Genomic DNA, 72089 nt, shown 5'->3' with positions numbered 1-72089 from the left:
GATTTTTGCAAGATCCAAACCCGATCCACTAACTTAGTGGATCACCGATCCATATCCAAAATTTCAAAATACATACCCAATCCATTATACTTTTTCCGAGAGCATACCCACTCCAAATCCATACCCGATCCAAAACTTGATTTGACTTTATAAAAAATTCATTTTATATGACAAAATTGAAATATCAAGTACAATAAAGCCTAAATTCTCAAAAATATTTGATTGGATCGGATTTGGGTACGAATGGATCGGGTTTTGATTTAGTTCTGGTTTTCCAATAGTGGATTTGGATATATGTTTTTAAATAGTGGATCGGGTATGGGTTATTAAGAATTGAGTTTGGATCGGATTTTTTCCTTCGGATCGGTTCGGTTTCGGTTCGATTTGACTCATAATTGTCATCCCTACTTGTATTTGCATAGTTTCTTTACGTCTCATATATCATGCATAATCAAATCTTTTTGGATCAAACATACAATTAATTACTACACAAAATCTCTTACATACTTTATACTCATCCTACAAATTGCATACAGTATAATACATTACACCTAATTTTTGCTTTGTCACAAAGATGAGTGATTAATAATAAAACCTTAAGCACATGTTACTTAGCTGAAAAAATGGACTGTTCACGATTCACGATATTGTAATTACAGCATGCTCATATATTAACCTTTGCCCTCAAAGCAAGACACGACTATCTAATAAAATAAAATAGTTAGTCTTCTCCGTCTTAATATCATAATATTAAAACGGGTCAAGAATCATCTCACTTGTACATATAAGACAAATCTTTCGCTTTTTCCAATGCTTTTTGTTTTTGTCTTATCCATACTACTTGATCGTACCCGTCTTAAATTTTAAGACGGATAATCTGTCTTAAATTTTAAGACGGAAGATAAATTGTGTTAAATTAAAACTGATATAACATATACTGTATTTATAGGGCCAAAACATAACGTTTTTCATAAACATCTACTCATAAAACTTAAATTAATTTCCAAATCAAAATTAATTCGAAATATTTTCCGTAATTATACATGAATTTCATCCGAAAAATTCTTATTTTGTTATTTGTTGCATTAAAATGTTGTCATACTCAAACTTTCCAACATCCTTTAGACCCTTTAAGCCCTAATGAAGTTAACGAAATTAGGGCTATAATTAAAAAATCAAACATCAAATTTCTAAAAAATGTGACATATCACTTTGTTGATCTCGACGAGCCAGATAAAGACGATGTTTTAGAGTTTTTATCGTCTAGGGGGAAACCAAAATCGGTTTTTCCCCGTCTAGCTAAGGTGGTGGTCCGAGGTGGTGGTGAGACGTATGAAGTCGTGGTCGATTTGATAAAAAAATTAATTGTATCGGACCGTGTTTATAACGGTCACGGTTACCCACCTCTAACATTTGAAGAATTACTCCAAGCAAGCCTTCTTACACAAAAATATCCGAAATTTTTGGAGTCGATTTCAAGACGAGGCCTTAACGCATCAGAAATTTCATGCATGCCCTTAACGATAGGTTGGTTCGGAGAAATCGTCACTAAAAGAGCTGTTAAAATTACGTGTTTTTATCGAAATGGTACGACTAATATTTACGCTAGGCCAATTAACGGCTTATCGATTTTATTTGATCTCGAGTCGCAAAAGGTTGCGAGGTTTATGGACCGGTACCAAACCCCGTTGCCTAAGGCTCAAGGTACGGAATTTCAACCGTCACGTCTAAAACCCGGTCCAATTTTCCCTAACGTGACAAATTCGAAATTAACCATACGTAATAATATGGTAACATGGGGTAATTGGAAATTCCACGTTGGATTTAATTCAAGAGCAGGGGTAATTATTTCGACAGCTTCGATTTATGATGTGAAGGAGAAAATTGATAGACGGGTTTTGTACCGGGGTCATGTGTCCGAGACGTTTGTGCCATATATGGATCCTACAGAGGATTGGTATTATAGGACGTTTATGGATTTGGGTGAATTCGGGTTTGGTAAATCAGCGGATACGCTTGCGCCTCTCGTCGATTGTCCGGGAAATGCCGAGTTTATGGATGGGTATTTGGTTGATGCTCTTGGACAACCTCAATTGCTTCCTAGAGCTATTTGTATTTTTGAAAGGTATTCTGGTGATGTTGCTTGGAAACACACTGAAATTGGTGTTCCTGGAAGAGTGGTATGTATTTCGATTTTCGTAGCGCCTTAAAATATACTGTTTTCGTTTCAGTCATTTGTTTACGTTTTTACATTTATTGTGAGGGGGTATTTTAATCAAAGGTAAACAAATCGTTGGGACTTGGGACAGAGGGAGTACATTAAAGTGGAGCGTTGCTGTTTCATATATGGATTTTACTAAATCATATACGACATTTCCAGTTTATCCCTTTCTGTATAGGGTATAGTAAAACGTGTATATAAACAGTGGTGGAGCTGGGAGGCGAGCTGAGGGGACCCCCCCCCCCCCCCTCCCCCCTCTTGAGATTTTCGAAGTTTTGGGTTAAATTTAACGATTTTTTTTCGAATGTACCTTATATTATTATTCATCTATCCCCTTAAGCTCAAATCCTGGCTCTACAACGGTATATAAAAGAGCAATTGTGTCGAATGATTGTAAATTTAATTCACTAAGGTCTTACCAATGTAGATACGAAGAGGGGAGCCAGAAGTCACATTGGTAGTCCGGTTGGTCGCTACCGTTGGAAACTATGATTACATTCTCGATTGGGAGTTCCGACAATCCGGTTCAATTACAGTCGGGGTAAGCGATTTTATGTCAATTTTTCCATAAAAATAATACTTCGTGTTCGACATGACATTGTACTCTCCTTATGCTGCAAGTGAATTCTTCTTCTGTTTTATTCATTTGTTTACTTTTTTATATTTTTGTAAAGTTTATTTTAATTAAACGTAAACAAATGATTGAAACGGTTCCGACAATCCGGTTCAATTACAGTCGGGGTAAGCCATTTTATGTCAATTTTTCCATAAAATTAATACTTCGTGTTCGACATGACATTGTACTCTCCTTATACTGCAAGTGAATTCTCCTGTTTTATTCATTTGTTTACTTTTTTATATTTTTTGTAAGGGGTATTTTAATTAAACGTAAATAAATGATTGAGACATAAAGAGTACATAAGCCCTGACCTTAAATTATGTGCATAGGTTGGTCTAACAGGAGTATTAGAAATGAAGGCAACATCATACACATCAGTTAACCAAGTCGACGAAGAAATTTACGGTACCATGGTGGCTAAAAACACGATCGCAATTAACCACGACCATTTCGTGACATACTACCTAGACTTGGACGTCGACGGTGGCACCAATTCCTTTATGCAAGCCAAGCTCGAGTCGACTCGAGTCAAGGGACTACATACCCCTAGGAAAAGTTACTGGAGGGTAAAACAGGAAATTGCAAAAAGGGAGGCCGAAGCCAGAATACGCCTCGGATTGGAACCATCCGAGTTGATGGTAGTAAATCCTAATAAAAAGACTAATGTAGGTAATTATGTGGGGTACCGGTTGGTGACCGGACAATCGGGTTATTCGTTGTTGGCCGATAATGATTACCCCGAGAAACGGGCTGCTTATACAAAGTATCAGGTTTGGGTGACGCCGTATAGGAAGTCCGAGAGATGGGCCGGTGGGTTTTATGCTGATCAGAGTCATGGTGATGATGGGCTTGCGGTTTGGGCTCGAAGGTAATGTGAAATCTCTTGTTTACGTTCTAATTGTCGTCTTATACGAAAAATTAGCCCAATAACAAGAAGCGCAACGAAATAACTCTTCTATAGAACCGTCTTAGTATATGACTGATCGAAAAAAATTAAACTCAATGTTAACATTTAATTATATTTTTATTTTAGTTTTAATTTGATAGTTTAATATTTTACGATGAATAATGATATATTTAATTATATTAAGTTATCAAAATAAAATTTCGTTTCTATAAGTTTATTAATTAATTTAGTTGGGTTTCTTGTTATTGGGCTAGTTCTAGACTCCTAGGTATGAAATGGCCATATGTAACAATTTGTGGCAACTCTTCTATAGGACCGTCCTATAGCATAGGACTTACCCAAAAAGACAGAAGCCCAATTATAAAATTTAATTTAATTTAATTTATATTTCAATTTTATTTTAACAACTCGACATTTTATGATAAAAATTAACACATTTAAATATACAAGTTATCAATCTAAAAGTTTAGGTTATCAAAATAAAATACTCCCTCTGTCCCGGTCATTTGTTGTCCTTTTCCATTTTTGGGTGTCTCAGTCATTTGTTGTCCTTTCTATTTTAAGAATGAACTTGATGAGTAATTTGATCATTCTCATTTAATTTGTTCCACTTGTCATTTTGTTATTGGCTTTTACCTCATTCCTTGGTCTTTGTGCCAAAATGAAAGGACAACAATTGACCGGGACGGAGGGAGTATATTTTTACAAATTTATTGAGTAATCTATTTGAGCTTTTGATAAATGGACTAGTCTTATGAGTAAAATGGTCTCACACAACAATTTATGTTAAATTATTTAATAAACATATAAAATGGTGTTTTATTTTGATAATCAAATATTTATATTTATAATTTGCATATTTAAATAACTTATTATTATTCATAAGTGTAAGATATCAAGTTATCAAAATAAAATTAATAGTTAAATATATTTAGGTGATAAGTTTGAGTTTTTTTTTTTTTTTTTTTTTTTTTTTTTTTTTTTGGTTCATCTTAAAAGGCGGCCATATAAAAGAATTGTTGAATTATTAGTCTCATGGAATATTTTTTTTAGAGTAGTTATAACTTATACCTAGTACGTTCAAGTCAATTATTTATCTTTTTACGCGTTTTATATATCTTAGCTTTGTTTTTTCCATTTAATAAATATTTTCACTTTTATGTTATTAATAAAATGTTTTTTTTTTCCTGTAAATTGCAGGAATAGGAAGATTGAAAATGAAGACATAGTGGTGTGGTATACAATGGGATTTCATCATGTTCCATGCCAAGAAGATTTTCCAATAATGTCTACCCTACATAATTCTTTTGAACTCCGACCAACTAACTTTTTCGATAAAAATCAGATTGCTTACAAATCTTAATAATGAAACTTCTAATACATTTTATTTACAACACAAAAAATATCAATTTATGTAATTGTACCATTTGAACAACAATAATACCTCTAGTTGTAATTAGTTGTACATGATGATGTCAAATTTCTCTAATTTTGTTACCCCAAGATTGGGCTTAGATGTGTTGGGTTCGGTTTGGTCCAGATTTAACGACTTACGCCCTATTCTTTTGGACTTAATTTCAGTTCTTATATGTCCAGTTCAGTTCAGTTCAGCTCTATTAAATTTAGTTCAGTCCAGCTCCATTAATTTTAGTTCAGATCAGATCAGTTCAGTTCAGATTAGTTATTTCAACATTAATATTATTATTGTTATCATTATTATTATATTAATTTATTTACTATTACTATTATTATATTATTATTATTATATTTATTATATTACTATTATATTACTATTATATTTATTATTATTGTTTATATTATTATATTTATATTTAATATATTATTATTATTATTATTATTTTATTAATATATTCATTATTATTAATATTATTAATAACATATTTATTATATTTAATATTATTATATTAATAAGTTATTATATTAGACCTATTACTATTATTTATTGTTATTATTATTTATTGTTCCGGGTGTAATTCCAGAGCAAGTATCGTTACCACCCGTGGCTCGTAGAATAATGTCTTGAGTTGGATTCCTCGCGTCTCTATCGTTCCTCTCGGCCTCTCTCGCAACAATGAACGGCGAGGGCTTGGCTTTGTGCCAAGCGTACTCACTCCGACGCTCAAGTCAATAAACTTAAAGGATTGCCGTGTTACTTGGCTAGATATGTTGTAGAGAGATAAGGAGATATTACAGGATGAATAGTGTATTTTGGTTTAATTGTTCGATCCTTTCCTCAATGAAGGTTGAGGAGTATTTATAGGCTTTCACCTTTTGTCACGTAGTGGCCAAGTGGCCAAGTGGCTAGTAGGTGGAAAGACTGATCTACCCCTCGGCCGAGGGACCTATGGCAGGCCGGCGGGCCATGTTGACTCACCGCCGAGGGGTCTTGGATATGAGTACGCGGGTATGTGTCCCATTTGGCGGGTTGTCACGCCGAGACCAGCTAGCGAGCCGATGGGCCGCATCGGCTAGGGTCATTTGTATAAGTCGTTGACTTGTTGTGGACATCTTCGACCTTGCTCAGTATGTTGACTTGGTCAGCGGTGCAGAATATGCCCCATCAATTTGCCCCCAGCGTAGTCTATGCCGTGGTATGGGCTCCGATGTACTTTTGGGCGTATATTCTGCGCAATTTTCACAAATTTTCTGTATCGGCTTCTTCTTGTGTGCCGGCGTGGCTCTTGTTAGGCCGTATCATACACCATAATCCCCCCTCCACATGGATGCATAAAGGGTATCCGATGTGGAAAAGAACATGACGTTGGCCGAGACCAGGGCTGAGAGTGCCGGTTGATTTTGATTGCCCCCGGCCGGTGCTCCCTAGCTTGGTTGATCGGGTGGCCGGCGGAGACTGGATACCTAGGAATTTGTTGAGGAAGATGATCAGTCGAAGAGATGTGAATAGGCGTGTTGAAGACGCTTGGTCACTGTTGCATTGATTGACTTTTGACTGTTGCAACGATTGACATCCCGCGGTTGCATGTTTGACACGTGTATGTTCGCTGATTGGTTGACGCTTCATGGGCTGTGCCCTGATTGGTCCTTCTTCATGGGCTTTTCTCTATAAATAGGGCAGTTATTCCGTGATTTTGGCCTCCATTTTATTTTCGAAAATTTTCTCCAAAATCTTCATCTTTCTAAACTTTCAAGGGCTTCCTTTTTCTTCCAACCTTCGAAGTCTTTGATCCGGCGAGCACTTTTTCCTTTTAAGGTAAACAAACGAATTTTTCTTTTATCTTGCTAGTAATTTGTTGTGAATCATGTCTTCTGCTGATGCCGGGATTGGTACTTCAACGGGGTTCCCCGTCGCGTCTTGATGAGGAGGAGGGACTGGAGGCCATCCCGCTAAGGTTTGGGGGCCCTAGGTCTCCTTCTCCCGTAGCTGATCTGCCCCTCCTGGAGGAGTTGGGGGGTGAGGATGATGCTGATGATGATGAGGGGGCTCCCGGTGATGGTGGGAGGATTACTATTCCGGATCGTGGTGAGGGGGCTCCCGTTGATGGCGGGAGGACGACTGTTCCGGATCATGGTGAGGCCTGCACGACTGGCCTCGACCGTGTCTGGACAAATAAATTCGCAAGCAGCTCCGGAGAAACTCTTTTCGGAGATCATTTTTTTCTTGGTGAGGGGTATAAAATTGTTTTCCCTGGGGAGGGTCAGGCGGTCTGCTGTCCTCCCCCGGGTCATATCGGCGTGTACATCCGGCATTTGGAGTACGGGCTCCGGTTTCCTTTGAACGAACATGTCATGGCCATCATCAAAGCTATGAACCTTGCCGTGGCCCAACTGCATCCGTTGGCCATGAGGACGATAATCGGCTTTGTGTGGCTCTGTCTCTTCAAAGGGGAGGTCCTTACGGTCAACTTATTCCGCCGACTTCATAGTTTTCGGCCGTCATTCGCCCGAAAGGTGGGGTGGTACAGCGTGCAGACGGAGCCGGGATATGTCTCCGTAAACAAGCTTACTTCCTGCAAAGACTGGCAAGAGCGATGGGTGTACGTCCAAGTGCCGGAGGACTACCCGTTGCCTCGGTCTTTTCAGAGCCCCGTTCACTTACGGTGTGAGACCCGGGAAGAGTATGAGAAATACGTCTCCCGGGGTAACAAGGTTAAGATGGATGCTTCCTTTGTCCCCCTTACTGCGGATGAGAAGCGGGCAATGCAGCTATTTGATGCTGAGGAGGGATGGCTGCCCCCGACTCAGATTATTCTTCAAGACGAGCTGCTATGCCGCGTCGGCCTCATACCGGCCCTCAACTGGGGTGAGTGGGGTCGGTGTGAGGCCCACCTTTGCTTGTTATGTTCCTTTTCGGAGCCTTGTTTTACTTCCTTTATGTAACTCTTGTTTGATTTCTTGCAGATCGGTTTGGGCGGTGTCTGTCTGAGAAGGACTTGAAGAGGCTAGGGCTTGACAAGGACGGGAAGGTTGTCCAGCGGCGTCCTGCGGTTGAGTTGAAAGATCGCCGACTGTCCCCTAACGAACTCATGGACAAACAGACGAGGGCGTTGGATCCGGAGACGGCTCAAGCACGGGTCCTTGGTGGCGTGCCGAAGAGAACAAGGAAGGCGACGTCCAAATCGGCGGCTGTATCGATGACAACTCCCTCTTCGACCCCAGTGGTCGAAAAGGGTCATGTGGAGGTGATCAACATTACTGAGGGGGAGGTGACCGTTGCTAAGGTCCCTTCTCCGAAGAAGAGGAAAGACCCACCGTCTGCTTCCACCGTTGCCGCGGAGAAGCCTGTTTCTACCAGCCCTCCAACTAAGAGGATTCGAACTGGTACGGATTTAACCTGTGGTTCGGATTTAGCCGGGTCGTTGGACATTCCTGACGACAGGCTTTCTGACGTGTCAATGCATGGTGACATGGATGCTCTGTGTAAATTTCTTGTAGATCCACCGCCGGCAGCTGCCGTTCTCACTGATCGGCAAGTAGGGAAGCAGCCTAAGAAGGCGATTGAGAAGGCGGGTGGCCAAAACGTCGTCGTGGACTCTTCACCCCAGAAGGTTACTCCCGCCGAGCTCGTGGCGGAGGGCGAGAGAATATATAAGAGGCTGGGGAGATGGAGTCGTCTAGCCGCCTCCCTCATCATGGAGCAGGAAAAGGCCACGGCCCAATCTGGGCCGCTGATTGCAAGGCTCAAGCTTGATCTCTCTGCCGCGAGGGGGGAAGCCGGGAAGGCTAAGCTGGATCTTCTTCTGCGCAAGGGGCGTGCGGAGGAAGCGAGAAGCGCCGAGGGCCGAGAGGGCCAAAGTTGAGGATGCTGATGGCGCCACGGCCAAGATGATGGAGGAGCGGGACAGGTATAAAGGTGCCTATGACGCTGTGGTTGCCAAGAGGGACGAGTGGGAGGATCGGTTCCAGAAGCAGGCGGAGGTTCTCAGGGACACGCAGGCTATCCTTGCTCAGAAAGAGAAGGATATTGAAATGCTTCAAGATGATCTCCTCCCCAAAATGTGCGTCCAGTTCCGGGACCAGGCCGAGAAGGCGGCCAGGGAGGCAATCAGAAGGGCTGTCCCCGACGATTCCTTCCCGTGGGATAAATTCGACCAGCTCCTGGATGAGATAGCCGATGCTGCAGAAGCAGCGGCTACAACGAAGGCGGAGACAGCGAAGGCGGCTCAGGTAGATGAGGCCAAGGAGTTGCTGGGAGATGGTCAGCCTTCCTCAAAGCCGGCTACCGAAGATGCTGTTGCTACCGATGGAGGGCAACAACAAGCATAGGGAGACGGGCGGTCGTCACCAGATTCACCGGCGTCTCGGATAGCTTCGGTGTTCGGGGCCAATTATTGAGCCTTCTCTCCCTGCCATCCTTTTGGCGCTTCAAATCCCAAGTCTGTAATCTTTTGCTTTTTTGCTTCTTCGCTTTTTGTAAAGCTTTGGTAGGTAGAGTTTAGGCTACCCTCACGGGGACGGCCGTCGTTTGTACTCTCCTCGCAGTCAATTTTAATGAAGTTTTATCTATTTGGTCCTCGGCTTGGCCGGGACTCTGATCACGATCCTTTACTCTTCTTGTGTTATCAACTGTCTTCGTCTTTACACTCGTCATGACCGAGGCGGTTTGAATGCATGTCTCAACTGTGTCTAACGTCTTTAGCATTCGTAACTGTGTGGGCGTATTGACCGCTAGATTGGCGTCTCAATTGCACTGAGTATACGTTTCTTTTTAGCGTATCGGCCGACGTGTTCCCCGTCGCTCTCGGTTTTGGCCGAGGTAATCGGGGTTGCGGCTTCGATAGCGTTCGTAACTGTGTGGGCATATTGACCGCTAGATTGGCGTCTCAATTGCACTGAGTATACGTTTCTTTTTAGCGTATCGGCCGACGTGTTCCCCGTCGCTCTCGGTTTTGGCCGAGGTAATCGGGGTTGCGGCTTCGATAGCGTTCGTAACTGTGTAGGCATATTGACCGCTAGATTGGCGTCTCAATTGCACTAAGTATACGTTTCTTTTTAGCGTATCGGCCGACGTGTTCCTCGTCGCTCTCGGTTTTGGCCGAGGTAATCGGGGTTGCGGCTTCGATAGCGTTCGTAACTGTGTAGGCATATTGACCGCTAGATTGGCGTCTCAATTGCACTGAGTATACGTTTCTTTTTAGCGTATCGGCCGACGTGTTCCCCGTCGCTCTCGGTTTTGGCCGAGGTAATCGGGGTTGCGGCTTCGATAGCGATTCTTCCCTTCGAGTTTCCGTCGGTGGCGAACTGTGTAGGGGACAGACACTTGGATGGAAAACTTGGACGATTCATTTGTTTGTCATGATCGTGCGTTGGGGTGTCCACAATGAGTTTGGACACCTCCGTCGCTATACAAAGTATTTTCTCAGGTTATCGGTGTTCCAATGGCTCATCAAGGGCACACCTCCCATGTCTGTCAGCCGGTATGTACCCGGCCTCATCTCTTCGACCACTTTGTAAGGACCCTCCCAGTTAGCCGTCAGTTTGCCGTGAATATTTCCTTTGTTGGTGGCAGCCGACTTCCTTAGGACTAGGTCTCCTATTGTTAAGTCCCTTTTGTGGACTCTTCGGTTGTAGGCTCTCTTCATCCGATTCTGATATACGGCCAAGTTGAGGCGTGCCGCGTCTCGGCTTTCTTCGACCAGGTCTAGGGAAGCTTTTAGGCCCTCCTCGTTTTCAACTGGGTCAAAAGTGGCTGTTCTGAATGTCGGCACCGTCGCTTCGATCGGCAGGACCGCTTCGGAGCCGTAGACTAGGTGGAAGGGGGTGTATCCCGTTGCTTCTTTCTCCGTGGTTCGAAGAGACCACAGGACGCCGGGTAGTTCATCGGCCCACCTTCCCTTAAGATCTTCAACCGTCTTCTTCAAACCGTTGAGGATGGTTTTGTTGGCTGCTTCCGCCTGCCCGTTACTCTGCGGGTGGCAGACGGAGGAATACACAAACTTGATGCCAAGCTCCTCTAACCAGTTCATTATCAGGTCGCTCCAAAACTCTCGGCCGTGGTCAAATACCATAACTTGGGGCAATCCGAAACGGGTTATAACATTTTCCCAGATTACCTTTCTGACGGCAGCTGTGGTCTTTGCTGGTACTGCTACAGCTTCGACCCATTTGGTGAAGTAGTCAACGGCGACGATTAAGAACTTCCTTCCTCCGGAGGCCGTTGGGAATGGCCCTAGCATGTCCATCCCCCATTGTGCGAAGGGAAGGGGACTAAGCACCGGTTGTAGGTCTCTGGAGGGAGCGTGTATCACCGGGGCATGCATCTGACAGTTCGTGCACTTCTTGGTCTTTGTTCTGGAATCTTGAAGCATGGTGGGCCAGAAGTAGCCAGCTCGGAGAGCTTTGTGGGCTAGTGTTCTTGCCCCCATGTGATGTCCACAGATGCCTTCGTGGATTTCTGTCAGTATTAGTTCTGCGTCGGCCGGACCGACACACTTCAAGAGCGGTCTTATTACGGATCTTCCGTACGTTCCCCTTCGAATACCGGTGCACTGGCGGCGATCCTTTTTATTTTGGCCGAGGGATTGCGGCCCTCCGGCAATTCACCTGTAAGCTTGTATCTCATTATCGGAGTCATCCACGTTGTCTCGGTCTCTATGTTACCCACTATGCCGACGGTCTCAGTGATGCTTTTCGCGTTCCTGATGTCTACCAGTACGGTTCGGCTAACATTCTTGATGGTTGAGCTGGCCAGTTTGGAGAGAGCGTCGGCCCGGTTGTTCTCGGATGCGGGAACGCACTTTGGATTTGGAAGGATTTCAATTTTGCTACGTCGGCTTTTACCCTCTCTAGGTACCTTACCATTCCGTCGTCTCGAGCCTCATACTCCCCCTCGATTTGGTTGGTAACCAACGGTGATTTGTCTTCAACACAATGTGTTCGCTCCGCAGACCCTAGCTAGCTCGACTCGGTTATCACCGCCTCGTATTCGGACTCATTGTTCGAGGCCGAGAAGGTGAATTTCAAGGCGTACTCAAACTCGTCTCCGTTTGGGCTGATGATAAGGATGCGGCTCCGAGCTATTCGTCGTGGAGGAGCCGTCGGTGTAGACCTCCCATATGCCGGGTTTGGCTCTTCCCGATATGTGCATTCGGCCGGGAAATCTGCAAGCGCTTGCCCCTTTATCGAAGGCCTTGGTTTGTACTTAATGCCGAAACCAGAGAGCTCCACTGCCCATTTGATGAGCTCGCCGGATTGTTCGAATTTTTCCAAGGATTTCTCCAATGGCTGATCGGTTAGGACCGTCACGGGGTGTGCGTCGAAGTAGGGTTTTAACTTCCTTGTGGCGACGACGACGGCGAAGGCTGCTTTTTCGATTAGTGGGTAATTTCTCTCGGCGGGCAACAGTGTATGGTCGACAAAGTAGATTGGGTGTTCTTTGTTTGTCTTCTTCCCGATGATCACAAAGATCGACCGTGGCCGAGGTTACGGCTATGTATAGGTATAGCGTCTCCCCAATATCGGCACGGACGAGTTGGGAGAGTCGAAGATGAGCTCTCGTTGTTTGAAAGCCGTGCTCTGTTCCTCCCCCAGTGAAATCTTTATTTCCTTTCAACACTTTGAAAAATGGTGTGCTCTTGTCGGCTGACCGAGAGATGAAACGGGCGAGAGCCGCCATTCTTCCGGTCAAGACATCATAACCTCTTTCCGATTCCTTGGTTCCGGCAGTCTAGGATTGCTTGGACTTTGTCCGGATTGGCATCTATGCCCCTGGCGCCGACAAGTACTCCTAGAAATTTTCCCGCCGGACACCGAAGTTGCATTTCATTGGGTTGAGCTTCATCTTGTATTTCCTTAGTGAGCAAAATGTCTCGTGTAAATCAGCCGGATGCTCATTTGTCGGACTTGCTTTTTACAATAGCATCGTCGACATACGCCTCAATGTTTCGTCCTTTTTGATTTTGGAACACTTTGTCCACCAGCCTCGTATACGTTGCTCCGGCGTTCTTCAAACCGAACGGCATCATTTTGTACATGTATCGTCGTTGGCGGTGATAAATGCGCATTTAGGCATGTCTTCCTCGGCCATAAACACTTGGTGATACCCCGAGAAGGCGTCCAGCAGGCTTAGCATGGTGTAGCCTGCCGTGGCGTCGATTAATTTGTCTATCCGAGGCAAGGGATAACAATCTTTGGGGCATGCTTTATTAAGGTTGGTAAAGTCTACACACATTCTCCATGCTCCCGATGATTTCTTCACCATTACAACATTGGCTAACCACTCAGGATAAGTACAAGGCATGATGAAACCTGCCGCTAGTAATTTATCTACTTCGGCTTTGATGGCCTCGTCCTTCTCGACCGAGGAGTTCCTCATTTCTCGCTTGATCGGGCGGCGGTGGGGAGTACGTTCACTTGTGAACAATCACCTCCCGATTCACGCCCGCATTTCGGCCGCCGAGTATGCGAAAACATCTTTGTTCTTCCTCGGCAGTCCAGGAGGTCGGCTCGAATTCTCGGGGTTCCAGGTTGATACCGACGGTTACGGTGCGGCCCGGATCAATCTCTACTTCCTCGGTCTCTGCTCCTTCGACCATGCCGATGGTCCGGTCGTTCCCGGATCTGGGGGTGTACTGTATCCGGAACGATTCCAGTTCTGAAGCGACAACTCTCACCCTTACTAGATACCTTATTGTCTCGTAGTCCTGGGCTTCGCACTCTCCTTTAACCTGGTTGGTCACGAGGAGCGAATCTGTCTTTACCATGATACGTTCTGCCCCGGCGGCTTTAGCTAGCTCAATTCCGGTTATCATCGCCTCGTACTTGGATTCCTTGTTGGAGGCCACTGAGGTAAGCTTCAAGGCGTGCTCGGATACATCCCCGTTTGGGCTGATGATAACGATATCGGCCCTCGAGCCATTCGTCGCGGAGGGGCCGTTAGCGTGAACCTCCCACAAACCGGGATCTCCCTCTTTTTTCGAGATGAGCCTATGTGCCTCCCCTCGGTCCGAGACATATATCAATGTCAGGGCCCGGATGGATATTACAGCGTCGATTTCGCTCAAAGTGATCCGGCCTATGAGTACATCGTAGGCAGGCGTGCCGTCGATGACTACGAATTTGGACATAACGTTCTTGGCTGCACCTCCCTCGCCGAACCTCACTGGCAAACTGATTGACCCCAGGGGTACCAGGCCGGCCCCAGAAAAGCTATATAACGGGTTGGTGCAGGGGCTCAAATTTTCAATCCTCAGACCGAGGCCGAGAAAGCATTCTCTGTGCATAACATTCGTGTAGGCGCCTGTGTCAATCAGGCACCCCTTCACCAGGTGGTTGGCTATGTCTAGGCGGACTGTAAGTGGGTCGCTATGAAGAGCGGCGACTCCATCGTAGTCCCTTTGCCCGATGGTCATGTCTGGGATGCTGGGAGCGGGGGTTGCTGTGTTGGGCACAAAGTTGATGGCCGGATAAGGTTCATCCTGGGGCCGTTTGCGCTCATGAGCGGACCCACTGCTCTCGCTGTCCCTGATGACGACATTGACTATTCCTACCCGCTCAGAGGCGGACTTGCTATTCGATCCGCCGGCGTCTGGTTTTTGGCCACTGGCAACATATTTGCCGAGGCTCCCCCTCCGGATTAGCTCTTCAATGGCATCCTTCAGGTGTCGGCAATCGTTGGTTAAGTGTCCGGTGTGGCCGTGGTACTTACAGTACTGGCTCGTGTCACCGTCACTCCTCGGCCTAGGGGGTTTTTCCCATTTCTGGCCCTCGTTCTTGCTCAAAGCGAAGAACTCGGCGGCCGACATGACTAGGGGGGTGTGATCATCGTACCGTTTTTTGTAGTGCGTCCCCGAGCTTCCCCCGGCATTCGCCGAGCTTTGTTTTCTGGCAGACTTTTCTGACCGTGGCCTATTACTCTCACGGCGTCTTTCATCAGATCGTGACCCGTTGTTGTCACGGTGTTTTTCATTCGGGTTATCACCCCGGCGACTCTTCCTCTCTGGTTGCTCAGCCTCGCTGGGGCCTACCCAGGTCTTGTGGTAGTCTTCTACCTTGATGGCTTGGTCAGCCAACTTCCTGGCGGCATCCAAACCTAGGCCTCCGCACTTGATGAGCTCGTTTTTTAAATCTCCCCTTGGGAGGCCCTTCATCAGTGCGAAGGCCGCCAGTTCGGGATTGATTTCTCGAATCTGCTGGACCTTTCCGTCGAACCTCTTCACATAGTTTCGTAGAGACTCGTCCCCCTCCTGTCTGATAGTCAGGAGGTCAGATGTCTCTACGGCTCTTCTCTTGTTGCAAGAGTACTGGGCTAGGAAGGCATCCTTTAGATCGGCGTAATAGTACACCGAACCGTCGGGAAGCCCTTTGTACCAGTTCTGGGCCATCCCATGCAAAGTTGTTGGGAAAATTCGGCACTGAGACTCTCGGCCGCTCCCATACCGACATGTAAGACTCGAAAGCCTCAGCGTGGTCGGCTGGATCACTATCTCCCTTGTATGACAGAGGTGGCAACTTGAGCTTATGCGGCACCGGGACTTCCAGGACGTAGGCGTTGAGGGGCTGCCTAACCACGTGTCGAACGACACGCGGCGATCGGCTCCTTGCATCCCTAACCTGGCTCCTCCCTCCGTAGCGGGAGGGGCTCCTTCTTCGACTCGGACTTCTTCTCCAACTCTGCTGAGTCGGACTCCTCTGGCCCCTTTGGGGTAAGCCTCGTTCGTGTGGCGGGGACGCTGTCCTCCCACGAGTGCGGGAAGGACTTAGGTCTACCGCGCCCACTTTGGGCTCCCCCGGCGTCTTGGCTAGGTCGGCTTCTCCTAGTGCCCCGTTCAAATTTCTCGGAGTCACATTTTGGGCCCTAGCCTCCTGGACAGTTTCCGCCGCTCTTGTCGGCGTGACAGTGTGAGCGGGCGTATGCGATTAGGTCCGGGGAGTATCTTGACTTTGCTACGTCAACCACCGTCCCATGATGGTGACCTGGTTGGCCGGCGCGCCGTGTGTGTCGGGTATTATTGGCATCCCGATTCTGGTTGAATTACTCCGCCGGTGGAGGGTTGCACGACTCGCATTTGTGGACGGCATCATCGTGGTAAAATTCGGTTTCGTCCGTCACGAATACCTCTTGTTGTTTCGACATTTTCTTAGCTTTTTGGGTGGGTTTTTGTTGATTTGTTTTTTTTTGTTTGGGAATGAATGTGACTAGCTTCTAGTGTCTTTTCCCACAGACGGCGCCAATTGTTCCGGGTGTAATTCCAGAGCAAGTATCGTTACCACCCGTGGCTCGTAGAATAATGTCTTGAGTTGGATTCCTCGCGTCTCTATCGTTCCTCTCGGCCTCTCCTGCAACAATGAACGAGGCGAGGGCTTGGCTTTGTGCCAAGCGTACTCACTCCGACGCTCAAGTCAATAAACTTAAAGGATTAAGTTGTGTTACTTGGCTAGATATGTAGTGTAGAGAGATAAGGGAGATATTACGGATGAATAGTGTATTTTGGTTTAATTGTTCGATCCTTTCCTCAATGAAGGTTGAGGAGTATTTATAGGCTTTCACCTTTTGTCACGTAGTGGCCAAGTGGCCAAGTGGCTAGTAGGTGGAAAGACTGATCTACCCCTCGGCCGAGGGACCTATGGCAGGCCGGCGGGCCATGTTGACTCACCGCCGAGGGGTCTTGGATATGAGTACGCGGGTATGTGTCCCTATTTGGCGGGTTGTCACGCCGAGACCCAAGCTAGCAGCCGATGGGTCGCATCGGCTAAATTTGTATAAGTCGTTGACTTGTTGTGGACATCTTCGACCTTGCTCAGTATGTTGACTTGGTCAGCGGTGCAGAATATGCCCCATCATTTATATTATTGTTATATTGTTCTTATCATATTTATTTATTTAGTTTGTTATTATTATTAATATATTACTCCCTCTGGCTTTTATTTTTCTTCCCGTTTCTCTATTATATGTACGTAGTATTATAATGAAGTGGGAAGAAAACAGCAAGCCGGAGGTAGTATATTATTAATAATGTTATCATTTATATTACTAATATATTATTATTATTATTATTATTATTATTACTACTACAAAATTTGTTATTATATTACTATTTAATTTTTTATATATCTTATTAAATTATTATTAAATTATATTAATGTATTATTATTATTATTATTGTTATTATAATCTTTTTATTATTATTTCATTTCAGTTTAGTTCAGTTCAGATCAGTTCAGTTTAGTTCAGCTCCATTAAGTTCAGTTCAGCTCTATTAAGTTCAGTTCGATTCAGTTTAAACAATTTCAGTCCAAAAAAACAGGACCTTATATGTCTATTTATTACGTTCAGAACGAATAATATAATATTAGAAATTCATGCACAATACTGCTTATTTTTTTTTTGTGTGTGTGTGTAAAGGGGAGTCATAGTTAGGGTTGGTCAAACGGGTGGGCCAAGCCGAGGCGAACCAAGATAGGCTTGGCTAAGTGGACCCGTAATAGGTCCGAGATAGGTTTCGGGCCGAGCCAGGTCTGGTGGGAGTGAACCCGGAACGAGCTTGAGGTAGGTATGAGAGGCAAATCGAGGCCGGGCCTAGCGCAAGTCGGAGCTAGTGAGAGTGGACCCGGAACCGGCCTAGAGTAAAGGGTGGGTTGAGTCTGGTCGGGTCAAAATTGGCATGTAAGGGGGGCTAGGTGCGGTTTGGCCGGGCCGCATGTTAGACCAGTCACAGTCACATGGGAAAATTTAATGCTGATGAAATTTGACTCAAGTTGTAAGTATTGTCTGTCTTGACTTTATCAGCTACCTATCTTGTGCATTCCAAATTCGGCTACCGTCAAGTCCATCATCATAAAATTGGAACAAGATCCTAGTTGTGGCCATACTTAACTAGTTACTTAACACTTTCATCATAAAATTAACATGCTTTAATTTTCTTACAAGATTGGAAAATGGAGATGTATGGTAAAGTTGTAGAAAGCAAAGTTGATATTTTTTATGGGGCCAGTTGACATCGCCATCATAGCTTTCCAAAACTAGCGTAGGTTGCTATCACCCCATTACTTAATTTATTCAAAATATGTGTATATGCTGCACGCCTAGCTAATATTAGAGTTGACAATAATATTGTTCGGGTTAGTTCGATTCAGGTAATTTTGGATACAAGTTGAGTAATTTTCGATCATGATTGTTAAGAGTTTTACTCAAATCAATGGTTTCAAGTCATTTTTATGTATGTATTTCCGTGACACTAGTGTCGTCGTTGCTCTTGCTCACTCAAGACAAAACTACCACGTAAACATATTTAGGCTCTATTCTTTTCGACTTAATTTTAACTCCTATTCAGCACATTTCAGTTTAGTTTAGTTTATTCCAACTCTATTTATCTCAACAAATTTCGATTCATTTCAGCTCCTTCAACTCAATTCAGTTCAGCTCATCAGTTCCTTACAGCCCAAAAGAACAGGGTTTTTCTACTTTCTCCGTAACTCCATATCAATTTTATAATTTTATTAAATACATCTTTTATATATTGATTAAGCGTATGAAACTGGCTTATATCTAATAAAAGTATATCGTTCATCAATTTATATACAATTTATTCCAACTCTAGTTATCTCAACAAATTTCGATTCAGTTCAGCTCCCTTCAATTTACTTCAGTTCAATTCAGCCCAAAAGAACTGGGTTTCACTACTTTTTCTATGACTCCGTTTAAACCAATTTCATAATTTTATTAAATACATCTTTTATATATTGATTAAACGTTTGAAACTGACTAAGCTAACGAAAGTATATTGTAAATTTATATACATGTATCTAGAGTTAGATACACAAAAAGCACAATTATGAGACTCAACTTAAACACACATAATTTGTAGTGATTGTTGGTTTGCACGTATAGTAACACAAGAATAAGCAAACCAAACACCATTTAAACTAGTGGTACCCTTTTGTCTGGTTAGATCTTGACCGTTGTACCATCATGCTTATGTCATGCTCACCTCATCTTACCTTTCACTAGTTGTTTATGTGGTCACAATGTCACATGCTTGTTTGTAAAGGGATTGTATGATGACACGTGACTTGGATATCGACAAACCTTGGTTGCCCATGCTTATTAGTAGTTGGTATTTTACCATAATTATTGCACATAATCCATAAGCTAAGAGTGATATTTAAGACCAATAATACAATTTTAGTCTCTATATAAGAATATTTAACTTTATTTTTTGAACCTGCATCGATAAATATGATACTGTTCGTTAAAGAGGTAAACGATAGACTTTATTATCATGAGCAAGAATCAAACTCTGACTTTATGGTTATGGGATGAGATGAGGAATCACCATATCAAGCATGCTTAGTTATTTAGTTGTTTGCACCTTGCAATTATTAGATGGAGTAATAATATCTACCGTTAGACTCGGACATATGAAATTTAGTACTTTGTATTTGAAAAGAAAGTCGGATATTAGGTTTATTTAAGGGGTTTAGAGTCCAAAAGTGCTGGCACATAATTAAGAAGGACTGCATAAAAGCGATATTATCTACTCTAAATTCAGGGATGGTTCTCCGGGAAATGAATAGGACTTTCATAGCCCTTATTCCTGATGAGGCATATTCTGCACCCGCTGACCGAGTCAACATATTGAGCAAGGTCAAAGATATCCACAGCAAGTCAACGACTTAGACAAACCCTAACCAAGACGACTGTCGGCTGTCTCTTGTGCCTCGGCTGGGACAACTAGCCAGCCGGGGCACATATCCGCGTACACATATCTAAGACCCCTCGGCATGGAGTCTACAGGGACCGCCGGCCTGCCATGGGTCCCTCGGCCGAGGGTAGATCAGTCTTTCCACCTGCTAGCCACTTGGCCACTACGTGACAAAAGGTGAAAGTCTATAAATACTCCTCAACCCTCATTGAGGAAAGGATCCGAAATATAACCTAAACACCTCATAATCTGGTAATATCTTCCTTATCTCTCTACAATATATACTTCGCCAAGTAACACACAACTTAATCCCTTTAAGTTTACCGACTTGAGCGTTGGAGTGAGTACGCTCGGTGCAAAGCCGAGCCCTCAGTTTGTTCATCGTTTCAGGAGAGACCGAGAGGAAGAATCAAGGCAAGGAAGGACATCCATTCACTAAGCTTGCGTGGTAAACAACACTGCTCTGGAATTACACCCGGAACAATTCCAAAGTGTGAAAATCCGGAGGAGGTAAAAGACTATAGACCTATTAGTCTTTACAATGTTTTTATGCGGATTGTATCAAAATGTATTACAAACAGGATGCAGAAGGTGATGGGCTATTTAGTAGGTGAGTACCAGAATGCGTTCATAGCAGGACAAAACATAACGGATAATATTCTGCTGGCTCATGAAGCAATTCATAAGATTAATACACATAAAACAGGAAAAGTGGGGATGATTGCTTTTAAGGCAGACATGAGCAAGGCGTATGATCGGGTGAAATGGGATTTTCTGCAGGCGGTGCTAACGAAGTTTGGTTTTCCAGAAAATTTCTCTGGTGATGAGTTGTGTTACAACGGTTTCTTATGAGGTGTTGTTTAATGGCTCCCCACTTCAACAATTTAAGCCACTATGTGGGCTACGCCAAGGCGACCCGTTGTCACCATATCTCTTTATCTTGTGCATGGAAGTTCTTTCTAGCAGGATAGAGCAAGCGCAATGGGAAGGAAAGGTTCAAGGGATAAGAATATGTAAAGGGGTTGCTCCTTTAACGCACCTTCTCTTTGCGGATGACTCGATTTTCTTTATGGAAGAGAAGGGCCGATCAGCTGTTCACCTAAGGTGCTTATTAAAAAATTACTGTAAGGCATCGGGACAAGTGATAAATGATGATAAGTCGGGTATTATTTTTAGCCCTAATATTAAACTGAGAAGAGTTAGAATGTGTCTTAAAACCTTTAGAATTAAGAAGAATAAAGGCTTTGGAAAGTACTTGGGTCTTCCTACTGAGTTTCAAGAGTCAAAAAAGGATATCTTTAAGGGTCTTGTGGAAAATGTGCTACAGCAAATTTCTTCTTGGAATGGTCTTTTCCTGTCATCGGCTGGGAGATTAACTTTGATCTTATCCGTCTTATCAAATTTGTCAAATTTCTTTCTATCGGTATTCGAAATACCGGTAAGTGTGACAAGGAAGATAAATTCTCTGTTGTCACATTTTTGGTGGGCGGGGTTCAGATCAGGAAAGTCTCTGCACTGGTGTAGTAGGACCTTCAGTAGTCTTCCAAAGAGGGAGGTGGCCTGGGTATTCGCAATATTGAGTGCTTTAATCGTGCTTTACTAGCTAAGCATGCTTGGAGATTAGTCAATAATGAAGACAAATCACTGTTTTGCCGTGTGTTTAGAGAAAAGATTTTTGGTCGGGAAAGTTTTGTGGAAGGGATACAGGTAAGGAATAAAGGGAACATGTCATGGGGTGTACGAAGTATAAATTATGGTTTAGCTTTTGTTCTGATGGAGAACATTGCCTGGAAGCCTGGTATTGACTCGAATCTTAATGTTTGGAGAACACGGTGGGTGGATGGAGGAACATCGGAGCCGGTGGATATGTTACTTAATTAGGGGTTTAGTTTCATGAAGGACTTACGGATTAAGGATTTGTGCTATAATGGGGGAGGATGGAACGAGGGGATGGTTCAGTTAATCTTTAAACAGGATAGTGTGGGTAAGATTCTGGCGACCCCGCTGATTTCCTCTAAGAGCCATGATGAAGTTTTCTGGTCTTTTTCGGATGAGGGACGGTACATTATTAAGAGTGGATACACGACGATCTTTGGGGAGTTCTTTGATAAAAAAAGGGGTCCTTGAAGGATAAGGAAAGGGTGAATGAGAAGAAGAAACGGTTCTGTAAAACTACTCTCTAGAAGCTCCCAGAACCTCACTCTTGGAAAATTATGCTATGGAAGATCATCAGTGGGTCTCTTCCAATAGGGAGTGAGTTCATCAAGAGAAACCTTGGATGGGATCCTTTCTGCACCTTGTGCAGTAAGGAAACTAAGGAAGTCGAATCCTTGCAACATTTATTCAGGGACTGCGAAGTATCGTCAAGAATTTGGATTGGTTTGATGTTAGGCATCAGAACGGACCAAAATAGATCCTTGGAAATAAGTAAGTGGATTATTAATTGGATTACCTATCTTAAGGGTCATAAGCAAAGTTGTCGCAGCTTAGCACACTTTTTAGCTACTTTGACTAGTATTTGGATGCTGCGCAACAAAGCTATTTTTAGAGGTGAAAGCTTTATACAAAAAGTTTTCTTTAAACAGCTGGATAGTTTGGTTTCATTGGCCATGAAGGATCCTATGAATTAAAATGGGGATGAAGCTGAGTGGCAAAATAACTCGCACGGGTCACAGGATCTTGACGATGAGAAGAAACGTCTTAAAGATGGTCACCCCGTCTTCATTATAGGCCCCTTTGGCACTTGTCATAGAATGAGGATTTTGGTTGATGCAAGCTGGGAAGTGTTGGGGCTTGCTGCTTTTGGTTGGGCTGTCTTTGGAGAGGTAGGGGGTTTGCTCTTTGAAGGTAAGTTGAAGGGGCGAGCTGAATCACCGCTTCAAGCGGAGGCTATTGGAGTTCTTAAGGTGATGGAATGGGCTAAGGCTCAAGGTATCCTGCACTTGGAGGTTTCATCGGACTGTCTTAATTAGCATGTTACAACAATGGGCAGGAAAGGAACGCAAGCATCACCCATTAAAGGCATCATGGGAGAGATCGCGTTTATCTCGGCATGCTTTCATTGTTTATGTTTTAGTTTTGTTCACAGGAATCTTAACAGAAGAGCTCATACCCTGGCTAAAAGGGCTATGAGGGAATGTTAGGAACCTTTATTTCCGCTTGCCAAAAAAAAAAAAGCCAAAACAACCCAAATATTATGCAAGTCTTGTACTCTATATGTTTGAAAAGATGTATCCCCGCGGGTATACAACCCGAATATAATTTTATTATTTTTTTTTTTGAAAGAAAGGATCAATTCATTAATAAATAGTTATACGACATCTACAACATGTGACAAATTTGAACGGATACAACTCGACTAGAATCAAATAAAATAAAAACTTGTTCAAAGAAAGATCTGTAAACTTGAATTGCTCCAAACCACGTCCTCTATCATATCGCCGCAAACAGTTTTTCACAAGAGGATCATAGGATCTTGAGTCTTGACGAGAGACGATTTCATCTGACCAAATTGAGTGCAACCAACAAATTGACAACATATGTAATACCATATAACGATCTATTACGAAACTGATCTTCCGCATCTTCACCATATGAGGAACGACCAAAGCGCACTTATCTATATTTCCAATAGAACTAAAACCTAGAAAAACAAGGACTGAAAAAACTCCGAAAATAGAGACAGACAAACAGATCTCATCATAAGGGAGACTTTTATTGATTAATTCATAAAGTTTCATACTTATAATTGATAAATAAAGTTTTTTTGGGGGCTTACCATCGATCAATAGTCGATGGAAGCCCCAAATTTAATTGAACAGATCCGTTAATATTATACCCGGTATGTTATATGTATACACATCAAACCTACACCCATAATTGTATACAAGTTAACATAAGCTGTGTCGGAGTCAGGTTAGGGTTAGCAAAGCGATCGCACTATAAACAATGAAGAAAATTGAAACTTTTAGTTTATTTTATTACATTAGTTGTTCTCAACGTATTAAAGTCAAATCCTGAATACGCCACTGATTATAAGTGGATTGTACTACCATCATCTTACACAAGATACAAAGTTGATACGTAAGTGTTGGAATCAAACGGGAGTGGAGTAGAATGGAAGAAGAAGGGGATTGGAAGAAGGTGAGAAAGATGATGATAAGAATGGTTGGCATGCCACGCCGTTGTCTTTTATTAAACAAAAGATATATTACACTTATGAATTATGATGGTAACTACTGCACGCTCGTCTTCCTATCTCTTTCCATATCCAACTTCTGCACATTTTCCCTTATGTTAAAAACAATTACACATTTACACTCCCTCCCTAATCTTTGGTAATTGTCCCCCACAATCATCCACTCTTGTTTAACCTTCATTCCTTCATTTATAGTGGAAAATTACTTTGGTGCAAATTTTATTTTAATAAATTCAAATTTGAGTGATTTACAAATGGCGAAATTTGAAATCAGGTCATAAATACGAACTCCCTTGTAGTTAAGTTAAATGTCATTTTTAATGTTTTTTTTATTAGAACCGTTGTGAACTTATGATTCCGTATTTATGTAAACACAAATTCTCAATTTAAGATGAAATTATCCGTTTTAACTTAAAACGGTCAAATACAATATCAAATGGTAGTATTTGAGCTGTCGTCTTAAGCAAGACTTACTAGTATGTAAAACAATGCTGTTAGAAATTAACAAAGTACAACATATTGTAAATTTCCTTATGGATCGGATTGAAAAATACACTAAAACATAAGAAAATTATTTGTGATATGATTAATTTTTACAAATTTTATTGTTTAAGACTCCAAAGTCTGAAACAAATTAAAACAAATCAAATTGCATCCGATCAACAAAATTAGTACGCTAAAACCGTTTGTATCGTATTAAACAACTTAAAAGTAATTAAGTTGTACTTAAAAAGTAAATTAACTATAATATGAGAATTTTTATTGTATAATATATGGCTATATAAATAGTCTTACAATAGACTTAATAAGTTTAAACCTCACACATTTAAATAAAATTAGACCAACTTCAAATCCTTAATAAGCGACAAATTAAAATGTCACCTGCAGAAATCAACTAAGTTAATTGATAAAATTAGAAGTAAGAGGCGATACTTGATCATAACCTGAATTCAAATCCCGTTAATATAAAAAAAGACCTTACGACTCTCTAAAGGGAAAAACAAATAAAAAAGTTACTTTTTATCGTTTGTCCATGATTAAATTGACAGCAGAAACCAACATGATTTGGCATAGTGTGTATAGATTAACCCTAGCCCTCGAGGATCATATATCATAAAAGGATTTGCACATCTCTCGTTTTACTCAATGCATGCAAAGGTTATCATACTTTTTACTATCATTTTGTATATTTTATCATATGGTCAACTGGCCACCATAACTTGTTACTAATGAAGGGTGTTTTGGTGTTTTGTGTACCTAACGCATCCCCGACATAATAACACCATATCATACCTATGTCATCTTCATCTACTCTCTCATATTCAAATAAGATTGTCTCAACTGTCGATAAAGAACATTCCTAACTAAAAGAAATGTGATTATGTAATATCGTGATTATATGAATGCTTAACTAATTAAATCGACTTTGATAATATAATACTTTAATTTACACTAATTATTCGACTTGTTAACTCGGTATTTGAGTGTAATTGTGCGAGTCATTGGTCGTAAATGTTGTAATATAGTAATCAAATTTTAATGCAAATTACAAATGTTTACTAGCATTGTTGTTAAGTGTGGAATATTTTTTTGCATGCTTATATGAGAATTCATCTTATCATTTTCCTCTATGTTTGTACATGCTTTTAAGTATAATTAACAAAGTTATCGATTTTTTAGTTGGTTCAGTACAGAGCTCGAGTGAGTTGAACCAAACTTAATTAATTGAAAAACTTAACAACAACAACAACAACATTAATAAGTCAAGCTAAACTTATGCCATGTTCTTTCTAACTTAGTTTCAGCTAGAGCTGATCAAATGGCCCAAGCCCATTAGCCCTACCCGGCCCGGCCCGCTTTTTGGAAGGGCTTGAGCCTTTAGTTTTGGCCCAAAAAAGCCCATGGGCCGGCCTAAAAAGGCCCAAAATATTTTGGGGCCGGGTTTGGGCCAAGCGTTTGGCCCGACCCGACCCATATTTATTAACAATGAATTTTTTTTCTAATAGAACCTATTAAAGTAGCGTTAAAGTTATACCCAACTCTTTACAAACTCAAGTATATTTTTTTAGATTTATAAAACAAAGTATGCATAGCATAAATCATATCTACGAATGCATGATTAAGCATTCTAAAGTGGCGATGTTTGTCTTTATTTTATTATAGAGAGCAATTCATATGGATTTCATCATATTTTGTACAATATTATACACTATGTATGTTTTAAAAGTTGTAACTGAAGGTATTACGCTAATTATTTCCTAGGGTAAGTCGTAAATTTTAGGGCCCGAAAAAGCCCATTTAGGCCCAAAAGCCCGCATTAGCCCATAAGGGCCGGGTTTGGGCTTGCTAAATAAGCCCACGCATTTGGCCCGGCCCGGCCCATACAAATGGGCCGCTTTTGTTAGAAAGGCCCGGCCCAAGCCCGCATTTGTAACAGCCCAAGGTAACCTGCTAACGTGATATTGTCCGCTCTGGGAGACACAACCCCCTCACGGCTTTAAAACGCGTCACAGTGTTTAGAGCTGCGCAGCGGACACAGGCCCTAACCCACACGATATTGTCCTCTTTGGCAGGGCACCACCATACCTCAAGGTTTTGTTCTGAGCATCATGGCACAACATGATCTCAAACGCGTCACATTAGTAGTTAATGTGGTGTTTGTTGTTTGTTAAGTGTTTAGGTGATTGATAATGTGTTACTTTCGTTTTTCACATGATAGAAATTAGAAATAGGATGAGAATAATATTGTGATAAATTTTGTAATTTGGGCCAAAGTAGGCCAAGACTCTGAGCTGGGCCAGATTGACCGAACGAGTTTGGTCAAACTAGGTTTAAACCAGTCAGCCTCGATTTGACCGATGACCCGTCGCGGGACTCGGGTCGAGGGTTTGTCTTTGAGGTAAGATTAGTTGTTATTGGAGGTTTTATGTTATGCCTTGATATTCGTAATTATCATTTCACATGTTGGTTGTTGGATGAATTGGTTGCCTTATACTTGATCTTCTTGTCTTTGCCATTTTAGCTTGTTCTCATAGATTATGGTATTGTCGGTTAGCTGGAATTTGGAATTTGGATTATTATTGATATTGAGGATTGTTGGGATTGTATCTTTGTAAATAGACATTATAAGCCTTTCACATGATAGAATGCTAGAATTTATGTTGATAAGTAGGACTTTTGCCCTCTTAAGGTTAAGTGGGTGTCTTACTTGACTTGTGTGGTGAGTCTTGTGTGGTGTGGGCTAAAGTATTCAAGTCGGGACTAGCCGTGACTAGGTCCTAGGTGAGTATTTCGGCCTTCATCATAGATAGGTCTTTATAGTCTTTGACGAGTATATGTTCACCGCTTGATAGCCTTTGTGTTCCTGACTAGTGGATGTTTATCCAAGTTGGGGCATGACCTCAGGTACTTATTTTGATAGTATGGGGTCAGCTTAAGTACTAGCCAACCCTTCGGTGGTGTCCTTAGGGTACTCACTTCACTTTGTTTTAAAAAAAAGTTGTGGGTCTTGGGTGCGGTGGTGTGTATCCGCACGTCTAGGTCTCTTGCAGATTTTAGGCTAGGGTTGTGTTGTCTCTTGGCCATGTTTTCTTAATAGTAACCGCTGAGCCAAGATACCGGTTCGATTACCTTCCCTACCTCGTGGTATAGACTCGAGTTACAAAGTGACTATTGACCGTACTAAGAACTTATGCCTGTCTTTGATATATTGCCCTTTCTTGTTTGATGATTCTATGAATCATAGAAGGTGAGATGCAAGCCGGCTATGGTTGATAGAGTTTGGATTCCGTGTGTTATTTGACTCACATGATAGTGTAGTATGAGTCGGTCTAGTATTCACATGCTAGGACTATGTGTTGTTATATTGTTGTTCACATGATAAGCACGATTGCCTTAGCATCTATATGCTAAGGCAGTGTGTGATTCGTATTCATATTATTATGTTTACATGTTATATTAATTATGACATTTCGTGGCTGGGAGAACTCGGAGTTACTCCCCCCGATCGTGGCTTTCGTATTTGTATAAAATGCGAATGACAGGTAGGTGATGCATATATGGGGTACATGGACGATCTAGCGAGCAAAGTAACCTTGGGACCTAGACTGGTTTTATTTTATGGTGACCCTTAAACCCTTTTTATGTCACATACATTTTAGAGACATACGTCTCCCTCTTTACATTTAGTTGTATAATTTGCTATTCGCGACTTTAGCGATGGTTATGTTATGAAACTTCTAGTTAGACCTTGTATGTTTGACACCTTCCAATTTGGATATCTTTATAACGAGTTCGGGTTTTAAAATTACAGGTTTTTACCCAAATGAACCTATTACAAACATATCCATGCAGTTTTATTCTAGAATTACGTGTTTACATTTCCGCGATAATTGAGGGTGTCACAGTTGGTATCAGAGCATATTTGCTCCCGACGCACGTTTGTGCACCCCAATATAAATAACTTGACCTTAAAATAATAAACTTGAGAGATGGGTAAGATGGGTAGACTTAGGACCTTATGTTGTAGTCTCTTTGTGTTTGCTCTTTGTTAGGTACTAACCTGTTTGTTGATTGTCATTTGATAATTGTTGCGTTCTTGGATCATTGACCGTGAGCTTATCTATAGCTAATGGAGTTATTACCCTTATTATAAAAAAAAAATTTGAACTAAAGGTTTTGAAAATATTTTAATGTTTTTCACTGGTTTTAACGTCAATTAGTGTTAAAGCTTGTTATTGGAGACGTCTGATAATTAGTTTTATCATTTGTTGGTGTAAAAATGTATTTTTATGTCTTTGAATTGGAATATAGATGTTCTTGAGTGATCGCCAAGAGTATCTCCGTTCCATTGAAAGGACACTTATATTTTACGAAGATCAAGATTTAGTGCCGATTGCTGAGGAGTGAAGATTTGTTCAACCTTTGAATAATGCTTCTACTTCCTTGAAGATGTTTCTCGTTCTTTTTGTATCTCGCCTTATTCTTAATCTCTTGGTGCTTATCCTCCTTCTAAACTCCCTTCTGTTTTACTTTAAAAGCTACGCTTGTACTCCTAACTTGTCTTTTGTTCCTTGCTTATCCTCCCTTAACGCCATTTGATAGTACTCTTTCTTGTGAGAAATGTTGACCTTGGTTGGAAAATTCGACTTTTGAGGAGATTGTTTGTGTTTGACCCTTTCCTGGTTTTGAGAGGATTTGATGATGAAAAGACTTAGGTAATGTGATGAGACATACTTAGTGATTCTTATACCTATAGATCCTTGATAAAGTCAGTACGTTGGATTGGTGGATTTTGTGTGTCAAGTGTGAGTTGCATTGGTTACTGAGGTTATTGAACATGGCATTGTTGTTTATGTTTGGGATACTAGTGCTTACTACTTGACTTAAAATGGATGAAACTGAATGGTGGATTTGAGGATATAGGGTTGACTAAGTAGTCGAGTTTGTGATTGGCTTCCATAATCACTTTGGATATGAGGGTTTGATAATGTATTGGTGATGTGATTTGGTATTAGTTGTCTCTTGAGAGTTCTTGAGTTGAGAGAGACTTAGTATTGAGAAGAATTTGTTAACCCTATAGTTTTATAGACCTTGAGGTCGCATTGAGTACTTGAGATGATGGGATGATGTCGTAGCTGAGTGTAGCTGAGTGTAGTTCTGCTTTTGGGAATCCTTGATAAGTAAAAGGATAGAGAAACTTGAGATCCTATTGATTTTTCAGATTTTGGGGTTGGTATGTTACTACCTTGTTTTGAAATGAGAACCTTGTGGAATATTTGAGGAACCTTCTCTTGGAGTTTAGAGCTTGGTATTGGGATTCTTGATTGAAGGTTTACCTTTTTAAGGAACCCATATTTGTCACTAGTTGGATACGAATATAGCTTTGTTGGAAGCCTTAACCTTAGGCTTGTGAAAGTTGTTTCGGGATGTTTGAGGATTTGGAGCGATGAGATCACACTTATAGTGGAGTACCTTGTTTCAGGGAATAGATTAGGATGAGGTAACATAAGCGATTGAGGAAAACCTTGGGAGTGATGTGGTTATGAGTTTTGTTGTTAGGAAGTTTTCGGAACCGTTTTGAGTGATGTTGTTGTTTGAGATAAGAGTGTCTGGCGTTTCCTTGTTGTCTAATTTCCCTTTCTCCTTGATCATAAGCGTTACCGTTCATACCTCATTTCCTCGCTTCATCTTGCTTCTCCTTTAAGTTTGACACTCGTATCTTGTGAAACTCTATCTTTGACATCCTTGTAATTTTGACTTCAATTTCTACCCTATGAAAGTCATTATAGCTCTCTTGTTGCTTAAGTTTGAGCTCTCTTAACATACTTTGTTTCTATGTTATCTAAGTTACTTTCCTTTTTGTACAACTTCTAAACTTTCAAGTTACCAGTTTCGTTTCATTCTTAAAAGTTTATGTCACTTCTGCAAACCTAACCTATTTTTAAAGATTTGAAAATGAAAATTTGATTTAGTTCCATATTTGTTCCTTGAGTATAGACGGTCTGGTAGAATATTTGTTAGTCATAAATGATTAGTTCAATCGGAAAAAGGTAATAATGATAGGTTACTCAGTATTACTTGTTATTTGTGTATTTTGAAAGCTGATTAGTCAGTTGTATAGTTGAGACGGTGTATACTGATATGTGGAGATGATTGAGACGGTGTATACTGACCTCTGGGGATCATTTGGGATGCTAGCTAGTAAGTGGTATATTTGAGACGGTGTATACTGACATGTAGGGATTGTTTTGGGATGCTATTTGGGATCTTGTTTAGTTGTGGTATTGTGCAGTAAATTAGGACTGTTTTTGAGTCCGCTTTGCAGGTACTTTGGGATTTTTTTTTGGGACTGTTTTGGCCTCGGTTTTGGGAGCCGTGACAGGCTGGTTTGGGCTCAGTTTTGGGACGGATAAAATGGTGCTTTATGGGACTGTTTCTAGGGCGTAAAAGTTGTGAAAATTTTCTTGGTATGCCTGTCAAAAGGGAGGTTCATAATGGTTTATGAACATAAGACAGTAGCTAATGATTATGATTTACATGTTTTGATTTAAATTAATTTCCGTCTCATATTTTTATATAACGATAATTCGTTAATATCGTCCCTTCACATAATTATTTTAGGTGGCTCATGTATGGTTGAAGATGAAGAGTAATTTTGGGTTTTAGAAGCTTTCTCAAGTTTATTGCTTGTCTCTTTGCTAGCTTAAGGTAACTATTCCGAGTTACTCGACGAGTTAATGTCACATTAGTAGTTAATGTGGTGTTTGTTGTTTGTTAAGTGTTTAGGTGATTGATAATGTGTTACTTTCGTTTTTCACATGATAGAAATTAGAAATAGGATGAGAATAATATTGTGATAAATTTTGTAATTTGGGCCAAAGTAGGCCAAGACTCTGAGCTGGGCCAGATTGACCGAACGAGTTTGGTCAAACTAGGTTTAAACCAGTCAGCCTCGATTTGACCGATGACCCGTCGCGGGACTCGGGTCGAGGGTTTGTCTTTGAGGTAAGATTAGTTGTTATTGGAGGTTTTATGTTATGCCTTGATATTCGTAATTATCATTTCACATGTTGGTTGTTGGATGAATTGGTTGCCTTATACTTCAGTCTTCTTGTCTTTGCCATTTTAGCTTGTTCTCATAGATTATGGTATTGTCGGTTAGCTGGAATTTGGATTATTATTGATATTGAGGATTCTGTTGGGATTGTATGCTGTAAATAGACATTATAAGCCTTTCACATGATAGAATGCTAGAATTTATGTTGATAAGTAGGACTTTTTGCCCTCTTAAGGTTAAGTGGGTGTCTTACTTGACTTGTGTGGTGAGTCTTGTGTGGTGTGGGCTAAAGTATTCAAGCTGGGACTAGCTGTGACTAGGTCCTAGGTGAGTATTTCGGCCTTCATCATAGATAGGTCTTTATAGTCTTTGACGAGTATATGTTCACTGCTTGATAGCCTTTGTGTTCCTGACTAGTGGATGTTTATCCAAGTTGGGGCATGACCTCAGGTACTTATTTTGATAGTATGGGGTCAGCTTAAGTACTAGCCAACCCTTCGGTGGTGTCCTTAGGGTACTCACTTCACTTTGTTTTAAAAAAAAGTTGTGGGTCTTGGGTGCGGTGGTGTGTATCCGCACGTCTAGGTCTGCGCAGATTTTAGGCTAGGGTTGTGTTGTCTCTTGGCCATGTTTTCTTAATAGTAACCGCTGAGCCAAGATACCGGTTCGATTACCTTCCCTACCTCGTGGTATAGACTCGAGTTACAAAGTGACTATTGACCGTACTAAGAACTTATGCCTGTCTTTGATATATTGCCCTTTCTTGTTTGATGATTCTATGAATCATAGAAGGTGAGATGCAAGCCGGCTATGGTTGATAGAGTTTGGATTCCCGTGTGTTATGTGACTCACATGATAGTGTAGTATGAGTCGGTCTAGTATTCACATGCTAGGACTATGTGTTGTTATATTGTTGTTCACATGATAAGCACGATTGCCTTAGCATCTATATGCTAAGGCAGTGTGTGATTCGTATTCATATTCTTATGTTTACATGTTATATTAATTATGACATTTCGTGGCTGGGAGAACTCGGAGTTACTCCCCACTGACTGTGGCTTTCGTATTTGTATAAAATGCGAATGACAGGTAGGTGATGCATATATGGGGTACATGGACGAGCTAGCGAGCAAAGTAACCTTGGGACCTAGACTGGTTTTATTTTATGGTGACCCTTAAACCCTTTTTATGTCACATACATTTTAGAGACATACGTCTCCCTCTTTACATTTAGTTGTATAATTTGCTATTCGCGACTTTAGCGATGGTTATGTTATGAAACTTCTAGTTAGACCTTGTATGTTTGACACCTTCCAATTTGGATATCTTTATAACAGGTTCAGGTTTTAAAAATTACAGGTTTTTACCCAAATGAACCTATTACAAACATATCCATGCAGTTTTATTCTAGAATTACGTGTTTACATTTCCGCGATAATTGAGGGTGTCACAGCATTGGCCCGGCCCATGATCACCTCTAGTTTCAGCCCATTTTTTCACAAATTAACTTTTACTTCAGCTCCATTTAGTACAACTTATGAGTTTCATTCAGTTCAATTCAGCTCAGCCCAGCTCCTATCGGCGGGAAATAACAGAGCCTCAATATAACTGAAGTGAGCTAAGTTGAACTGAATAAAGCTTATAATTGAACTGAATGAAACTGAATTGATCGAACTAATGAAGTAAGCTGATCTGAGTTGAACGTGAGCTGAAATTAAAACAAAAAAAATGAGTAGGCCTCCTGAGAGACGATCTCTCAATAAGTTTATTGAGAGACTATTTTATAATTTTAAGAAAAAGTGGTATTAAATGTAATAAAATAGGTACAAATAATGATTAAAGATAAAATTGGTATATTTATTATGTAAATAGGTACGAAATTACTATGTCACGATCAATAACAAAAGGGTCACGAAATACAAATAAAAGGATACGGGAGAATGATCTCTCAATAACTTATTAAAAGACCGTCTCTCCTGAGTTTTAGTGCAAAAAAATAAGCACAAATAGGATTATACATCCAGTTGTACCATAAGCATTGTACAACCAAGATATAAGAATCTGAGCTTATATGTATTCTTTCTGAGCTAATTCAAAGTTCATGTTTTTAATGTGTAAATGGATGAGTTTAATACTTTCTAATAAAGCTCATATTTTTTAACATAAAGCTCGGATACTTTATCACAAAGCTCAGATTCTATACCGTACAACATATACAACTGGTTGTATAGTCAATGAATTGAAAAATAAGGCATAAGTAAAACTGTAAAAGTACATCATTTAAATACTCAGAAAATTTATCCAACACAAACCCGATATATAAAAATATGGATAAAGAAAGTGGAGTGGGTAATTAAGTATTGAAGGGCATAACAAATATACCCACATGCCACATAGAAGCAAGAAGAAGGGGAATGTAAGAAAGGCACGCGAGGAAATCATCCTTAGAAACCGCACTCTTTTGTCTCTACTTTATCATCATCCTTCTATACATCCTTCATTCTTCTTCACTACTTCTCATGCATATACTTCTCAATGCAAGAATCAATGAGGATTCCATTACATTGAGCACACCCACTTCCTTCCATTCCATTTCTTTTCTTTTTGCCAACCTATTTCATCATTACTCTTTCTTCTTATATATACCTCCTTTCCTCCTCCTTCTTTACCTCATCTCTCAAATCAAACTTCATTCTCTAACTTAATTAATTATATATTTTCTTAAATATTAATTACAATTATTATATTATGGGAAGTTTAATGCTTAGTGATAATGGAAATGGTAATGGATTTCATGAGGTTTATGCTAATGGTAATAATGGGAATTGTGTTAATGGTAATGGTAATGGTAATGGTAATGGGTTGAGTGTGAAAAATAATCAATCTTCTTTAAGTGATCAAACTCATTATCAAAGAAGAAGTTGTTGGTATGAAGAGGAGATTGAGGAAAACTTAAGATGGTCATTTGCTCTAAATAGGTGAATTAATATTACCCTATCTTCATATGTTATTTTCCGTTTTTAGTATTATCTGTTGTTCAACTAGCTGTTTGCGTTTCATTAAAATACCCTTTACAAGTTACAAAGAATGAAAAAAGTAAACAACATCTCAAGGTATATGAAGTCCTTGAAGGTGTTATTCTTAAGATAAGAAGTCATTGAAATGTGTTACTCACGACTTAAGTTCGATGTTCATTATAGTTAAAAATTATTTGTTTATGTTCTCGTTACATAAATATTTACGTCTTGTAAACGAGTAACCCGATTAGCCTTCATAATGCATGAAGGAACCGGTAAAAATATTTGGATACCATAATATGACTGTCATCGAATAATACTGAGTTTCAATATCAACAGACATTCATCTCTTAATTATTTCACGATTCTATGTGATCATGTATTCGACCCATGCACAAACTCATTTTATTTTAGATAAAAAAAATGTCCTTTTTTTTTTTTTTTTTTTTTTTATTTCGACTATTGTTATTGTTAATATCCACTATTAGATTACCTTTACTAAATCGAGGTAGAAGTTTCGTGGTAAAGGTAAAACTTTACATTTTTGCCTAGACAAAAAGACTAGTAATGCGCCTTTATTTAGTCTTTTAATCTTGATTTTGTTTTTGTTTGCATTATCATATTATTAAAATCTTATTCTATAGTTTCATAATTATGATCCATAAAGTATAGACAACATAATATTAAGTGGAATAATTAGTCTTATTATCATTAATTATCTTTACATTGTCATCATTATAACATTGTTAGTCAGTCCACATTACTAGTACGATAAATATGTTTTTAGATCGGTTTCACATTTAAGATGATCTTAAAAGAGACTAACTGATGTACGGTTTTGTTGTTTCTACAGTATACTGCACACTGGAGCAACCCAATATCAGGACATTCAGCTTTTGGACACAAAGCCTTTTGGAAAGGTATATTCTAACTTCTAAGACCGTCTTTTGCTTATACGGACTATATGTCATTCTCATATGTTGAGACGTTCACTAATATCCTTTTTGCGGTATTTTGCTCTATGATAGGCTTTGGTAATAGACGGAAAGCTTCAGAGTGCAGAGATTGATGAGTTTATCTACCATGAATGTCTTGTGCACCCTCCACTTCTTCATCATCCTAAGTAATTTTTCTTAACTCTATGTCGAAAATTAAGATTGCGTTTGATAAATGTTAGGGTAATGTTAAATACAGCCGTTTAAGAAGTTAAAACCTTCTAATTTAAGTATTAAAAAAAGGAATTTATGGCAAAATACAGCCCTGCCTTAAGGGCTGTATTTATCATTTCCCTAGATGTTAATACAAAACTAACGTAATTCAATTTGATTTATGAATCGTAGTCCCAAGAACATTTTCATAATGGGAGGAGGAGAAGGTTCGACTGCAAGAGAAATACTAAGGCATAAGAATGTCGACAAGGTTATAATGTGCGATATTGATGAGGAAGTTGTCGACTTTTGCAAATCGTACTTGGTTGTCAACCGTGCAGCATTTTGTGATCCTAGACTCGAACTTGTCATCAATGATGCAAAGTACATTATCCTAAATTTCGATTTCTATTATAAATCATGTTCTTGAAATAAACGCGGTTTGGGCTAATATGTTACGTTTTATAAACAGGGCCGAGCTACAAAGCAGAGTTGAGAAATTTGATGTGATCATCGGAGACCTTGCGGATCCTATTGAAGGCGGTCCGTGTTACAAGCTCTATACCAAGTCCTTTTATGAATGCATTGTCAAGCCTAGACTTACTCGTGATGGTGTCTTCGTCACACAGGTACATATTGTCACGATACCTCAATCTTAACCACTAGCTTAGGCTCTTTAGTAGGTGCAGTTTTGTATATGAATCGGTTTTTGAACCCCTTTTTTAATATATACTTTTACATTTAACTCAAAAAAAAAAAAAAAAAAAAAAAAACCACTAGGCTAAGACCTCTTCCGTCACGCTAATACATTGATTTAATATTAATGTTTGCAGGCAGGACCAGCTGGAATATTCAGCCACACAGAAGTGTTCTCTTGCATTTACAACACTCTTAAACAAGTTTTCAAATGTAATTACCCTTAATTACCGTCTTTGCTCGCAGTGGTGGAGCGAGGGGGGCTAGCAAGGGCGACCGCCTCCGCTGGCGTTTGAAAATTTCGAATTTTTTACTTAAAATTTTCGAATTTTTTCGAGGCTCCTTTGTAATATTACCCTTTCGCTCCTGCTGAAAATTTTCGCCCCCGCTGACTAAAAATCCTGGCTCCGCCATTGTTTGCTCGTAATTACCGTGTTCTCGAGACAGGTTTCTAAACAGTTAAGTTTAATGTTTGTTTGGCATTTATTTTTGCAGATGTTGTGCCTTACTCTGCTCATGTTCCTTCCTATGCTGACACTTGGGGTTGGGTCATGGTACGCAATCTCAGTCCGTTTTCTTACACGATAATTTGCAAACCACGTACAGTAAATTAAGAACAAGTTAAAAATCGCAGGCATCGGATTCCGAGATCAAGTTAAATACTGAAGAGTTTGATATTCGGACCAAACAAAGGATAAATGGCGAAAACAGATTTCTTGATGGTACAACTTTTCTGTCTGCTTCAACTTTGAGCAAAGCCGTTCGCAAATCGTACGTCTTTAAACTTATTTACCATATTCATACCTTACCATTACTTCTTAGTATCTGGTGACATCATCTCATTTTCCTTTTGAAATTAACAGGTTATATAACGAGACACATGTATACACTGAAGGGTCAGCAAGGTTCATTTATGGGCACGGTAAACTCAATTAAGCCTCGAGGTTAGCAGGGCTATAATCGGACGAATTTGAGTACCGGATCCATAAACTCAACAAACGAGCTATAAATTGGGCTTAAAACCGCTTTGTTAATCTTCCTATCTTTCGCTTTTTTTTTTTTTTTTTTTTTTTTTTTTTTTTCTCTCTTTGGTTTCTATAGTTGTAAGAAAAGAATGATGATACTTCTACTTGTTTTGTATGTGTTCTAAAGGATTGTGACAATGTTTTCACTGAAATATTTCAAGTTACCAAATCACATTATATTTCGAGCACCGATTTAGTGGCAGGATGAAATTTATTGTTACAATCTACAAATCTTACTCCGATCCATCGAGAGTGTAATTGGTTAGTCCTATTTAATTCTCGCCTAATTCGGATCTGACTCAAACTAAGTTTTAAATCCGAAGTAACTCAAACAGAGAAGTTCCGATAAAACTTGATCCGATTCATTAATTGAATCAGTCTCACTTTCGCGTTATATTAGTTTGAGACGGATTTTATCAACCAAAGCCTTAATGTATAACCAATATCTATCAAAATTACTTAGCTTATTCATCTTCCAGTTACAAATTGACTGATTTAACCTTTATATATCTTACGGTATAGGATCATTAATTGCGGTTCAATCAACGGCTTAGCTTAAGCTAATGATTGAGATCCAAACAACGATTTTATACCTTAATACGAGTACTTCTATCACTTGCTAAAGCCTTCATACACAAACATATATGGTCAACGTAATTATTAGATCATTAACAGCTTGTAAAACAGATCCAAATACTACTATACTTGATGTTAACGTCAAAATTTTGCTACTATCTAGACAACAACCTTCTCATATGATATCTTAAGGTGATGGTTGAGGCTCAGTGATTATATTTATTCCTATTACACCCCCTCACTCGAGTGCCCGTTGTGTTTTATTTCCACTTCGTAAGTTATTGTCAGGATTTGAACTCGTGACCTCTTGGTCAACCTGTCTCTGATAGGATGATAGTTGAACCATCTCAACCAAAACCTTAAGGTGATGGTTGAGGCTCAATGATTATATTTATTCCTATTATATGATACCTAATAGGTTAACTATTAAAACCTATATTATCGTTTAAACAACAATTTCTGATGTAACAAACGATCAAAAAAGCATATATGTTAGAACATAAAACTGATTTAGGGGCTCCGACCATCAGCTTAAACTTTGGTTGAGATGGTTTCTTGACATGTATCAGAGCCGGAGAGACCAAAAGGTCACGGGTTTGAATCCCAGAGGCGCGTTAGAGTATAAAACCGATCTTAGAACTCCAACAATCAGCTTAATCAACAACTTAGACTAAACAGTTAATCATCATAAACCCCAATAATTCACAAACCATAATAATAACACTTCCAATTCCAATTCCAACATTGTATACAATTAAAAACATTACAAACCCATGCAAATAAAATTAAAAATAATTAAACATCATAAACTTGTTTACCAGTAAACTTAACCTCAATAGGGCTAACATTCTTACCAATAGACCTCATATTCAGACCAACACCTTCTCTTCCAGGATTAACCTTCTCAGGATAAACACCATCCTTAGGGTGCAAATACTGAACCTCACCATTAGGAAAAACCCTATAAAACTGATACTTAATCTTGTATTTCGATCTCAACCTCGTACCGAGTGCCAAACACTGTTCTTTCCTAGCCAACTTAAGTAGGTTAGGACCTTCCCTCATTATAGCTGCACCACCAGTAGGCATTTCAAAGATTTGCTCCTTAGGTGATTCCCATGTGATCACGTAGAATTCTTCTACTTGCGCTTTTCGGAGTAGTCCTCCTGTACTCCCTGCGAAGATGGGAGACGGAGTTGATGGATCGAGTTCAGGTGGGGTGAACCCTGCTGGTGCTGCTGGAGCCTCAGCAGTTTTTGCTGAGGCTCCATCAGCTGAAGTAGCTTTGATTGTTAACCTTGATGGTTTGAATGAGATGGAGGTGGGTGGTTTGAAGGTGGAAGTGGGTTTTGAGGTTGTTAGGGAGGATGGTGTGAATAGGGCTGTGGCTTGTGTTGCCATGGCCATTTGTTTTGGTTGTTTTTTGAGTTTGTGTTTTTTTTTCTTTGTGTGTTGTCTAAGGGTGTATGGATAGTTAAGAGTTTGTATGGAGATGATGTGGATAAGGGTGATATTGTTAGGCCAATTAGATGATGGGATTTTGATATGGTGATGTGGTTAGCCATAGCCATACAAGTGTACTTGATATTTCATTACTTTACATTCTCTGACGTTTGTCACATTTGATTTTGTAGTAATTCATTTAACAGTTAGTCTTGCTGAAGACGGGTCGGAGCAAGTGACGGATAATGCCACTCACAAAACGGATAGGGAGACAAGGCAAAAGACTTTTACGCGTGTCTTCCTCTCTCCTCTATTTGGGTTATTTGTGAGAGGAAATGGTATCCGTCACTCCAAAGTGACGGATATGTGCCGTCTTCAATGAGATTTTGTGTTCATTTATTGTATTGTCGGAGGTATTCGTATTAACATTAAAACAGATAAAAAATCATTTTACTTAGATAACTTTTTTGTTTTTCTTGCATTTGTTCTTGTTTTATTCATGTTATTTGACATTTTTTGACCCATGTTATTAAACATAAAAAGAATATATCGTCTTAATATCACAATTCTTATTTAAGACGAGCATATTCATTTTATAAATATAAAAACATCAAATAAATAGATTGTACATAAAATGTAATGCCAAGAAATGACAATAAAGTTGACCCATCTATCCATATGAGGTAGTACTTGACGTCTTGACCCGTTTTAAATTTATTACGACGATTATGGTCGTCTTAAAAGAGACCAACTGATACTATATTATTTTTTTGGTGTAAACATCCGGTTTAATCCGGATTTCAGCCGGGTAGGACCACTAGGGCGGTAAAGTTCTCTCTCATGAGTTTTAACACTATTGTGTTAGGACCACTAGGGCGGTAAAGTTCTCTCTCATGAGTTTTAACACTATTGTGTTCGCAGGGCTCGAACACGAGATCTCTGGCTAAGCTAGAACAACCCCTTGTCAGTTGATCTAAGTGATCATGGGTATTTCTTTGTCATATGTATTTCTTTGTTCATAAATAAAACACACACTATGTATGTAAGAGGGTGATACTGAAACTCAATACCACTCAGTAATGTCTTATTATTGACTATTTAAAAGAAATTAGTAAAAGTTGTAATTTGTAATTTGTAATTTGAAATTATTTGTAAGCATTTGTTGAAATTATGTTACTCTTTTTAAAAATTAGAAGGGAACAAATGAGATTTGTAATAAAAAAATGATTCATAAAATAATGAGTAGTTTTCATCAAAAAAAAATAAAGGGCCATTGTTTGTGTATGAATCATCAATCAGTAAACTTTTAAACGTCCAACTGTCCAAGGGATTAGTTTGGGCTTCGGATTTGGGTTGGGTGTTGGTAAAGCACAAACAACAAATATTTGAGGAAGTCCATCTAATATGTACTCCCTCCGTCTCGATCATTTGTTTACCTTTGTTTTTCGCACAAAGATTAAGAAAAAGGGAAGGGATTATTCGTGGGTAGTGCTATTAGATGACAAGTGGACAAGAATGCAAATGGATGATCAAATAACGCATTAGAAATATGCCAAATATAGAAATGTAAACAAATGAATGAAACACACTAAAATGGAAATGGTAAACAAATGACCGGGACGAAGAAAATATGTTGCTAGTTAATAGAGGTAAGTAACAATTAAACGTGCACGAACCGAGTCAGGTCGAGTCGGGCCAAGGCCCCTAACCTAAATTGGCCATGGGAAGGGTTTGGGAATTTTTTTTTTTTTAGGCTTTGGAGAACCGGGGGAAGGAGTAACCCTGAACTAGCCCGGGTAGGAGTGTAGGACGGGTCATGGTGGTGCTGCTCATGGGTATTTATTTAGTATATTGCCTTTTGCTTTTTAGCAACTGAGCACGCATACCAATGTCATTGAATGACGTCTATTTCACTTAAAAGTTAAGCTTCAGATTTGGGCTGGGTGTTTGGGTTCGGGGATGTACAAGCCCATATGATAGCTAAGTCACGGCCCACAAAATTGTCAAGTCATTGAAGGCTCTTTAGTGTTTCTTTTGTAGCTTGGATGAGACCATTTTAAGTAAGGGTCCTGCTATACGTCGTCGACAAATTACTAAATATCGTCGACAATTAACGTAAAATTCCAAGTTTGCCCTCCATATCATGACTCCATATTGGTCTCACCAAAATGCAATTTCCGTCTCAAAACAGAAATGAAATTACCGTCTCACTAAAACACAAGTCACCGTCTCACTAAAATATTTCAAACAAAAAAAAAGTCGGGTTTTGTAATTAACAACATGAACGGGAACGATTTTAACAACGATTTCAACAATGAAGATAGTAACGAGGTTAGTTTACGATTTAGTTTTGTTAAAAATTTATGTTTTATTATCGTTTGAATCCCGAATTAGGATAGATGCCATGAATGTAGACGGAATTATGATAGAATTTGTGACGGATTTATATGAAAAAGCAATTGAAAAAAAAAAAAAAAAAAAAAAAAAAAAAAAGAACACGGAACTGGGCTGAGACGTGGGGTTCTTCGTCCCCAGCCCGAGTCCAGGGCGAAGAAATGGCTCGTCTCATGTTGGGCTTGGACGAAGGTTTCCTTCGTCAGGCTTGGTGTTGGACGAAGGATTCCTTAAATGTCTGGGGCTCGGTGTTGGACGAAGGATTCCTTCGTCTGGCCCATTGTTGTTTTTTTTTTTTTTTTTTTGTTTTAGAGATTCTCGTTACTTTTTTTTTTTTTTTTTTCTTTGTTTTTTTTTTTGTTTCCGACTCGTTTTGTATAAAATAATTAATTTCCGTCTTTGTATTAAAATTTTTTATTTTTTATAGTTTCCGACAATTCAAATAATTATAATTAATTTCCGTTATTTCCGACTCGTTGTGTACAAAATAATTAAATGCCGTTTTTGTATTATAAAACAATTGAATTAATTAATTACCGTCTTTATATGAAATTTTTATCTTTAACATTTTCGACTCGTTTTGTAAAAAATAACTTATTACCGTGTTTGTATTAATTTTATATTATTTTATATTTACTTCGACTAGTCCCGTAGCAAATAATTGAATTAATAACGAACTTGTTGAAATACGTGCGCAGGTGATTAACGATGGAGACGGTGTTGATTACTCAGATCATTTTACGACAACCGATTTTTGCATCTAGTCTTGAAGCGTTTAATTGGGCATATGAGATCGGGCTCCGACTCGGGTTTGGTATAAAAAAATCAAGCAACAAGAAAGTTGGTCGTAACACGAATTTGAGACAACGTTATTTTGTTTGTCGGATGGGTGGAAAAGGTCCCGTAAATAAGGATGCCGATTCTTTAATGAGGGGTAACACCGCTACCGCGTGGTGCAATTGCAAATTTTCAATGAAAGTTGTTGAATTAGAAGAGAATAAGTGGCAGCTTGTGATGAGATCCGGGTTTCATAATCATGGTTTAACGTTGTATTGTGACGGCGACAGATACTTTGCAAAGTTTGATGACGAAGAGTTGGCTTATATCGATGCCCAAGTTAGAGCTCACGTTAGGACCGCAATTATTAGTGCGGGTTTACATCGGCGGAATCCGGAAAAGTCAAGACCTAATCGGCGACAAATCTACAACCGTTCTCAGAAAGTAAGGGTCGAGGAAAGAGATGGGAGAAACCCAAGACAATGAGATGTTAGCACTTGCGGTTCAAAGATAAGTACGTTCATTATTGGGTCAGCGATCGGAGACCGATGAGCTAACCCACGTGTTCATGGCTCATCCGAAGCGGTTAAGATGTTTCGATCATACTATTATGTGGTACAGATCGATTCCACGTACAAGACAAATGAATACCGTCTTCCGCTTGTTGAGATGGTTGGAGTCACACCCGTCGGGAAGAGCTTTGTCATCGCGTATGCTCTTGTGACGCATGAGTCGGAGGAGAAATATCTGTAGGTCCTACGGAAACTGAAGGCCCCGCTCAATGATGCCGTTCAACCTATTGCTATTATTCTCGATTGCGAGGGTGGTTTGTTGAACGCGATTCCCATTGTTTTTCCGGATTCGTCTCACTTGCTATGTCTTTGGCATATATATTCTAACGTGGAGACGAAAGCACTTGATATCACGAAACAGGATAATTGGGCTAAGCACGTAACTTTTAACTTGTTTACTGCGGTTGTCGAGGCGGAGACCGAAGATAAGTTTAATGTTGCGTGGGGCAAATTGGCAAGGGAATGGGCGGGAGTGGCGGCTTATATTGAGAGGCAATGGTTCCCGCACTTGGAAAAATGGGCCAAGTATAGAACGAACAACATAACTCATTTTGGCAATACTTCTACATCCCGGGTTGAGTCGGCTCATGCGAATTTGAAGAGATGGTCTGAATAGCGAAACCGGCGATTGATAGCATCTGGAGTCGGTTTCATTCTTTGATGGAAACGCAACATGTTGAGATCCGACACTCGTTGGAGTTATCTAGATCGAGGCGGTTGACGGGGATTCAGCGATTATTTTCCAGACTTTCTTGCAAAATATCAAAGAATGCCATCAGTGAATTGCGTAAAGAATTCGAAAGAGGTGCCAAGATGACGGAAGATGCCTTGACGATCGATTGCGGTTGTGTAAAGGCTACTACATTTGGTTTGTTATGTGCTTGTTCACTTCACCGCATTTCTAGAAACGGATCTCGGGTCCCTGTTGATGTGTTACATGCATTTTGGAGGAAGTTGGAGTACGATGGTTCGGAGGCAATGCCGACTTGTGATGATGATCGATTGGAGGAGTTATTCGATGAAATTCGGAATGCAGATCCGAGTATGAGATCATCCATGTTCGATGCCCTTTACTCTCAGATACATCCGGATCAGGAGGATGTAAACGAGCCTCGGGTCAACGAGAACCCTAGAGGACGTCCGAGTAGGGGAACTCGTAGAGATCCGTCCGCCGTTGAGCATGCACGGGTTCGTGTTCGAGTAGGTACTCCGTCTTCCCAACGTACTCCGTCTAGTACCCCCCGTTCTACTCCGTCGATTCCTGTTACTCCGTCGTCTACTCCCCGTTCTACTCCGTCGGTTCGTTTTACTCCGTATCTTATATTTGTTTGTTTTCATTATGTTGGCCATTGTCATGAAGTAGTTACTATTTCCAGAAAGGTATGAATTTGCATCAGTTGCTATGTATTCAAGAAATTTAAGAAATTTCAGAATTTAAAACCGTCAATTTTTTTGAAATAAACAACGTTCAAATAGTCAACTACCATAGTCATCCAACATAAATAATGTCTTCAAAAACGTACAAAATAAATGAAAACAAACACAAATTAGTCTCCCACTACTGATTATCCTCTTCCTCGCTATCAGTATAAACACCATACGGATCCCACCTAATGGAAGCACAAGTAAGCCCATCTAACAACCTCCGATACTCCAACAATTTCTCCGCATTTTGAGCGAAGGGACCAACGGATCTCCAAGAACACGACCGAGGCTGAGTAGGGTCAATTGCCGAAGGTGGACCGGGTCTGAACATAGGAAAATACTCATAGATCCACGATTGCAACAAAGTCAAGCAACCACAAATAGTCTTCACACAAGCACGTGAAGCCACCCCCAACTGTCGGTACATGAAAGCAAGTACACCGGCTCCCCATGCGTAGTGGTGTACATCATCAGTATCATACACTAAAGAAAACAACTGAGGACGTAACCTATCACCTGATTTGTCGACAAAAAGTGTCGACCCCAACACCACAGCCAAAAACCCCTGAGCAAAAACAACATCACAATTAGCTCTCGCCGTTTCACAAACTGCATCTACCAATATACCCCCACTCTTGTAAATAGGGACCTTCTTCTTAGAGTTTAACGGCAACCTCAACTGCTCTGATGAAATCCCAAAAAAACCACAAACATGCATAAGGGGATCCGCCAACGTCCCGTCATTATTCTCCACCTTACAACAGTTACCATCAACCCGAACGCCTAAGATCTGCGCAACATCGTGAAGGAGTATGGACATCTCCCCAAAAGGCATGTGAAAACTGTTGGTGTCGGGTTGCCATCTCTCAACAAAAGCAGAAATAAGGGGCATGTTATAATTCTCGGCCATGGAATCTAATAGGTGAGAAAGACCAAGATCGTCATAAATAGTCTTAACACGGGGGAGTTGCCAACAACTCAACAACCTCGTCTTACCAAACCGGTGGTAACTCGTCAAACCGGTCGACCGACCTCATTAGGAGTCGACCATAAGGTGTTGGCAATGTGGCCCCCAAAGCTAGGAATCACGTGGGGAAAGTCAGGACCACCAGGAACACGATGATCGATCAACCAAGAGACATCCTTACCCGACTTCTTCTTCGGAGCCACCACACTACTAGAACTACCATCCGACCTCATTTGAAACGCCCCTCCTCATTCCGTCTACGTGGCACCCTACGCACTCGCTCAATACCCGCCTCCTCCTCACCTATCACATCACCAGACCGAACCAGCTCCTCCTCCACCCGCTCATCAGTCCACGAATCGGTACTACCATCTCCAACCTCAGACTCAAACTGGAGCCCCTTTCGAGCTCGAACGTGACGGTCATTTCCTCCACCGGCCATCTATTCCAAAAAATAAGTTTAAGTAAATTAAAATTTTTAAAAAAAAAAAAATAACCCGGAACGGGGTTTATTAATAATAATTAATTAATATTTTACGTAAACTAAACGAGACGCAACAAAATTATATTTACAACAACTTGATTACTTAAATTAATAAAACAAAGAATTTATAAATATAAGTTTATGTAAATTAAAAAATAAATAAAAAAACAAAATATCCCCAAAAGAAGTTTATTAGTGATAACTAGTTTTGTGACCCGTGAAATTCACGGGTTGTTGTGTTTCTAGTGTAATACTTTAGTGATTTAATACAATAACATACTACGATCAATTCAATTTACGGTTTTCATATTTTAAGGGTTGTATAAATTCAATTAGTCTTTTATACAACAGTTTATCAGAAATTAAAATTTCATACATTAGATATACTAAGATACCCCTATCAAAACTAAAGTAACTCAATGCAAGCTAAAATGAATTAATAATATAAGTATTCATATAATCAAATTAAACAAAACTATATTATCAAACAAAGATCCCCAAAGATAGAGCACCCTCACAAATTAGATATCAAAATTTCATCAACAATTCTGAAAATAACATAAAACACACAATTAGAAATGTTATGACAAAACTAACATTTCATACCCCATAAAATTGAAGCTAATACAATAATAAATTGCGGAACTAAAAATTTTAAAGCAGCAACAACTTGAACAACAATTGGATCATTATTGCCGAATACTTCACCTATTAAACAATACTCCCTCCCATTCATCATAATCTTCCCATTTTGTTTTGGCACAATACTTTAGGAAAAGTATTAAAATAGGAGTAAAAGAGTTGTGTGAGGTTGGTGATAGGAGAGATGGATGAATTATTAGTAGTTAAATAAAGAATTTTGGGGCCAAAACATAAAGAAAAGTAATAAAATAGGAGTAAAAGAGTTGTGTGAGGTTTGGTGATAGGAGAGAAGAATGAATAAAATAAGAATAAAAGTTTCTAAAAATAGAAAGGGGAACATTAGTTGAATAATCCGTTTCGGGAAAGAGAGAACATTATAGTGACTCGGAGGGAGTATTATACAAAAAATGCTATGTCATCCCCTCAAATTTTCCACCTTTTAGCCATATATTTCAACAGTAGGTCTCATGAGAGACCGTCTCTCACTAATTTAGTGGGAGACATAATAGGAAAAAAAAATTCAGTGGGTCCCTCACCCCACCATGTGAGAGGTCTCTCAATAACGCTATTGAGAGACCGTCTCTCCGGAGTTTTTGTGATATTTCAAAATATATATAATAAATGCTCAAAAAATTATTAATCATCCACGATTCCATGTTGATGTCACCAATCTTTAGTTAGTATGTAAAATATAGTTGTTTAAGCAATCTTAGTATTTCACTTCTCCTTATAATCTTCTTTCTTCAATAAATCATACCTATTAAAAAAAAGTAACACAATAATAGTGGAATTTGTTTTATGCAATATTATCGTTATTAACATAGTTTCACCTTAAGTAATGAAAAAAGAGGGAATGATAATCAAATCGTAGAGATGTAAGTATATTTACCTTGGAAGAGCTTAACACAATAAATAATCTTGATAGCACCTAAATGAGAACAAAACAAACACATACACGAAATTGAAAATGTGATGAACAGTTCATAAGCCAATGAAACTTCCAATAATAAAAAAAAAATTAGTTAATAATATCGGTGACACATACCATTCTACTAACGATAGAGATAAGAAATTTTTTGCTTACAAATTTTGCCTTCCATAAAAAACATATAAACAATTGAGGATGCGTTTTATGGCTATTAAATATTATTTTTTCATTATTATCAAATTTAATATAGGTATAAATAAAGATCAAGTTCATGACTTTTGAGCATCAATTTTTCATTATTATGAAGTTTAATATAAACATAAATATGGGAAAATGAGAAATGGTATGTAAAAGGTTTGCATTATTATTATTATTATTATTTTTATTTTATTTTCTTACAAACTCCACTTTGCATGAAAGTCGTTTAAAAAGTTATCTTGTATATGTAATCAAAATATGACATATTGATGATGATAGATATTTTGGTTTTCCTTTTAATTATATTTATAAATTTGTAGATATTAGTAGCTTTATAATCCAAGTTATTAGATTTTTTATTTACTACATATCAGACTTTTTAGCTACTATTTTTATGGTTAAGGAGGAGTTAGATGAACAAATTGAATGATTTAAATGATGAGAGTAAATTCTTAATTTATTTTTATAATTTAAATCATGATCTTATGGTTTTCACACAAAAATAAATATTACTAAACCTTATAATGAGTTTTAATAAATTTATTAAAGTAGCCTTAATATTAACAATATAAATTAATAGAATTTAATTATGATAATCCTACATGGCAAAAAATTATATGTATTAAGTTGCCTTTTAACTATATATTTAAAATATGACATATTGATGATGATAGATATTTTGGTTTTCCTTTTAATTATATTTATAAATTTGTAGATATTAGTAGCTTTACAATCCAAATTATTAGATTTTGTATTTACTATATAAGACCTTTTAGCTACTATATTTATGGTTAAGGAGGAGTTAGATGAACAAATTGAATGATTTAAATAATGAGACTAAATTCTTAATTTATTTTTATAATTTAAATCATGATCTTATGGTTTCTACACAAAAAAATATTACTAAACCTTATAATGAATTTTAATAAATTTATTAAAGTAGCCTTAATATTAACAATATAAATTAATAGAATTTAATTATGATAATCCTACATGGCAAAAAATTAAATGTATTAAGTTGCCTTTTAACTATATAGTATAGATTATATAGATTTATAGATGTGGCATTCGTAATGCACGCGTGGCTTTTTCTTCGCCTATGTGGCTTTGTCTACGTGGCCTTTTAAGGTTACCCTTTTAATATAGTTTTATAGATTAATTTATATTTTACATCGACAAAACGAGACGGAAAAAGACTTCGCCACGAACGACAATTATTATTAATAATTTATTACTTTATAACGATAACAAAACAAGACGGAACAAAATTTATTTTAAAACAAAAAAAAAAAAAAGTATCGACAATATCTAAAACAAAAAAAAAAAAAAAAAAAAAAGGAAACGTGAAAACTGGGCTTGGACGTGAGAATTCTTCGTCCATCACCAAGCCCAGACGAAAGAAAATTTCGTCCATGGCCCATGACAGACGAGAGATTCCTTCGTCTGGGCCTGATCTTGGACGAAGAACTCTCTCGTCCCAGCCCAGTTTCCTTTTTTTTTTTTTTTTTTTTTTTTTTTTTTTTTTTGTTTTTCGATTACGATAATTGCGTTTGAAATCGTAGCACCTATCCTAATTCCGTCACTAATTTGGCATCTATCCTAATTCCGTCACAAAATTACAACCTTAAAAAAATACTACAAAAAAAATTTTAATAGTAATCACATACCTTGTTGAATGTTTGAATTCGTGACGGAAATTATGCGGTCGATACGTTTTTTTGTTGAAATTTGAGTCGGGTTTTTTTTGTTTTCAAAATTTTCAATTTTAAAGGTTGTTATTGAATAAAAAGGAAAATATAAGGGGGAGTGTGAGGGAGGGGCAAAATTGGAAGTTCATTAAAATTATCGACGATATTTAGTAATTTGTCGACGACCTTTAGCAGCCAGGTTAAGTAAAAGACTACCCCAATAACAAAAAGCCCACTTAAACTACTCGTACTGAATAAAGTTGTGAAAAAAATATTTTATTTCGATGATCAAATATTTTATGTTGATAACTTGATGATATAATATGTAAGTATTTATCGTAAGATAACAGGTTATCAAAATCATGTTAACATATAAATATAACTCAATGTTAATTTTTGAATATTCCTCCTTGTAGGTAAGTCCTATGCTATTTAGTGATTTTATAGGAGAGCTGCTAACCAGACACCCTCTTATCCTACTCGTGGTGGGAATTTGGGCTAGATAAGTCTGCGAACTGGAATATTCTACTTTTTTTTTTTTTTTTTTTTTTTTTTTTTTTTTAATGTTTGTGGACGAGCTTGAGGGGGGTTCGGTTAGAGAAGGATCAACCCTGACCAACCATGACAGGTTAGCGGTCTAATTATCGGGTTGGTCACTGACCTGCTTAAATGGCCACTTCTAGTTACCATAGAAATTGTTCATGCAAATTTATGCAATATTTTGCGTTTTGTTTTGCAGAAGTTGACTAGATGGACAAATAATATCACTCTCCGATTGAAAATAAACTTTTCCGCTCAAAGGTTGAGTTACTCGATGACGCAAACATCGCGTGGATGATTTGGATCATAATATGGCCACATCAGAAACAAATGTTATCAGATTCAAATACAAATTTATATATCCTATAATGATCCAATCTTGCGCTATCGAAATTATTAACTTCAAATTCAGATCGTGTGAAACTAGATCCTTCGCATTTGTTACCTAATTAAGAAAATTACATTATTATTATTATAATTAAGAAAATCACTAAATAAAATATAAATCAGGTTATAAAAAACGAAAAATGCTTACTTTTATCTGCAATAACAAAAATACTCCAAACTCTCTCTATCCGAACCTCAAATTTTCGATATCCAAATTAGAATCCAAATCCCGAACCCGAACCCGAACCCGAACCTGAACAATCTTAACTCAAATTCTCCAAGTTCACCAACACTTAAACCAACAACAAAATAAAGTTTAAGTAACTCCGTTACTATGTCCTCCATATGACTTCTCCTGTTCTCCACTCTATACGCCAACACCTTTTTTTCTTAATCATTTCAAACTAAATAAACACATCAACACATCATAGATCTGTTCCCATTTTTTTGGGCTTACAAATCATCTTACTTTCCTCTAATCTGGGTGTTATTTTTTGTTTGTTTGCCCAGATTATTTTAATTCAACCCCTTTGATTTTGATGAAATAAATAAAAAAAGCTCTTTTTTTGGGTTTTTCTTTGATTTTACTAAGATGGGTTCCAAGAAAAAATCTGGGAATTCGTCTAATTCTTCTGCTGAACGAAATGGTTCGATTTCAGGTTTGTTTCATTTATTTATTTATTTAGTTGGTCTATCTTGAAACGCGCATATCCGTCTTAAAGTTTAAAACGGTTGATGAGACATTCTACTTTTTGACCCATCTATCTAAATGACCCGTCTTATGTTTAAGATGTATTTGCGCGTCTTAAACAAGAATTTGTGTGTTTTTATTTAGTTGTTAAAGTTGGGTAGTTTTGATTCTGTTAAGATTGTTGATCTTTGTGTGAGATATTGACTGTATAGCTAATTTGATATTAATGCTGAACTGGGTTTGGATTAGATTGATTAATTATGTTGATTTTAGCTCAAATTTGTGTGTTTGTTTGATGTTGTGAGATAAAGATTGGAACTTTAAGTTTGTTTTTGTGTGAAGATTAGGTTTTATTGATGTATCAAGCTTGTAGTGTGTAGGTTTTAATTCGTGTGGTGATTCTATGTGAGCGGTATTTTAATCAAAGGGAAATAAATGATTGAGACGGAGGTAGTATTGATACGGAGTACTTATATACTAAAATTGTGGTGTTTAGTGGTTAGTTAGTTGACTTGTTCGTCTTGGAATTCGGAACCTTTTAATGATTGTTTGATATGGGATCGATTGGGAAATGGTTTTACTCGACATTTTGTACCATGCTGGAAGAGGATGGTTGTTTCAAACTGAATTAGGTTCGAGTTTTTGATGCACTCTATATATGAAATAGGACAGTACTTAAAGATTGAATGATTGGTTATCTGCTATTGATGTATTTCTTCGTTTTGTTTTGATCTTTGAAGAACTGTTTAAGTGATATATGGCTCTGATATGGTGCATTCAGGAATTCGTGAGAAGCATCAGCAGGAGCTTGAGTGTTTGACGTTGACTACACAACCTTTCAGAACATTTAAGCTTTTTGTTTTTGCAATATATGATTATGTGAAGCAGTCGGTTAGATATCTCTTGGGAAAAGGTGGTTGGCTTTTAGTTTTGGGTATCTTAGTTGCGATTGGTGGAGTTTTCTTGGCGACTATTGAAGGTTCTCATGAGAAGGTATATTATTCTTGTCACAATATTGAGTTCCTCCATCGTATGCTGTAATACATTTTTGATAGATTAACTATGCCTTGTTTGGATACAAAAAATAGAGGGAAAGGGAGGGGAGGGGAAAAGAGGGAAGGAAAAGGGAGGGAAGGGGAGGGGGAATGGATGGAGGGAGTTTTCTCTGCAAATCTTTTCTTTGTTGGAGGGGAAATAATTTGCCTTGTCGGAGGGAAATGGAGGGTCGTCCGTTTTCCATCCCCTCCAAATCCTTCCACCCGCATTTTGCTAACCAAGCAAAGGAAACTACTTTCTTCCAAATCACTCTTCCCACTTTCCGTCCAAATTTTCCTATCCAGACAAACGGTAAAAGAATGTCTATTCCTACACCTTAATTTTTCTATACCTACTTTGTTCCAAAATGCTGCCTATTGTTGACTTCTATGTCAAATCCACACGGTTCTTGCTTAAAACATGTTCGATGACATATCCATGTTTGAGTTTCAGTTGTCGAACATGGGTATATGAGGCAATATATGGGGGATAATAGTTTGGTATCTATAATCATTGGTTAAGTGATTAGTTTGGTGTTTCTTGCAGCATTTTCAAGAGGTTCTTCTGTACCTTGAGTTTGCATTATGGTGGACAGCCCTTGGTGTTGCATCATCCATTGGTCTTGGTAAGTATTTATGATATGATTTTGGTCGGTAATCATATTGGGCATGTTCAATGTATGGGCCACATTCTGATTAGTTCGAAATATTTGCTAGCTCATTGATAATGTCTCACTCTTGTAGGTTAGGATCTGACTCTCAGTTGTTTAGCTATTGTAGTTTCTTGCATTATTAGCTTGTCCATGAAAGTTGTATATCATTTTCACGCTTTGCTCAAACCCTTCCAAAATCGGATAACATGTCGTCTGTGCAAAGTCTGTCAACTAGTTCTGAAATAGAAAAGAAATAGGCGGTGTACACTTGGACCCTTGTCAGACTTTGTTTTCAGGACGATTGTAGTATTGTACTGCGTTTACTAACACACCCGTTTTTTTTTTATTTGGTGTCCCGCTTCACCATTATTTATTTATTCTTCTCTCCTTTATTGCACTTTTTTACCAACCACTTTCTTATAGATTTTACTTGGTTCATTCCGGATCCTTAATTCTATTTCCGTTTTTAAAAATCGTTCTAATCTTTTCTTTCGATTTAAATTTCAAGTTTTTATAAAAGAAATCCGGAATTCGATTTTAAAACCCCTAAGTTTACCTTGACTTTCCATTACATTTTCGTTCTTCCCTTTTGTTTTTCATCTTTTTTTATTCGCATTTTGTGGCGTGCGTTCACCCATGGACGGTTCGAAAGGATGATTCATGTCAGCCGACCCCAAATCATTTTGCTCTGATGTTGTTGTTGTTGTTGTTGTTGTTGTCCCGCTTCACCATTAACATTGATATTTTTCTCCTTTTGTCATTTGGCTTAATGATATTCTCTTCATGGTTATCATCAGGATCTGGGCTGCATACGTTTGTTCTATACTTGGGACCTCATATTGCTCTCTTCACCATAAAGGCAATGCAATGTGGTCGAGTTGACTTGAAAATTGCTCCATATGATACAATCCAGCTGAAACGAGGCCCTTCATGGCTTGATAAAGACTGCTCTGAATTTGGACCTTCATTGTATAAGTCTAGCTATGGTTCACGGGTTCCTCTTAGCAGCATCTTGCCTCAAGTTCAGTTAGAAGCTATTTTGTGGGGTATTGGTACAGCATTGGGCGAACTTCCACCATATTTTATTTCAAGGGCAGGTAAACTTCTTTCGTTGGGAGTTCTACTTAAAAAGCATATCTTTGTGCATGCATGGTAGTTCAATGTTGGATGATTCGGATATTTTATGTTGAACGGGCACTATTATTTTCAAATTTCTTAGGTTTTATGTGATGGAGTTTACTTGTTGTCATGGTTCACAAAAGCTTTTAATCACTCTTTTCTGGGGTGTACCCTCTTTACCAATTACCAACAACAAGCGCCAAGTTTGATTTAATATTTCTCAAGTATCCTGAAAAGTGATTGCCATCGTATCGGGTAGAATAGTTTGTCGGATACCATAAGAAACTGTTGCGCATGTGTGGCTTTAAGGGTATGCCCATATTGGGGATAATCAATTGAAAAGTGTATAGTGCGCTGGAGGGTGGTAAGGAGGATGAAAAGAAGGAGGGGAATTAGTTTCCGCTATTAGGGGCCCTCTCCCACATATGGGCATCTATTACCTTACCTTAGCCCTATTCCCGATTTACCATTCGTCTATTTATTGTCAATTTTTATACTCTGGAAAACAGTTAATCATAGAGTAAATAATTACTTGCAGCAAGCTTATCTGGAAGTAAATTGGACCCTGTGGAGGATCTCGATGCTTCTTCTACTGAAAATAAAGGAGCCATCGGCAGGCGTTTGAAGAAAATGGAGACGTGGCTCTTATCACATTCACAGTATCTGAACTTCTGGGCCATTTTGCTGCTTGCTTCAGTGAGTTTACATAGTGCTCGATTAGAATCTTTTATTATCTGCCACATCTATTTCTGAATGGACCCTTCGGGGTCCATATAAGGTGGCTTGTGGCCATTCCTTGATTTCGCCATTTCTCATTTTGGACCGATTGTTCGGAATTTTTACCATGCTTGTTTTGGGTAAATTTAAGCTCCTGAATTGACAAGAGCTCCCTGAGAAAGCAAGAATGATGACTTTGTGAGAAGAAGGTAGTTTAGGACTTTAAGCTTAATTCTATATGTTCCTTGATTTCTTCCCCTCCATAATTCTACGTTCCTTGATTTCGTTCCCAAAACTAAATTGATTCAGAAATTTGCTTGTATAAGTGGCTACTTCAGCTGTTAGATTACTCGTAGTAGTAACTCTTTCTGTCAAATATTGTATGTATATCTGACGATCACTGCTGTATATCTCCAGATTCCAAATCCATTATTTGATCTAGCTGGTATTATGTGTGGTCAATTTGGGATACCATTTTGGCAATTTTTCTTTGCGACGTTATTCGGAAAGGCGATCATAAAGACGCATATTCAGGTCAGTATATGACATATCTCTTACCTACGCCACAAAAGTACAAGCCTTGGCTTTCATCTGTTGGTTTGTGCTAATTTCAGTCCAATCTTTGTTAATACGTTCTTTTCCTGTACAGACCGTTTTCATTATATCAGTATGCAACAATCAGCTGCTAGATTGGGTGGAGAATGAATTGATTTGGGTGCTTAGCCATATACCTGGAGTCGCATCTGTGCTGCCTAAGTTGATTGCTAAACTGCATGATGCCAAAGACAAATATCTTGTAGCTGCTCCACCAGTGTCTACCAACGCCCAGGTACGGGATTACTTCGTCTATTCATAATTCATATCAGTAAATCATTACTGCAAAACTTTTTATGTCTACTTGCTATGTAGCATGTCTACATGCAGTGGTGGAGCGAGGGGGGCTAGCAGGGGCGGTTATCCCTGCTAAAGTTGAAAATTTTGAAATTTTTAGTTACAATTTTCTAATTTTTTCGAGGCCCCCTTGTAATATTACTCTTTCGCCCCCGCTGACTTAAAATCCTGCCTCCGCCACTGTCTACATGACACTCAATTCAACACCTACATCGATCCTTCTTTTGGACCAAAAAAAAATCACCGAAAAGCGTGTTTACGGATGGGACTTGGGAGTGATGGGAGGGGTCCTGGACTGATTTTAATCTGTCAGACCCAGCACTTAATGATAGCGGTCGGACCTTGCGTATTATGGTGAATTTAGGCCTATTTGATCTGCATTGCTCTTTGCTATCTCGAGCCACGTCACACTTTGACGTGCACACGCTTGTTCCACATAGGGGTGTTAACGAGCCGAGCCGAGCCCGAGCTTGGCCTTGCTCGGGTTGTGCTCAAGAACCAAAACTCGAGCTCAAGCCGATCTCGAGCTTACCCGAGCTTGAAAAAAGTGTGCTCGTTATAAAGCTTGCGAGCTTTAACGGGAGCTCGAGCCCAAATCGAGCCTATATAAAATTGTTTTTATTTTTATTTTTTTCTTTCGATATTTTCAATAACAAAGCTCGAAAGTTATATGTAAAAATATTTGGCAAATCAGCGAGACATTTGATATGTGTGATACAAAGATATAATCATTGTAAAATATTTTTATAAAATATGAGCAATATCTTAACTAATCACAGAAGTTCGAGCCGCTCGCGAGCTTTTCGAGTCGAGCCAGCGTTTGCTCGGCTTGACTCGTTAAGCTCTCGAGCCGAGCTTTGACCGAGCCGATCTCGAGTTGCTCGCGAACTGTCTCATCTCATTAACAACCCTTCCACACGTGTACTTCAGTCTGTTAAACTTATCCTTAATCTAAGGTCTTCTGTATGTTGCGCGATTACGCATTTTTTCAGGTAAAAAAATGGGGCCTTTCATTTTCTACAATATGGAACACCGTCGTATGGCTTGTTCTCTTGAACTTCTTCTTCAAGATTGTGAATTCAACTGCTCAGAATTTCCTTAAAAAGCAACAAGAGAAAGAACTGACCACATTGACAAAGAAATCACAGGTATCAAAGCGCTGATTCGTTTTATTAAACTTGTTGACGAATCTCAGGACAAATTAATCCACAAACCTCTTTTCCTTACGTTTTGCCCTCATTACGACATCAAGTATCGACAGTTGTCTATTATTGTCGTCGTGCTTTGAAATTCATCCTCCGAAAGCTTGCCTGATTAGATGCTCTGTATAGACATAGGAATAGAGGCTGGCAAAAGGAGACGTAGCCGGTTACTATCCGTATACTTTGTTTTTCTACTTGTTAACCATAACTCGGGCTAATGTTTGTAAGTTGTAACAATACAACTATGAATATTGGGAAATTGTCGCGATTCTTTCATAATACAAGAGACAAAGAAGTTCCTTGTGTTATATTTCATGCTGGAATTGCATCTTGTTCTTTTTACTGTTACCTGTGACGGCCCTATATACAAGAACAGTTCCTTCGCTCATACCAACCTATTTAGTAGCATTTTTAGCATTTGGTCCGCCATTCTTGTGATGTCGAAACATAATGTAGGACGACTTCAATTTCTAGAATATCCTTTAATGAGTAACGACTGAACTTGGTGAATCGAAAGTACATACTATAACCGATATGGATCATTCATGATGTGTATCGGGTTTATTAGTCAAGTAAATCGTACTAGTTTGTCCGAAACAATAAGTCTTCCGATGAGAACATGAGAGCCGTGAGTGCTGACTGCTGTCTGTTACCCCAAATAAGTAAACATGTCCAGAATATAGAGTATATAGGCGGTAAGCATGGTTGACTTTTTTTTTGGGTTGACTAGCGTAGAGATACGACATTTTGGTCATTAATTTGTTAGGAAAGAGGTGGTTAATTGGGCAGGCTGGCCTGGCGTGGTGGCTTTCCAGCCAGGCTCATGGGCTAAATTAGTTTTGTCCGGCCCATCTTAACTAGGGATGTCAGTAGAGCGAGTATAAGTAAATTTTACACCGCACCCGTCCCAATTAGAATGGGGGATGGTAGAGCTCCAGTGGGTAGTGGGTGGTGGGGCAGGTATTGGTACGAAAGTTCCACCCGCCATGGGTGGTGAGTGGTGACTTGTGACTTGTGAGACAGGAGTAGATTTTCTGTCAGACCCACCACCCAAGTCACGCCCACTTTCTTACCAATTTAAAAATTGATTTCATTACGACTATTTATAAAATTTTTGTTGAAAATCATAAACTATGATAAGATAAGCTTTTGGAAATTCGTAGTAATTGTATTGAAAAAATTAAAATAAAATATCGACGAAAATAGTGATCTAGCTGGTTAGAGGGAAAATATGGCGGGCACAGTTTAGATTTTCATCTGGTGGGACGGTGGGGCGAGTATGGGATGAATGAATGTGTTTTGTTTGGTGGGTACGGGGGAAGCCTACATCCACCACCACCTCGTGTTGCCTCGATGTCAACCTTAATCATGACCGTTAATTTATATCTGGTAAAATAAAAATGTATAGCGGGTTAAATTAAAGGATAAATGGGGTAATTACAATTTTTGATTTCCACTTGGTGAGGGGGGCAAGGGTTTGGAAACTTAGACCCGACATTGTTTGGTGGGTAGTGGGTACCTGAGCGGGTCGTGGAGTTTATATCCACCGCTGCCTCAATCTAATGACATCCCTAATTTTGGCTACTAGCCGGTTCAAGGTCAACCCAACTTGACCCACCTTCGCACTCACGGGCCCATTTTGAGGGCCAGGTGGGCTAGTCCCGGCCCAAGGTCAAGTCTATCTATGGTCTATGGATAGCTTATATTTGGTGAATAAAATGTCGGTTCTTAAGGATACACTTATGTACTTATCCTACTCCATTATCTTAGGGGTCCGATGATAGCAAAATGGTGCATTTATTGCATGGGGAAAGTAATGAATATACACTATTTGAAATATGAACGGAGTATGACAAAATTGACATGAAAGATAGCAACTACGTACTGTACTAGTGATTTTACCTTAAAAAAAAGTGAAATGATGCACGAGAAATATGAGGGTTTGTTTTAAAACACTTGTTAACAATTGGAACAAGATAGATATAGATAAGATCGGTGAGATGGAAAGTTGTAATTCTGTACTAACTTTCACGGGAAATCCAAATGTAACCACTTCCTCGGATGTTCTGTATCATTCCCCGTAATTGTATTACGTCATCTTCGCTTTGGCAAGTCTGACCCGACCCGAGCGACCCGACCCGAACCCGAGCAAACCCGACCCGATCCGACCCGAAAATATTGCGACCCGAAACCGACCCGACCTGACCCGATGATGACCCGTAACCCGACATGACCCGATTATCAGTGACCCGAACCCGACCCGACCCGATATTGACCCGACCCGATGTTGACCCGATTAAATTGATGAACCGATAGTTATTAAGCTTAATTTTGATCAAAATGAAAGTGATTTTGTGTTTAGATTGATATGTTTAACTTAGTAATAAAGTAATTAAACTAAATTATAGGTTAAAAACTATATTTAATGGTAAAAAATTGTAGTAATGCGATTAAGTTACCAGACCCGATAATGACCCGACCCAAACCCGACCTGACCCGATACATCATTTGACCCGAAATGACCCGACCCGATAACGACCCGAACCCAACCCGACTCGACCCGAAAGGGTGTGCTGACCCGATATGACCCGAACCCGATATGACCCGACCCGACGTGACCCGACCCAAACCCGACCCGACTGACCCGATTGCCACCTCTATACGTACTCATAAAGTTGGTACAAGTGCGACTGAATTTCTAAAGATGATCTTAAAACGGTTGTAAAACGGGTTAAATACTACAGTAGCATTCTGTGTAGATAAATCAACAAAATTTTCGTCATTTTGACATTAGGTTTTCTGTACCATTTATCTATTTCGCCCGTTTAACTAATTTATCCCGTAAGTCCTAATTGATTAATTAATGGGGCTAATCAATGTTGTTAGGATCGGGATTCTACTTTGAATCGATGGGGAGGGTAGGATCGAATCGGCAGAATCGGATCGTAGAATCGTAAGATTCTACAAATTCACTAAATATAGTTTTTAATTTGGTAAAAATATATAATTGAAGATTAAAACACTTATTTATACACAAAATATTGATAGAAAATGAGTTTTAGTATCATTTCATGAATCAATTTACGCAAATTACATGAAATTAGGATTTTACGATATCATTATATAAAAATATATTTTAATATGGTTACTATGGATTCAGATCGTTGGATCGTAAGATCGTAGAATTGTATTATGATCCTACCTCTAGAAAATTTCAAATAGATAGAATCGTAAGATTCTACAATCATAATAGAATCGTAGGATTCGGGATCGGTCAAACGTTTTTGGATCGTAAAATCGTAGAATCATAGGATCGAATCGGGATTCTGACAACAATGGGGCTAATATGTTGAAGCTAAGACATTAGTTGAAATAAATGGAAAACTACTAAAAGGGAACTAATTACCAAAAAAAATCCAAAGAAAATGTGGAGTTTAGATAACTACAAATATTGTTGAAGACGTTTTTCATACACAAATAGGATTATACATCCAGTTGTACTATAAACATGGTACAACCAAGTATAAGAATCCGAACTTATGTGTATTCTTTCTGAGCTAATTTAAAGTTCATGTTTTTAATGTTTAAATTGATGAACTCAATATTTTCTAATAAAGCACATATTCTTTAATACAAAGCTCGAATACTTTGACACAAAGCTCAGATTCTACACGATACAACATATACAACTGGTTGTATAGTTAATGAATTGTTTTTCATACGTGTTATTTTGTGATTTATAAAACCAAGAAAAAATCATTTTTGTTTGCTTGATTCCGACATCTTATCATAAAATTTCTATGAATGATGCACTCGTCCCTGTTGAATTAATATGATTATATCAATTACCGTTTCGCTAGATGACAAGGAAACTCGTAGCCGTTATCTAAGTTGTGCCCTGATTTAGTCATAACTAACTACCTCTACTAAATTATTCTTGGTGAGCCTTGAATTTAAAAGGTGTGAAAATTCACCAAATTTTAGCTGTTAAACTTAACCATGAACAAGTTGATCTACTTTACTGAACTAAACAATAAATAAATTTAAAAATAGGAAGCCGACGAATCGACGATCACGTGTTTTAAGTTGCCTGATAATATCTATTAAAATCCGTATTTCCTTTATCAAGTGGAATCCACCGATAAACACAAGATTGTAGTACATCTTATAAATACAACATCATACAAGTATTCTCATTTTGATTGTCAAAAAAAAAAAGTATTCATTTTACCAAAAAATACAAAGATACATATATTCGATTATTCGTACCCGTTTAACAAGGCTTCTTCAAATAGCCGCGGTTGGAATCTCATAAAAGGATATTGGCCTTTCCACAAAGAAAGAAAAAAAAAAAGATGACTACAACCAAATTTCACTTTAACTTTTGTTATACGCGACTACGTGAGTATAACTTTATGCCGGAATTAATGTTGTCAGGATCGGGATTCTACTTTGGATCGATGGGAAGGGTAGGATCGAATCGGTAGAATCAGATCGTAGAATCGCAAGATTCCGATTCTACAAAATCACTAAATATAATTTTTTATTTGGTAAGAACATATAATTGAAAATTAAAACACTTATTTATTAATATTTATTCATAAAATATTGGTAATTAATGATTTTAGTGTCATTGTATGAATGTGTTTCTACAACTTACACGAAATTTGAGTTTACGGTGTCATTATATAAAAATATATATTAATTTTTTTATTATGGAATCGGATCGCAGGATCGTAAAATCGTAGGATCGTGTTATAATCTCATCTCTAGAAATTTTCAAATTAACAGGATCGTAAGATTCTACAACTATGATGGAATCGTAGGATCCAGGATCGGTCAAACATTTTTGGATAGTAAAATCGTAGAATCGTTGGATCGAATCGCGATTCTGACAACAATGCCCGGAATGTATTATTTAAGATTTCGTAAGTATACCATTATATTCGTACCTTATTACCGAGTATATTTGAGAAAATTTGATTACATGTTACTATACGTATTTACTCATGATGGGGCATATTCTGCACCGCTGACCAAGTCAACACACTGAGCAAGGTCAAAGATATCCACAGCAAGTCAACGACTTAGACAGCCTAGCCGATGCAACCCGGTGACTGTCACACTGGTCTCGCATGATGATGACACTGCCGTAGGGGACACATCCGCGTACTCATATCCAAGACCCCTCGGCGGCGAGTCAACATTGTCCGCCGGCCTGCCATAGGTCCCTCGGCCGAAGGGTAGATCAGTCTTTCCACCTGCTAGCCACTTGGCCACTTGGCCACTACGTGACAAAAGGTGAAAGTCTATAAATACTCCACAACCTTCATTGAGGAAAGGATCTCACAATTATAACCTAAATACACTATTCATCTGGTAATATCTCCCTTCTCTCTCTACAATATATACCTAGCCAAGTTACACGGACTTGATCCTTTAAAGTTTTCGACTTGAGCGTCGGAGTGAGTACGCTTGGCACACGCCCAAGCCCTCGGTTCGTTCATTGTTGCAGGGGAGGCCGCGAGGGACGATAGAAGCAAGAAGGATTCAACTCAAGACATCATACTACAAGCCACGGGTGGTAACTAATCACTGCTCTGGAATTATACCCGGAACAATTGGCGCCGTCTGTGGGAAAAGACACTAGAAGCTAGTCACATTCATTCCCAAAAAAAAAAAAAAAACAACAAAAACCCACCCAAAAAGCTAAGAAAATGTCGAAACAAAGAAGAGGTGTTCGTATGGAATCGACGAGCCCCTCCACCCGGATGATACCTTCAACAATTCTGAGTCGAGCGAGCCCACCACCGGCGGAGTAATCCAACCGGAGTTCGGGATGCCGATAATACCAGATACGCGCATTGCCCGACCAACCAGTCACCATCATGGGACATGTGGTTGACATAGCAAAAGCGAAAATGGTCCTGGACCTAATTAGCAATGCGTCTGCTCACACTGTCACACCGACAAGAGCGGCGGAAACCACCCAGAAACCGGGGCCCAAAACGTGACTCGAGAAATCGAACGGAGCACTAGGAGAGGTTGACCCGGTCAAGACGGGGAGCCCAAAGTGGGCGCGGTGGACCTAAGTCCTTCCCGCACTCGCGGAAGGACAGCGTCCCCGCCACACGAACGAGGCATACCCCAAAGGAGCCAGAGGAGTCCGACTCAGCAGAGTTGGAGAAGGAGTCATAGTCGAAGAAGGAGCCCCTCCCGCTACGAGGGGAGAAGCCAGGAGAGGGATGCGAGGAGCCGATCGCCACGTGTCATTCAACACGTGGTCGGCAACCCTCAACGCCTACGTCCTAGAAGTCCGGTGCCAAACAAGCTAAAAGCGCCACCCCTATCATACAAGGGGGATAGCGATCCGGCCGACCACGCGGAGGCTTTCGAGTCTTACATGTCGGTATGGGAGCAACCCGACGAGGTGCAGTGCCGAATTTTCCCAACAACTCGCATGGGATGGCTCGAGCTGGTACAAAGGGCTTCCCGATGGCTCGGTGTACTACTACGCCGACCTAAAGGGCGCTTTCCTAACCCGGTACTCTGCTGATAAGAGAAGGGCCGTAGAGACCTCCGACCTCCTAACTATCGAGACGGGAGGGGGCGAGTCTCTCCGGCTACGTGAAGAGGTTTGATGGAAAGGTCCCAGATTCGAGAAATTAATCCCGAGTGGCGGCCTTCGCGGCGATGATGAAGGGCCTCCCGAGGGGAGCCTTAAAGAACGAGCTCATCAAGAGCGGAGGCCTAGGCTGGGACGCCGCCAGGAAGCTGGCCGACCAGGCCATCAAGGTAGAAGACTATCACAAGACCTGGGTAGATCCCAGCGAAGCCGAGCACTCAGAAAAGAGGAGTCACCGGCAGGACAGCCAGGACGAAGAACGCCGCGACAACAACGGTTCGCGGTCCGACGGAAAACGCCGTGAGAATAACAGATCACGGTCGGACAGATCCGACCGGAGGCAAGACTCGGTGGGCGCCGGGTGGAATTCGGGAACGTACCACCGGAGGCGGTGCAGTGAAAAAACCCCCTCGTCGTATCGCCGCCGAGGTCTTCGCCCGAGCAAAAACGAGGGCGAGAAGTGGGAGAGACCCCCAAGCCAAAAAGTGACGGTGACACGAGCCTGTGAGTACCACGGCCACACCGGCCATTTAACCAACGATCGCCGCCATCCGAAGAATGCCATAGAGGAACCGATCAGGAAGGAAGCCTCGGCAAGTACGTCGCAAAGGCCGAAGACCGACGCGGTTCGGATAAAAAGTCCGTTTTCGAACGGATAGGAGTGATTCACGTTGTCATCGGGGGCAACGAGAACGGAGGGTCCGCTCATGGGCACAAACGACACCTAAACGAGCTATATCAGGCCATCAACTTTGTGCCCAACTCAGGGATCCCCTCCGCAAGCATCCCCGACATGACTATTGGAAGAAAGGACTACGAAGGGGTCATCGCCCCTCACAGCGACCCGCTCGTAGTCAATTTAGACATATCCAACCACCTGGTCAAGAGGTGCACGATTGACACAGCGCATACACGAACATCATGTTTAGAGAATGCTTCCTCGGCCTCGGCCTGAAGATCAAAGACTTAAGCCCCTGCACCAACCCGCTATACTGACTTTTCGGGGCCTACTGGTACCAGGGTCAATTAGGCTCCGGTGAGATTCGGCGAAAAGACGTCGCCCAAGAACGTCTAGCCGAGTTTGTGGTCATCGACGGCTCGTCCGCGTACAACGTCCTCATAGGCCGGGTCACCCTAAGCGAGGCCAACGCGGTGATGTCCATCGGGCCCTAACACCGATGTACGTCTCGGACCGGGGAGGCGCATAAGCTCGTCTCCAAAGACGAGAAGGATGAGGTGATCAACGTCCGGATAGCTGCTGAGGATGCAACATGCGGTCCCTCAAAGAGGCGAGAAAGTCCGAAAAAGGGAAGAGTCCGTCCTTGCAGCAGGAGGACGACCAAATGGATGCAACTAGGGGCTGACTGAGGAAGTGCGCCTGTAATGAGCCGGTAGGGCATCGGTAATCTCGTAAGAATTTATGTAGCCGCGGAGGTGTCCAAAATATCTGTGGACACCCCAACGCATGTTTTCACCTAATGAGAAACCATCAAGCCTTCGATCAAAGCGAAATTTTCCCATCGATTACCTATCAAGATACCGACGCCGGCTCACACTTTGTCATACCGACAAGAGCGGCGATCGTTGCGAAGACATTAGCGCCGTCGCAGATCACCCCAAGTAGTAGACGCCACGGCTAGATCACCCCAAGAGGTAGACTCCGTCGCAGATCACTCCAAGTGGTAGACGCCACGTAACACGCTATCAAGATACCGACGCCGGCTCACACTGTCATACCGACAAGAGCGGCAGTCGTTGCGAAGACATTAGCGCCGTCGCAGTCACCCCAAGTAGTAGACGCCACGGCAGTCACCCCAAGAGGTAGACTCCGTCGCAGTCACTCCAAGTGGTAGACGCCACGTAACACGCTATCAAGATACCGACGCCGGCCACATCGTCATACCGACAAGAGCGGCATCGTTGCTATGAAGACATTAGCGCGTCGCAGTCACCCCAAGTAGTAGACGCCACGGCAGTCACCCCAAGAGGTAGACTCCGTCGCAGTCACTCCAAGTGGTAGACGCCACGTAACACGCTATCAAGATACCGACGCCGCTCACACTGTCATACCGACAAGAGCGGCATCGTTGCGAAGACATTAGCGTCGTAGTCACCCCAAGTAGTAGACGCCACTAGCCACCCCAAGAGGTAGACTCCGTCGCATCACTCCAAGTGGTAGACGCCACGTAACACGCTATCAAGATACCGACGCCGGCTCACACTGTCATACCGACAAGAGCGGCGGTCGTTGCGAAGACATTAGCGCCGTCGCAGTCACCCCAAGTAGTAGACGCCACGGCAATCACCCCAAGAGGTAGACGTCGTCGCAGTCACTCCAAGTGGTAGACGCCACGTAACACGCTATCAAGATACCGACGCCGGCTCACACTGTCATACCGACAAGAGCTAGTCGTTGCATGAAGACATTAGCGCGCCGTCGCAGTCACCCCAAGTAGTAGACGCACACAGCCACCCCAAGAGGTAGACTCCGTCGCAGTCACTCCAAGTGGTAGACGCCACGTAACACGCTATCAAGATACCGACGCCGGCTCACACTGTCATACCGACAAGAGCGGCAGTCGTTGCGAAGAAATACAGCGCCGTCGCAGTCACCCCAAGTAGTAGACGCCACTAGCGATCACCCCAAGAGGTAGACTCGTCGCAGCTCACTCCAAGTGGTAGACGCCACGTAACACGCTATCAAGATACCGACGCGCCACACGTCATACCGACAAGAGCGGCGATCGTTGCGAAGACATTAGCGCCGTCGCAGTCACCCCAAGTAGTAGACGCCACTAGCCACCCCAAGAGGTAGACTCGTCGCAGATCACTCCAAGTGGTAGACGCCACGTAACACGCTATCAAGATACCGACGCCGGCTCACACTGTCATACCGACAAGAGCGGCAGTCGTTGCGAAGAACTACAGCGCCGTCGCAGTCACCCCAAGTAGTAGACGCCACGGCGGTCACCCCAAGAGGTAGACGCCGTCGCAGTCACTCCAAGTGGTAGACGCCACGTAACACGCTATTAAGAACCAACGCCGGCTTCCCCGGTCAATCCAACAAGAGCCATCGCACATCACACTCGCAAAAACATTCAAAGTGTCGTGGAAGCGTTGAAACACAGTTGAGATACGTACTCAAAAACGGCCCCGGCCAAGCCGAGGCGAAAACAAGAAGGGCGCTCAATTAAGAATACAGGAAGACAACTCTGATAGAGATGAGATGAAGACCACGGCCAGGCCGCAGGCGAAAGAAACGAATTGTTATTAGAAGATAAGTTACAAGATTTACAAGTGAGAAGAATACAGACGACGGTCGTCCCCGCGGGGATAATCCGAGACACAACCTACTAAAAGTTGTACAAAAAGCAAAGGCTACTGATTATACCAAGAGATAGCGGGAAGGAAGAGTGAGTAGTTGGCCCACGGACAACCGAAATCGATCGGTTGTAAACTTGTTCTCATCAAGCAAAGACATGTTAGTGAGGAGTGAAACAGATCTGCTTTGTGAACTTGCTCTCTTAGGCCTGCCTTCGCCGCCATCGATATCGGCGGCCGCATCTTTGATGGGCAACCCAAGCAGCTTCTCTCGGCGGCCTCGGCCTTGGCCTCGGCATCCTCATTGCCCTCATCCTTTCGGCCTCCTCCTTAGCCACTCTAGCCCTCTCAGCAAGAGCCGCTTTCTCCGCGGCCGCCTCCCCCTCCATCTTCGCTTTCGCCGCCTCTTTGGCCGCCTCCACCGCGGCTTCCTCCTTAGCCGCGACTCTGTCATCAAGCAGCACGTCGAACCTGTCCCACGGGAAGGAGCCATCAAGAGGGAAAAGCTCCCTGATAACTTCCCTGGCAGCATCTTCGGCCAAGTCCCGGAACTCGGCGCACAGTTTGGGGAGCATGACGGTTTGGAGCATATCGACGTCCGCCTCCTTTTGCTTGATGATGGCCTCTTTGCCACGAATCGGCTCGGCACTGGGCCTTAAACATGCCCCTGTATTGATCCTTCATTGGAGAGAGGTCGGCACGCTTCTGAGCAAGGCTACATTCCTCCAGCAGCTTCGCAGCTTCGGTTGCCGCAGCCTCGGCCTTAGCTCTCTCAGCAAGGACCTCCTTTTCGGCGTCCTCCCGGAGCTTTCGCTCAGCCAAGAGCGCCTTCTCAGCATCTCCCCTGAGCTTCTGCTCATTATGGAGACTCAGCTTCGCCGACGCAGCCACCTGCTTAGTGGCATTACACTCGGAAACAGCTCGAGCAATGACCCTCTCCTGCTCCTTGAGGCGAGCCCCGGTGGCCACGTTCCACCTCGCCAGCTCCCTAATCAGCTTTGTGCCTTCCTCTATAAGCTGGGAGACGGAAGCCTTCTGGGGGGGAGGAACGGCAGTGGTACTTTGGCCACCAGCCTGCGGCTGGGAGAAGGAAACCTTCTGGGATGAAGAAGTGACGGCGGCGCCCTGATCGCGAGCCTGCGCAGAGAAGCCCACCGCCTGCCGCCCAACGTGAGCGATGGCCGACTGCGGCTGATCTGCAAAAATTCAATTAAAGCATCAGCATCAACTGACTTATCAGGAACACCTAATGGCACGGCTAAGTTTAGACCACAGGATAGACGGATACCATGTCTGGCCTTCTTGGCCGGAGAAGGCACTTCCTTGCCCGGCAGCAGGCCGTCCTTTTCCTCCTACGAGATAAGGGGAGATCCCTCTCGCATCGAGTCCCCCTCATCAGGAATATCAACAATCTCCACCTTCTTAGGGGAGAGGACGGGAGTTGAAACCGGTTTCGACGCCGTCTTCCGCGTCCGACGCACTACGCCGCTAATCACCCGGGCCTGCGCCTCCTCCTTGCTCAAGCCCTTCAGCCGCTGTTCCATGAGGTCATTCGGCGACATCCTGCGATCATGGGCCAGAGCCTTGGGATGCAAGTTAGCAACGGTTTTGTCTTTATGCAGCCCCATTCTCCGAAGAAGATCCTCAGATAGGTCCGGTCCAAGTGGTCCGCAAAAGAAACAAAGAATCAAGAAGAGGAAATAAATCGATGTCCGAGAAAACAGGAGCATTGAGAGCGGTGACGGGCCTCACACCGACCCCACTCACCTGCGCCAGGGGGCCGGTATGAGGCCGACGTAGCAAAGTGGCTCATCCCGGAGAATGATCTGCGTCGGGGAATCCATCTTTCGGCACCCCACTCTTGTCCACCTCGAAGAGCCTCATCGCCAACCTCTCATCCTCCTTCGGATGGACCTGCTGGCATCCATTTTCGAGATGTTTCCGGGTGACCCATCCGTCATGCTCCGCCCTAGTCTCACACCGCAAGTTAACCTGGTCTTTGGAAGGAGCGGGCGTGGATAGTCGTCCGGTACCTTAACGTACACCCACCGACCCCGCCATTCCTTGCTAGAAGAGAGTTTGTCAACAGAGACGTAACCTTGCTCCGTTCGCACGCTGTACCACCCGACACGGCCAGAGATTGATGGTTTCAGATAATGAAGTCGACGGAATAAATTCACCGTCGGAGCCTCTCCCTTGAAGAGACAAAGCCGATTTAAACCGATTATGGTTCTCATGGCCAACGGGTGCGGTTGGGCAACGGCAACGTTCATGGCCTTAATTATGGCCATAACATACCCATTCAGGGGAAACCGGAGACCATACTCCAAATGCCGCATGTACACACGGTGTGGCTCGGCGGAGGACAACAGATTTGACCGACCCTCCCGGGGATGACAATTTCGTATCCACTACCGAAGAAAAAATGGCCCTCGAAAAGTTTCTCACCGGAACAATCGGCAAGCTTATGGGACCAAACACGGTCAAGGCGAACCTTACAGGCGTCACCGTGATCCATGACGATCGCCTCTCATTAGGACGAGGCCTTTCCTCCTCCTCACCAAAATCATCACCAAAATCACCACAAGAATCTTCATCCTCCCATTCCTCCGAATCCGAGGATCAACCTCTCGGAGAAGGAGACCTAGGACCCTCCGACACGGGCCCACTAGGTCCAAAGATCGGCAGAAGACATGTTCACAAACAAATTACTAACAAAGAAAAGAAAAATTCGTTTGTTTACCTTCAAAGGAAAAAGTGCTAGCCGGATCAAAAACTCTGAAGATTGGAAGAAAAAAAGAAGCCCTTCACTTGAGCAAAGATGAAATTTTGAAGAAAATTTGAGAAAATGAAATTAGTGACCAAAATCACGGAAAATCGCCCTATTTATAGGGAAAAAGCCCATAATAAAAGGCCAATCGAGCCACGACCCATGAAGCAACAAACCAATCAACGAGCAAACACGTGTCGAGCATGCAACCACGGAATGTCAATCGTCGCAACAGTTAAACGTCAATCAATGCAACAGTGACCAAGCGTCTTCAACACGCCCGTTCACATCCCTTCAACTATTCATTTTCCTCAACAAATTCCTAGGTATCCGGTCTCCGCCGCCACCGATCAACCAAGCTAGGAAGCAGGTACGGGGCAATCAAAATCAACCTAAGCACTCTCGGCCTTGGTCACGGCCGGCGTCATATTCTTTTCCACATCGAGTGCCCTTTACGCATCCATGTGGAGGGGGGATATGGTATACGGCACGGCCTAGGATATGGTATACGGCACGGCCTAGCAAGAGCCACGCCGATGCACAAGAAGAAGCCGTCGAGAAAATTTCTAAAAATTACTTGTGCGAGAATACATGCTCAACGTACACCGGAGCCCATACCACGGCATAGACTACGCGGGGGCAAATTGATGGGGCATATTCGCACCGCCGACCAAGTCAACACACCGAGCAAGGTCAAAGATATCCACAAAGAAGTCAACGACTTAGACGGCCCTAGCCGATGCAACCAAATGACTGTCACTGGTCTCGGCATGACTGCCCGGTAGGGACACACATCCGCGTACTCATATCCAAGACCCCTCGGCGGCGAGTCAACATTGTCCGCCGGCCTGCCATAGGTCCCTCGGCCGAAGGGTAGATCAGTCTTTCCACCTGCTAGCCACTTGGCCACTTGGCCACTACGTGACAAAAGGTGAAAGTCTATAAATACTCCACAACCTTCATTGAGGAAAGGATCTCACAATTATAACCTAAATACACTATTCATCTGGTAATATCTCCCTTCTCTCTCTACAATATATACCTAGCCAAGTTACACAGCTTGATCCTTTAAAGTTTACTGACTTGAGCGTCGGAGTGAGTACGCTTGGCACACGCCCAAGCCCTCAGTTCGTTCATTGTTGCAGGGGAGGCCGCGAGGGACGATAGAAGCAAGAAGGATTCAACTCAAGACATCATACTACAAGCCACGGGTGGTAACTAATCACTGCTCTGGAATTATACCCGGAACAACTCAAAAAGCACAAATAGGATTATACATCCAGTTGTATATAGAGCATTGTACAACCAAGGTATAAGAATCCGAGCTTATATGTATTTTTTTCTGAGCTAATTTATAGTTCATATTTTTAATGTATAAATGGATGAGTTCAGATACTTTCTAATAAAGCTCATAGTCTTTAACATAAAGCTCGGATACTTTATTACAAAGCTCAGATTCTATACCGTACAACTGGTACAACTGGTTGTATAATCCATGAATTGCTCAAAAAGTCAACGTAACAAGTTAACTGAGAGACCTGAACAAGGAAGGAAAATAAAAGATCAAAACCGGAATAAAAAAACAATTATTATTGCCTAAACATTGTTTTAAACTATTAAGACGGTCTTATATATTATTACGACTTTACTAAGTAATATAGCTTCTTATGTAGTTTTGGATAGATGTACCAAAAAGGTGCATCCTAATTCCTAAATGTAAGTTCCAAAACCTATGCATGAACCCTACAAACCTAGCCACATGCACACTAAAACAAGAATGAATTCTTAATTCTCCTGAAAAGGTATAAACTAACGTAATTAAGTAGCTTCATTTCCGCCATTAGAGTGTCACAACTCATAATCTTAAGTATGGTTGTTACTTAGAGCCCCTCCCACTTTGTATATATATACTCGTACATGCATGTTACGATGTTACTCGTAAAACCGTCCAACAACTACAATATCACATGCCGGGAATTTGGCGCAACAACGTAACTCGCTGTCCTTGTACTTTATCCCTAAACTAATACGACGATGTGTCATGCAAATTATAAGGATTTTTGCTAACTGTCGGCGCTATATTAGGTACGTATACTATTATTATTGAGCTTATTAGCACATTTATTATAGGTTTTGTCAACGCTATTAATTAACCACTATCAACCCTTGATTAAGATGGAAGAAACATACAAAATTAATATAGCCTACCTAATGAAGCTATACGTGTTTTTAAAACTCGAGTCGAGGAATCGAGTATCAGCGTTAGTTTAGGGTTTAACGAGTTTCAAACCTAAAATAAGCTTTGTGAACCTTAATAGCCCTACTTAGCTCTGCCACTGGTTTTATGTATCTTAGCTCAGAATTTAAGTTCATAATTTCTTATTGAATGGTTTATAAACAGAGTCGCGGTGATACAGACATATATTTTAAAATCGGAAATCCAATAAAAAAAAAAGGATATTTATGTTATAAATATGAACACATTAATTTATTTTCAACTTGGGCACTAATAAAATCTCCCCATGCATGTTTAAT

The 72089-nt window shown here is 40.8% G+C and overlaps 4 protein-coding genes across 4 annotated transcripts; 3 read left to right on the top strand and 1 right to left on the bottom strand.

Moving 5' to 3' along the window:
* Nucleotides 1-1043: 1043 nt before the first annotated feature.
* Nucleotides 1044-5110, top strand: LOC141620983 (primary amine oxidase 1). The gene is made up of 4 exons (XM_074437715.1): nucleotides 1044-2180; nucleotides 2649-2762; nucleotides 3170-3708; nucleotides 4948-5110. Exons 1-4 carry the CDS (start codon nucleotides 1044-1046, stop codon nucleotides 5108-5110), a joined length of 1953 nt encoding a protein of 650 aa, XP_074293816.1.
* A 28930-nt stretch (nucleotides 5111-34040) lies between these two features.
* LOC141619189 (thermospermine synthase ACAULIS5-like) lies at nucleotides 34041-37682 on the top strand. Its single transcript, XM_074436215.1, has 9 exons — nucleotides 34041-34602; nucleotides 35495-35561; nucleotides 35670-35764; nucleotides 35982-36173; nucleotides 36262-36418; nucleotides 36623-36698; nucleotides 36981-37039; nucleotides 37120-37256; nucleotides 37349-37682. Exons 1-9 carry the CDS (start codon nucleotides 34373-34375, stop codon nucleotides 37419-37421), a joined length of 1086 nt encoding a protein of 361 aa, XP_074292316.1. The 5' UTR covers nucleotides 34041-34372; the 3' UTR covers nucleotides 37422-37682.
* A 1105-nt stretch (nucleotides 37683-38787) lies between these two features.
* Nucleotides 38788-39593, bottom strand: LOC141619190 (photosystem I reaction center subunit II, chloroplastic-like). Its single transcript, XM_074436216.1, has one exon. It carries the CDS (start codon nucleotides 39491-39493, stop codon nucleotides 38882-38884), a length of 612 nt encoding a protein of 203 aa, XP_074292317.1. The 5' UTR covers nucleotides 39494-39593; the 3' UTR covers nucleotides 38788-38881.
* Nucleotides 39594-50830: 11237 nt separating this feature from the next.
* Nucleotides 50831-57146, top strand: LOC141619104 (vacuole membrane protein KMS1-like). Its single transcript, XM_074436131.1, has 8 exons — nucleotides 50831-51190; nucleotides 52004-52215; nucleotides 52804-52882; nucleotides 53707-54006; nucleotides 54567-54724; nucleotides 55163-55279; nucleotides 55395-55574; nucleotides 56629-57146. Exons 1-8 carry the CDS (start codon nucleotides 51124-51126, stop codon nucleotides 56797-56799), a joined length of 1284 nt encoding a protein of 427 aa, XP_074292232.1. The 5' UTR covers nucleotides 50831-51123; the 3' UTR covers nucleotides 56800-57146.
* The last annotated feature ends 14943 nt before the right edge of the window (nucleotides 57147-72089 follow it).

This window comes from Silene latifolia, chromosome X (assembly GCF_048544455.1).
Source record: "Silene latifolia isolate original U9 population chromosome X, ASM4854445v1, whole genome shotgun sequence".
NCBI lineage: Eukaryota > Viridiplantae > Streptophyta > Magnoliopsida > Caryophyllales > Caryophyllaceae > Silene > Silene latifolia.
The sequence above is the reverse complement of the archived record's forward strand: the minus strand, read 5'-3'. Positions and strand labels throughout refer to the sequence as shown.

Bases quoted from the DNA above. Each gene is read 5' to 3' on its own strand.
- LOC141619189 (XM_074436215.1), top strand. From the start codon at position 34,373: ATGGGAAGTTTAATGCTTAGTGATAATGGAAATGGTAATGGATTTCAT. The intron at 34,603-35,494 runs GTGAATTAATAT...TTGTTTCTACAG, and splicing joins TGGTCATTTGCTCTAAATAG to TATACTGCACACTGGAGCAA. The intron at 37,040-37,119 runs GTACGCAATCTC...TAAAAATCGCAG, and splicing joins ACACTTGGGGTTGGGTCATG to GCATCGGATTCCGAGATCAA.
- LOC141619104 (XM_074436131.1), top strand. From the start codon at position 51,124: ATGGGTTCCAAGAAAAAATCTGGGAATTCGTCTAATTCTTCTGCTGAA. The intron at 51,191-52,003 runs GTTTGTTTCATT...TGGTGCATTCAG, and splicing joins ACGAAATGGTTCGATTTCAG to GAATTCGTGAGAAGCATCAG. The intron at 55,575-56,628 runs GTACGGGATTAC...GCATTTTTTCAG, and splicing joins CAGTGTCTACCAACGCCCAG to GTAAAAAAATGGGGCCTTTC.
- LOC141620983 (XM_074437715.1), top strand. From the start codon at position 1,044: ATGAATTTCATCCGAAAAATTCTTATTTTGTTATTTGTTGCATTAAAA. The intron at 2,181-2,648 runs GTATGTATTTCG...TTACCAATGTAG, and splicing joins TTGGTGTTCCTGGAAGAGTG to ATACGAAGAGGGGAGCCAGA. The intron at 2,763-3,169 runs GTAAGCGATTTT...TTATGTGCATAG, and splicing joins CCGGTTCAATTACAGTCGGG to GTTGGTCTAACAGGAGTATT.
- LOC141619190 (XM_074436216.1), bottom strand. From the start codon at position 39,493: ATGGCCATGGCAACACAAGCCACAGCCCTATTCACACCATCCTCCCTA.